Source organism: Alosa alosa, chromosome 9 (assembly GCF_017589495.1).
Source record: "Alosa alosa isolate M-15738 ecotype Scorff River chromosome 9, AALO_Geno_1.1, whole genome shotgun sequence".
Classification (NCBI taxonomy): domain Eukaryota; kingdom Metazoa; phylum Chordata; class Actinopteri; order Clupeiformes; family Clupeidae; genus Alosa; species Alosa alosa.
This window is the reverse complement of record NC_063197.1, coordinates 23587139-23656897: the sequence shown is the minus strand read 5'-3', so window position 1 is coordinate 23656897 and position 69759 is coordinate 23587139. Positions and strand designations below refer to the sequence as shown.

At 40.9% G+C, this 69759-nt stretch overlaps 7 protein-coding genes across 8 annotated transcripts; 4 read left to right on the top strand and 3 right to left on the bottom strand.

The window, feature by feature from the left end:
- Positions 1-27277: 27277 nt before the first annotated feature.
- On the bottom strand, positions 27278-29438 carry ndufa11 (NADH:ubiquinone oxidoreductase subunit A11). The gene is made up of 4 exons (XM_048253491.1): positions 29318-29438; positions 28019-28111; positions 27664-27786; positions 27278-27467 (listed from the first exon to the last, which is right to left on the bottom strand). Exons 1-4 carry the CDS (start codon positions 29394-29396, stop codon positions 27355-27357), a joined length of 408 nt encoding a protein of 135 aa, XP_048109448.1. The 5' UTR covers positions 29397-29438; the 3' UTR covers positions 27278-27354.
- A 3709-nt stretch (positions 29439-33147) lies between these two features.
- On the top strand, positions 33148-36093 carry LOC125301155 (vimentin-type intermediate filament-associated coiled-coil protein-like). 2 transcript variants are annotated; one of them, XM_048253490.1, is made up of 3 exons: positions 33148-33469; positions 33702-34098; positions 34341-36093. In XM_048253490.1, the coding sequence occupies exons 2-3, from the start codon at positions 33908-33910 to the stop codon at positions 34693-34695; spliced, it is 546 nt and encodes a 181-aa protein (XP_048109447.1). In that variant the 5' UTR covers positions 33148-33469; positions 33702-33907; the 3' UTR covers positions 34696-36093. The 2 variants fall into 2 exon arrangements, with proteins under 2 accessions (XP_048109447.1, XP_048109446.1); XM_048253489.1 differs by having other exon boundaries at positions 33148-34098.
- Positions 36094-38215: 2122 nt separating this feature from the next.
- Positions 38216-40294, bottom strand: larp6b (La ribonucleoprotein 6, translational regulator b). The gene is made up of 4 exons (XM_048253091.1): positions 40235-40294; positions 39991-40107; positions 39640-39853; positions 38216-39511 (listed from the first exon to the last, which is right to left on the bottom strand). Exons 2-4 carry the CDS (start codon positions 40104-40106, stop codon positions 38402-38404), a joined length of 1440 nt encoding a protein of 479 aa, XP_048109048.1. The 5' UTR covers position 40107; positions 40235-40294; the 3' UTR covers positions 38216-38401.
- Positions 40295-42561: 2267 nt separating this feature from the next.
- lonp1 (lon peptidase 1, mitochondrial) lies at positions 42562-49334 on the top strand. The gene is made up of 18 exons (XM_048253424.1): positions 42562-43175; positions 43575-43663; positions 43761-43880; positions 44177-44447; positions 44584-44645; positions 44766-44895; positions 45199-45282; positions 45542-45762; positions 45938-46076; positions 46278-46456; positions 46548-46635; positions 46755-46877; positions 46967-47083; positions 47216-47356; positions 47452-47617; positions 47849-48069; positions 48279-48443; positions 48772-49334. Exons 1-18 carry the CDS (start codon positions 42615-42617, stop codon positions 48922-48924), a joined length of 3030 nt encoding a protein of 1009 aa, XP_048109381.1. The 5' UTR covers positions 42562-42614; the 3' UTR covers positions 48925-49334.
- An 850-nt stretch (positions 49335-50184) lies between these two features.
- Positions 50185-51897, bottom strand: rpl36 (ribosomal protein L36). The gene is made up of 4 exons (XM_048253221.1): positions 51796-51897; positions 51043-51137; positions 50644-50778; positions 50185-50313 (listed from the first exon to the last, which is right to left on the bottom strand). Exons 2-4 carry the CDS (start codon positions 51133-51135, stop codon positions 50224-50226), a joined length of 318 nt encoding a protein of 105 aa, XP_048109178.1. The 5' UTR covers positions 51136-51137; positions 51796-51897; the 3' UTR covers positions 50185-50223.
- Positions 51898-52158: 261 nt separating this feature from the next.
- On the top strand, positions 52159-54983 carry pigs (phosphatidylinositol glycan anchor biosynthesis, class S). The gene has a single exon (XM_048253220.1). The coding sequence runs from the start codon at positions 52232-52234 to the stop codon at positions 53906-53908; it is 1677 nt and encodes a 558-aa protein (XP_048109177.1). The 5' UTR covers positions 52159-52231; the 3' UTR covers positions 53909-54983.
- A 2536-nt stretch (positions 54984-57519) lies between these two features.
- lmnb2 (lamin B2) lies at positions 57520-68005 on the top strand. The gene is made up of 12 exons (XM_048251570.1): positions 57520-57970; positions 59344-59480; positions 60970-61126; positions 62116-62241; positions 62373-62543; positions 62754-62879; positions 63192-63412; positions 64566-64800; positions 64955-65062; positions 65902-66018; positions 66145-66240; positions 66538-68005. The coding sequence occupies exons 1-12, from the start codon at positions 57758-57760 to the stop codon at positions 66577-66579; spliced, it is 1749 nt and encodes a 582-aa protein (XP_048107527.1). The 5' UTR covers positions 57520-57757; the 3' UTR covers positions 66580-68005.
- The last annotated feature ends 1754 nt before the right edge of the window (positions 68006-69759 follow it).

Below are 69759 nucleotides of genomic sequence, written 5' to 3'. Positions count from 1 at the left end.
TTTGTGGTTATGGTTACGGTGGTTTATTTATTTTTTAAATAGCAGCACAATTCATTCATATTTGAATGATTTAGTAGTAAAGATATGGTGTGACATTTTTTGTTCAAGTGTTTTTACATCATTGATTCTGAATGCCAGCTGCTTCTCAAAAAGACAGCTGGCTCTAGCCTACTGTTTGTATTTTCTATGCCAGGGGCTATAGGCTGTTGTATACATTGATTCCAGTCATAACCAACCACTGATGTGGCTAAGAACAAATGAACACACACTTTACAGGACTTATCAGGCATTCTAGCCTCAAGCAATTATGTGTACCTCTATTGTGCTTTTTAAGACCCATATCTTACAGTGTACTATGTAATTACCAAAGTACTCCAGAATGTCAAACCTGAATGAACACTATTTTTCTTATAGACCTATATTTATCTGAACTCTGACCTCATATTCTGGAGAGGACTCTTATGAGTTCACCCTGTCTTATCAGCCCTTACGACTGGCCCGAGGGAGCCTGAAGTTTAATCCCCCACTCTGAAAGAAATTCAAAAGTTAATACATCTTCATATAAATTCCATTTATGTTGGCCTATTGTTCAAGGACAGGTCCATTTAAAATATTCATGAGTGAAGGATTATGTAAAATAGTGATCTTGGCACAAAGATTTGTAACGTCTTTCTATGGCAAAGTCTTGCCACATTTTAGAAGCCAGTGGTCCTTGCATTACCTTTTAAGATGCTTGGCCATTGGATTGTGTCAGAGGCTCCTACTGTGAGAGAGAGATAGAGTGTGTGTGTGTGTGTGTTCATGCGTAAAAAGGAAAGTGAGGCTTGATTCTAGTAATCTTTTGATGACATTCCAAAAATGTTCAACAATATCTCTTCAAGTGCACAATAAAACTTGTTCAAGTTGATTCCTTGCACGGAGGAAATTAAACCAAATACCAGACTGATTTCTGTTTACAGGACACAGAACACAAACAAAAGTACAACAGATTGTTCAGTCAAGAGGGTCCTTCAGTCTAGTGGGACAGTCACAATAGTGTCCAGGGTCACAGCATGCCACCAGAACTTTCTCAGGCTTAGGAAACAATGAGACAAAATGCTTCATCCTCTGTATTTTGTCCTTTTGAACCCCAATTGCCACATTGAATATAATGAATATGCACATTGTACTGGACGGCGGGATGGACCTCACCTTAACCAGGAAACATGATGTACACAACATGTGTTACAGCCTACATCTCATGCACATCATGAGAATGCTGTGAGAAGACAAGGCAGAGCATGAAACAGTACTCAATTCCATTTCTGTTTAGAATTTGAAGACTGTCTCAATGGAAAAAAAAATCCTCTAATGTTCTCACTGAGCATGAAAGTACCAGTATAGACTACCCCGAAATGTCATATAATCCACGTACTGTAAGGCCAATACTGTGCCATGCTATATGGCTATCTTGAAGTTATTGATAAGGTGATTACAGGCTTATTAGGCGAAGGCACAAGCATACACACAAGCAACATTGTCATATATTCCCCCAGTATGTGCTAACAACTTCTGTAGCTCCTTAAATTTTGACACATTGATCTCGAGCTGAACTGTGAAGCATTAGTCAGCGCCAAACTGGAGGTGCAGCAATATTAAAAGCCAGCACTCCTGCGGTCCAGAGTGGGATTAGAGCTAATGCAGCCAGGACGGGCGACTGCCATCACGTGGCCCGGTTTCAGGTGACTGCCATGTTAAAGGTGGAAGGCGCGCTATCATGAAGTTAATCTCAGCCCATCCCATCATGACCAGGGCTATACGGGGGCCATTCTGGCTCCGCCGATTGGCCCGGAGCCAACCTGTACACCCCAGTTGACAGGCTCAGCAGCTAAAGGTAATCTGTAATTACAGCTCCGTGATCGCCTCAGACTGGCTCCCATGTGGAGCCGCTTTGAAGCAACGTCTTTGTGTAATGGACTGGACACATTTGGATTTAGTCAAATTAATTCAAATCTTTCCACTCTGGATTGGGCTGAACTGGAACTGAAGCAGACTGGGCTCGACTGGCCTGCAATAACCTGAATTGATCTAACTACTGGACTGGCATGCAGACTTAAGTGCTATGGTGTTCTTCAGAAAGACACTGCCATCACTATGATAATAGTAGAGCATAGCATATTCCTTTGTCACAGCTTTCATTACAGACCTGTGTGACAGGCACTTTCAATCAAATTATATCAAATTGGAACAGGATGTGAAGACTTGCGCTCTATGGACATCTTAATGCATTTTCCCTGAGTTTAGCAAGTTGACCTCCGACCTAAACACTTGGGCTGATTCACAACTCAGTGGCCTGGGTTAGATGATGTTCCAACTGGGATTCGGCCCCAGCCATCAACTCCATGGGCCACAGCCTGGAGGCAGGTGCAGCAATAGTGCTCCTCTTTGTCTCCCAGCATGCTCTCTGCTCTTTGGAGAGTCCATGCAGAACTAATGTCTACCATATCATGCCACTAAAAGCAACGGCAAAAAAAATTGCACTTTAGAGTCATATTTTTCAAATCATCTCCAATGGGACTACTAAGGTTCATAGACTATTGCCAGTAAATACAGAACGGATCTTCCTTTCCCAAGGTTTCACATTTGGCTTTGCTGCCAATTTCACAAAGTCTTTGCACTTTGTGTTGCCCAAATCTATTTGAAACAGAAGAGGTGACATCATGCAGATGTCTCACAACTGTTGTAACCTTATCGTGTATTTGTTTATGTTTCACAAGATAAATGGTGCCGAGCCAGTGAGGACTAAAACAGGACCTGTAAACGGTGCTTGGCAAATAATGCAAGCAATGACTCACAAAGGGACTCAAAAACAGGTCTTTTACCATATTCACAAATTCCCTTCTTCCCCCTGACAATATGGCTGTCTGTGGGCATCAATTATTTTTAATTTTTCATATTTCAAAAATGTTATATGGGCATTTCTCAGAAGGGGGGTAAAAATCCATACTTCTGTTTAGCCTCTTATAATAGCAACAAAAGTAGTATATCAGTCTTTTTTGGACTCCATTAAAGCATTCATATTTTAATATTAAAATCATTTTTCAAATAGCATAAATAAAGGGATATAAATGCTGAATGAGGAGAGTAATTCTAATGAATATATAGATGTACACTCATATAGATGAACTTGTACATGTTTTACAGGTCCGGTGATGAGCGTGACATAGGGAATTTTATGCTTAGGATTTTGAGTTGCCTTTGCTGCAAAATGGCCCAGAGCTTCTCCCTAACATGTGCTAAATCATTTCCCATTGCCATTCCTCTTCCTCTCTTTTTGGAAAGGATGTCTGTCTGCTTCAGTGAATTGTTCTTTATTCAGATGTATAACCTTGGCCATTGTTGCATGTACCCTTGAGGTCATTCACCACTGGTCAATAGTGCATTTATTATTGTAATAGCAAGTGATTTCTCAATTAAATTTTGCTTCAGACTGCCCTGCCACTAGATATAGTTTACTAGTCCTTTAGGTGTGTTGAATTTTAAAAGTTGCAAAGCTTCCCATAGTAAAGCTTGATTACATACACCTGAAGGAGAGTACATGGTTCACACACACTGAGTCCTTTGACATGGTGATGAAGACGATGATGGTCTTACAGCAGTGGATAATGTTCATCACTGCAAAGATTGAACTGGACTTGACTGCACTCTAGGGCTACAATGGTTGTCCTAAGCTAGAGCAGCATGCTCATTTGCAGAGGTCATTCATTCATTGATTCATGCATGTCGTGACCTTAACGACCACCGAGATTGACTGAATGGCTGGGACTGCATGTTATTAATTTTTAAGGAGCTGCATGACTTCAGTACTGGTAATGGTATTAGTTATGGCCCAGTCCTTTGGTTTAGTCCCACTGGTTTGTTCAAGGATGAACCATTTTTTCTAAAAACATGACTGAACATTCACCTAAGTCACTCCACTGAGGGAATCCTTCACTCATCAATTCACATAAGTAATGTGTAAGGATGTTGCATCAGGCACTGGCCAATTGGAATACATGAGGATGAGTTTTCAAAAGAAATACAAATACAAGAGAGTTGAGTCATGAAATTGTTGGATGGATGGTCACCAAATATGGTGACAGATAAATGCCAGTGCAGTCATCTCAGCAGAGGCAGAGCCAAGCTTCCATTTCTCTTCCTAGAATTAAGAGTTTTCTTGTGGTTTCTTGTGGCTGTGGTTTTCTTGTATCACAATTTGTGTAATTTACCAACTGCTGATGTGCTGCATGCACCACACATTAGTATGTTCATGTGCATTTCTCTGTGTATTTAAATCTCCATTCCATTTCCAACCCCTACCCACCTACAAAAAAAATGTCTTATCAGCATCACACCTGACACTCACTGACAAGTGTCACGGATGTGATTCAGCAATAAACATCATCAGAAAGAGAAAATGGAGGAGGTAATATCTACTATGCTACTGTGTTCTGAGTCAATATGTTTGTTTCCAAGGTGCCATGGAATGGATATTTTCACATTCATCCTCATGACTGCAGTCATTTAATCTATTTCCACCACTTGGAGCAAAAAGGCAAAATTACCTTGCTTAAATACTTCAGTCATCAGCCAAGGGGAAGTCTAGAAGGCAGTATTTGAAATGTGTGCTCATTTCTGTTTTTGTAAACTGAATTATTTGGGCTTCCAACCAGACTTACTCACAAACACTATGTGCAGTTTCTTTCTTTGAATCCCCACATGGATTCACATTAATGGATTTCAGTTATGTCAGTGTTTCCCATACTGACAGCCGAAGTCTGACACGTGTTCGAGACTTGTTGAGTACCTAAGATTACTTTTAATCACACAGACCCCACTAAACTGATGCAAAAAAATGGAAATGCACTACAAATCTAGGGAAGACACACTGTTTTCACCAGTGTGGTGGCGAATGTGCAGTTATCTGTTATTATCAGTTTTTCCACTACAATAAATTAAATAAACTTCTCTGAAACAAGCAGTTATCTGGTAAATGAATTAGATATAAATACAAACTTGCCAGGACCACACTCATTATTTTGATCTATTTATACACTTTGCATTCTTTCTTGGGGGCCAGCTTGTGTTAAATTTAAGTCAGCCCTCACTGGTGATTAACCATGCCAGTGTAAGCTGCAGCTTATGCTGACAAAACAGGATGCGTCCTTACCGTTTGCCCGGCTTATCCAGACTCGTATGTGTGTGAACCTCTTCTTGTGACCTTTAGGGAGAATCTACATAGATCAATAATTCCAGACTGTCTACTTCACTGGAGGCAGAAGAGAGAGAAAGAGAGAGTTGCTGCGCTGAGATGCTTTGCTGCTCAAGACATCAAGCAATCCTCAGAGCGGTCTGGTAGTGCTGAAGTTCGCCCCAAAAATGGTTGGATCCATGGACTCATGTTGTGCAAAAAGTTGGCACAAAACCCCATCTCGCAGTTATGTGATTATTTTACAAATGACCCCTGACTCAAATGAAGTTGTTTTGTCGGAGATAAAAACATTACGTTTTTTTCCAAAGTACAAATGGGAAGTAGCAAGTGATTCCAAGGCCTCCACTGAATTCAGCTGTTAGGATTGTTGTCTTTGGCTAATTGAATGTTTCAGCAAAGATTAATCGCAATGAAGCTGGCTCAGAGACTTGGACGACAGATTTTCATAAGGGTTCTTCTGCAGCTTGCCATCAACACCAGCATGCAAATCTCATGCACACCTCTTTGCAATTCACAGGATCCGATGGCTGACCAAGTCCTTTTCCTCGCATCTGAAACTCAACACAGTGCAGTGGCTGCACTCCAGGCAGCTTGTGAAAGCTGTTTACCTCCCCAGATTCCTTCAAGATGATTCAGGGCGAAAGAAGAATGATTTGATGACAATGAGAATCCAAAGGAAGCTGTTCAATGCGGATGTATCAAATCAATAACACAAAAGACACTGATGTCTTCATCAACAAAGCTAGGAAAAAAGTGCTTCTAAAATAGTGGAAACAGAGATGAATCTTCACAGACCAAAAAAAACAAAACAAATCCTGGGGAATCACAAACGCATGTAGAAACACACCCAGCCTCAGTAACTTCTGTGTTCTTATGGTTCAACACCATAAGTGATTCCCTCACACTCTGATCCTGTTAGTCCTACGGATTACTGGTGTGACAGCTGCTACCTGTTATGCCTGGGACAGGACACCGTCTAAAATAAAGCCTCTGCTAGGTGCCTTGGCAGAGCAGCTAAGCACGGAGTGTATTCCTCAGTCAGAAGGGGAGTCCTGCTCTGACAGCGAGCGGAGTGGAGTGGAGCGTGGGACTGAGGACTGCTCTGGCACAGCGGGGTGGTTCTGTAGGGATGATGGGGGCAGCTTGCAGGGGGCGGGGGAATGAGGGGTAGAGGAGTGGGTGGGTGAGGGCTGGTAGTGAAGGGGGGTAAGAGGAGGATTCTCATGAGGCAGTGCAGAGTGTCACCCTCAATTTGCCCCCCTCCACACACACACACACACACACACACACACACACACACACACACTCTCCACCCTCCACCCCCTCACTGACACAACACTTTTTCACACAGACTAGCTCCACCTCTCCAGAGAACAGTCTGGTAGGGTGCTTCCACTGGGCTACTAGTTGATGAATGGCTGTGTCGGTTTGTTTGTTTGTTTGTGTCTGTATGTGAGTCTGTACAGAGAGAGAGGGAGTTTTTGATAGTTCAATTATCTTTTTAATCTCTCTCTCTCTGTCTCTGTGAATGTTTGTGTGTTGGTAACAAGCCTGTGTGTGTGTGTGTGTGTGTGTGCGTGCGTGCGTGTGTGTATGCGTGTGCGTGAGAGAGAGTTAAACAGATGTAATTTTGTCCACATGGGGCTAGTGCATGGGCCAAGTTTGGTTGGTGAGTCCTCTGTTCGATGTCAATCATGCTGAATCATATGGGATGATGGAATACAGGGGACAGGGTGCTGACACTGACATGACTCTCAGGTGCAGTGGATCCAGTATTCTGCTCTGTATATCCCTGAGTGAATAGTTGGGTAAGAGCATAAATTAGTTGTGGCATATTATTGTAAATCATCAACGTGACAATTTATTGTAACTTTATATCGCCTGCATTCCAAGTGCACATGTTTAATCTATTTATCAGTAAAGCTGTAAATCTCAACAGTATTTCTCACGAAAACAGGAGTGCTCACATGTTGTGAGATGTAAATCATTTTAGGACATTTTGCAAATTAGATCCATTTCAGGCTTATCATGGCACAGTCTACTGCCAACACAAGGTCAGAGCAAGGATCAGAGCCACATAGAAAAGTCTCTTTGTCAGAGGTGTCAAGCCACTGATGACTGGAACAACGAATCTGAACAACATGTCTTCACTGGACTTGGTCAACAGCAGCCTTCCCTTTATGCATCTATCTATCTATCCATCCATCCCTTCATTCATGTATCTATCCATCCATCCAGCTGCAGAGAAATTGAGAAAGAAGTGAAGTTTCTTGAAAAGTTTTTTTTTTATTGTACTTGATAAGCTGGTTTGGCTTGTTAACGAGGGGATTTATTTACACCCTCTGTGGTGCCGTGCTGTTGGTGTGAACTGGTTTCCCACCAAAAAGTGCATAAACACTCGGGTGTAATTGGCCTGTTCAACATTGGTCCAATTCTCTTCATGTTTTTATTATTGTCTATGTTCTTTTCTAATGAAGGAATTTTGACTCTGAGTGAATAGGAAGGCTGTGACTAAATAATTGTTTTAACCTAACACAGAAAAACAGCTTAATAGGAAAATTACAAACAGAAGGCGAAGGACGCCGCAGCACTTGCACGGCACATTCACAATCACACAAGGAGCTCTGTCCAGGTGGTACTCAGGTGAGAACAGAACAGGGTGAAACAAAGTATGTGGCATCAGTCACTGGGTGTTCATGAAAGTGGACATTATGTCATAAATGGTTGATATGGTAATACGGAGAAAAACATCTGTTTGTTATGAGTACATTATGTGCTACCAGAGAGTGAGTCAGGGAATAAAAAAATGGGTTCCCATACAGCGTGCATACTGTGCACATACTGTGAACAGAAATGGCTTTCCATTCCATACTGGTGTACATGAATGTGTGGTTGCTCTGTTAGACTTTGTTCCGACAAATTGCAGGTAAAAACAAGCTCTTACCTATTTTATTCATGTTAGGTCCATTTTTCAAGATGTGAGAGTCTGTCTGTAATTTCATGATATGTTGCACACAGAGGTCTTTGGAAATACATTGGTATTTCACCTCAACATCATGCCAGTGGATAATTGGAAACAGAGGCAAAGGAAATAAAAGGACTACAAAATAAGCGAAAAAATGTTGAATAAAAAGTCTGTTTTACTAGAATCTAAATTGATATCTGAATGTGTTGATGTGTTCTTCACCTTTGGGGTTTATGCTAAAGGAAAATAAACCTACTTTGAGGAAGTGTATGTAACTGCTGGTGATGGGCAGACTTGCAGATGAGGGCAGTCCAGGTGTGCTCTGTTTTTCTAATATACTCTGTAATACTATGAATAACACAGGATGCACCTCATTTTTATGGATTTCATCACAGAGTTTAAAATGTTAAATGCAACAAAATACATGAAACTCAGAAACAAGATTCATTGAATACACTGAGGAGGTACAGAAAGTTCAGCAGATACCTTATTGTTGATTTTCCCATATATCTCAATTGTGCATCCATATTTAAATGAGGTGAGATGTTTTCTTACACTTTTATTCATTTGTTCTTCCTAATTATTGTTAATGTATCACCCTTTACACTGTCTCTTTTATCCTCCCAAAGTTCTCACTCCATTTTGCTTATTAAGAGCACTTGATTTCTTTATTGATTTTGGGGCTGAAGGGTTGGAAAAATCACTAGACTGTGGTCTTCACTGTCTAGCAAATCAATTTGCTAATAGTTTGTTATCTGCCTAAAAGGTCTTGGCTTTGCTTGTGTTGAACACTGTGAATGTGGAGAGTAGCACACGATTATTCTGCTGTGTTAAATTAACAGAAATGTGTCTGAACTGTGAGAAGGAAAAACCAGGGGACTGTAGGGTTTGTAGAAACACCAACAAGATGCTCTGCAACTGTAGGTTACTCCTGTCCTGACTGCCTGCTGAGTCTGCCATCTGACTGATGTACAGTACCTGTTAAACAGCTTCTTTACCAGACACCATGGCTCTGGTTACATTGTTTCAAAGCTTAGCTGCATTTATTATTAAGTATTATCTTTTGCCATTAAAAATTAATTGCACAAACATCATGAACTCAACACAGAGGATTATTTTCATAGGTGTCATCTATTCCCAGAAAAGAGATTTTAATCTGATGAAAATAGGAAATATTTACAAATATGGTTGCTTTTATGTGTTGCATCATTTCATTCTTTTCTGACAGACCAAATGTCAACAATCTGATACTTCGGAAAGTCACACTTGACTTGCATAGATGTTTGTTTTTCTGCAACATATAAATTACAATTTGTGAGGACTTGAATAGGCCTGTTAGAGTCTTTCAGAAAAACGTATGGAGATGATCGAGACAGAGTGACCTTAATGCTTCTCAGACTTACTGAGACTTGCCTGCAGTGTTTCTTAGTCACTTTGGTACAATTTTCAGTTCAAAATTAAAACACTCAAAACTATTTCTTCAACCACCACATATGGTGGCCATATACAGCGTTTGGCTTATCAGTCCAGTTTCCCAGCTGTCTGTCCTTCTTTTGACATCTGACATGACTCGCTTAATATTTAACGGGGCGGAGGCGTAGTAGTTTAGGAGGTGGGCTAGCATGCAGTGGCTTGAAAAGTTGTGTGTTCAATTCCTGGCTTCCACCGTTGTGCCCTTAAGCAAGGCACTTAACCTCAAGTTGCTCAGGGGACAATGTAGTCAATTGTAATAGAATTGACATATTTTTAATCCCTTTGAATGAAAAGTGTCTGCTAAATGGATAAATGTATGTAATGTAAACTTCACTCACTTCCTTCCATAGGCTACAGTCGAGCTGCACAGGCTGGCTTGCAGTGTCTTCAGAAGGCCCAGGTAACATTCTGTAACCCATTGATGAATAATGTAGATAAGAAAGAAAATCAAATTTCAGAAATGTGCTGTGCAGAGATGTTGATGTGCATGTGTCATTCATTTAAACTGTATGAGCATAGTTTTCAGACTTTACCGCTTAAAAAGTAGTATGTTATGCTTCCTGGCAAAGCCTTCACTGTAAGCCTTCCGAACACAGACGGTGTCAACGAGATAGTGGCAACGTTAGGTGCGGGATATGTAAACTCCAGCAAAAGCTTATTAGGCTCGGGTAAATTAGGCTTATTAGGTGTCTTATTAGGCTCAGGCAAATTCCAACCAATTACTGATAACTTCTGTTCATATCTAATCTGTTGAATATGCTAGACATTTTGTTTACCACCAGGATACTGGGAAGTATGCTGGGACCAAACATACAGTAAGCTTTGTTATTGTTTACGTCATTGAGCCAACCCACTGCTTCATTGTATAGGTCAGAGGTTCTCAACCTTTTTCAGGGTAATGCACACTAAAAGTCAAATTTGTCGGAGGCACACCAACTTATGGTAACTAATTATAAAGCCACACACATTATTATAGGCTATAACAAAGGCGTTCACTCTTATGCCCATATTTTTTTCTACTTAGAATGTTCATGAGCTGAGACCGCAGCAACAGGCATATGCTCACATGATGTTGACTGAGCCTTTTAATTAAAAACCTGTGCCATTAATGCATTTGAAAATACTCCTATAGCCTATTGCATGAGCCTGTGTAAAAATGTATTGGGTTTATCAAAATTCCATGGCACACCTCACTTTGCCTCACGGTACACCAGTTGAGAACGACTCATGGTGTGCCATATTTACAACAATGTCCGTGCCATTTTTTCACCATTTGGCTTTACAGAGCACAAAATCTTACTTTACTAACACCAAATCATCTACAGGGGTCACATTCATTTGGGGGTTTCATAGGAAGCAGCAGGACAGGTAGCCTATTTACATGGTTTGTACAACATGGGAGTGGTTTGGACCATGCAAAATAATAGATTAATATTCTGACTATTATACAATCTTTTGCAAATTGTTTCCGAATTAAGGTGAAATATCTATGATCATTATGATTGGATATCATTATTCTGCTATGCCTCCACCCAGGACCAGCAAGTATATGTCCGGTTGTCCATGTGTCCGTGCATGTATAGTTCCATCCGTTGTGTTTTCCACCGAGTGTTTGCACAATGTCTCCAAAGGGAGATGAAGGATCCCCGACAAACTCCTACAGTTCAGTCAGGACCACTTTGTCGAGATAGTTTATTACTATTTGCATAATGTTTGGCATTGGCATTTCACATTGGTTCCTACATGTGTGCGCAATATCTCCCAAGCTCACTGGATCTTCATCAATCTTTGCACAGTCAATCACTACAAAAATAGATGGACTAATTAGATACTCAGGGCCATGGGGGTCAAAGGTCAAGGTCACAGCATCACATTTTGGGGTTGTAATACAGTGTTTGCATCTTCCAAGGGGATAAAATGATCTTCATCAAGCTGCAGAGTACTCAAGGTTGTGGGGAAAAGGTTAAGGTCAAATGTGAAAGTAAAAGAGAGTGATCCGCACACCATATAGCTCCCATGAAAGGCTTTTTATTATGCGTGCAACGTTTCGAGCCCCTGGCTCTTCCTCAGGCAACCAACAAGTGTTTCACAATGTACCATCAATATATCTCCATTTGTCCTTCCTCAAGGAAGGTCAAATGTGAACCTACATGTTATGTAGTGTTTATGCAATATCTTGCTAGTGGCTTTTAGGGTCCATAAATCAAACCTGCTACAGTTACAAACCATGCATGTTGTAGGCCATTCTAGTGTTAATTTTGTCACCTATTTTTAATTTAGTCTTAGTCTTAGTCTTGTGACGAAATGTCCTTTTTAGTCTTTGTCATATTTAGTCATTCAAATATCATTTTTGTTAGTCAAGTTTTAGTCGACTAAAAGTCTCGTCATTTTAGTCATAAGAAAACTAAAGGTATCTTAGTCTTAGTCAGTTTTAGTCAACACATTTTAGTCTTTTTTTATAACAAATTATTTCTGATTACCATTTGAGTCAAATAGTGTTTCACACATCTCAATTTTCCAACAATATTGTGTGTCCACAGGGCTACTCGTCTGTTATAATTACTCATTCTGATTTTTTGTCAGTCAGTATGTTTACATGCACAGGTAAGTCGAGCTACAGTTATAGCTCGGCTGGGATTTGACCATAGACAGTAAAAGATTTGACTGGACCACTGTCATATTCGTAGACCAGTGTTTCTCAAAGTGTGGTCCGGGAATCACTGGTGGTCCATAAGCTATCTCAAGTGGTCCGTGAGCAGGCGTGGTAAAATATAATATAGATGAGTTGTTTGCAATATTGAACCAACTTGTATGTAAAAACAGTTCTGCAACACTGTCTATGTAAGATATGCCAGTTTAAATCATACAGTATGAATCCACACAATAAGCAAAGTGCAAAGACAATAAGCAAGGTGGTTCAGTGAGTAGGCCTATAGTGTAGACTAATTATAGGCTACTGTTGAAGTAAGTCTAATCTTTTTTTTTTTTTTTAGCTAGGGTTAGTTAAGTGGTCCTGAAACTGAAAAAGTTTGAGAAACACTGTCAGAGACCAAAGTATTAATGTTTTACTCCTCACGCGCTAGATGGCGATATGTAAAACACAACACATTCCCCAAACAGACTCTCCATCTTAGCCATAGCTAACTTGCTAGCGAACTTTCCATATTAGCTTACTTGCTAGCAAACTTTGCATCATCAGTCTAACTAGTTGACATTACATGATGAACATTTTCGTATGGACATTCTGGTGGATGTTAATTTGTATGAGAGAAGCTTCAACTTCTGGGTATGTAGCATTGTGGCATAAAGCTTAGGTAGTTAGTTGGTAACTCTGGCAGAAATCTCCAGTGTTCTTGTTCCATGTAGTTTCGTGTTGCAGCCACAGGGTTGCAGCAACAGCAAATAGACTAGCCTACAGGAAAGCTGTTGCGTATGAACTCATTCGGAATATTTTGAAAAATAACAGCTAGATATTCTGTCTTCTCATTTTGTAGACGAAAATGAAGAGAGATTTTATCTTAGTTCTTATTTCATGCAAAACATTTTAGTCTCGTCTTTTTTCGTCAACAATAATGCATCTTAAGATAGTCTTAGTCAGTGTTTCAGGACATTACTGCCGTCTCATCATCGTCTCGTCTTAGTCATGAAAAAAAAGGTCGTTGACGAACATATTTCCTCTCGTCTCGTCTGACGAAATTAACACTAGGCCATTCACAGATACATTCACTGATTAAGTTATTTACTTAAAGGGAAACTTGGCAGGATTTCCCCCTCTGCTTGAGAAATTGCACATTATGCTATTTCAAACTGTGTGAAAAGGTAATGATAAAGCACATGGATTTGTTTACAAGCTAGCGAACTGTTAGCATACGTTTGGCAGAACTATGTGGATGTTACAAGGTAAGAAACACGATTTAAAACGAGTTTCTTGTTTCTCACTTCTCTTTCCGGGACGGTAGTCTCAATGTTGCAAGGTTGGTTTTCTGCCTGGGGACGCTATAGGCGCAGCTGGGAAAGTCACCATTTTCACCGGAACAGGTCATTTAACCATCCAAATGATTTCTAAACGGGTTTATTAAGTTGAAATAGTTGCCAAGTTCCCCTTTAAAGTAATCATTCTGAGCACATTACAGGATATTGCAGGTAATCTAGAATGCAATGTTGTTTGTGTAAATTATTTTGAGACAAGCCTTTACAGCTTTGAAAATATTAAGGATGCTTCGAGAAGTTTTTTGCAGTCTGTATTGATTGTTGATTGCATGTGACAACAAGTATGCGAAGAGGGTTACTGCGTTCCCAATAAAGAGATGGAGTTCATTTTGTTCCCTATCATAACAATCATCACACAATCATCAACAATCATCGTCACAACATGAATCATTTGGGAAAAATGTCCCTTGAATGTAGATGAAAGACTTTAAGTGAAAGTATTTATTGGCCTAAATGCTAGCTCATCAGTTCAAACCTTGATGGTCTATTTGGTATCATACACCATGAATCCTTTCATGTTTTGACATGCGAGTGCTTTCTTCTGGCTTCAGATATATTTATTTGTGTTAACATTGCATAGTTGCATATGCATAGTTGAATTCAGTGATTCAATGAATGGACGCCAAAAATGATAAAACCGCATCTCAGCCTTGTAAGACCAATTACATTGTCATGTATCCTCACAGCCAAAGCACACTCATTTGTATAACTGTATGCTCTACATTCTGCTCATTCTTCTGTGAGTTTCAGATCAGATGTGATAGATTTTACCCAATGTGCCCTCATAAATCAGTGGGAATGAAATGAGGGGTGTCATGTCCTCCACTCTCCTCTCCCTGAACGATTGACTGCTGTGAAGACAAAGTGCTCAGTGAAAACAGTCTCAGGGGACAGCTCATGCGTCTCTCCAGAATGTTCCCTTTCCATTGCAAAAGTGAGCAAAAGAAGCCTTTTAAAGACCACAGGACTCCACGGAGCAAGGGTGGGCGGAGGTGGTGGTGGTGATGAGGTGGAGACTGGGAGGTGGTTGTCTGGCAGCACACTCCTCTTCTCTTCACATTTCTGCTTAAATTTGCACTCCTGTCTTTTGAGAGTGTGTGTGCGTGTGAACGTGTGCTTAAGTGTATATTACAGGGAGTGTATATGCAAGAGGGAGACAGAAAGAGAGAGAGAAAGAGAAACAGAGAGAGAACAAGAGAGGGAGAGACACAGAATGTAAGAGTGAAAGTGTCTGGGGGAAAACAGATAGATACAGAGGATGTGTGTGTGTGTGTGTGTGTGTGTGTGTGTGTGTGTGTGTGTGGAGAAGGGCGGGTGGGGGTGGACGAATGCATATGTTCAAAAAGCCTGGCCTGAGAAGTTTGCTTTCCTGAGTGTATTAGATTTCCCCTGTCTCAGCTCTCAGTAAATTATTCAGTGGTGGCATTCTCATCATTCGATAGTATGTTGGTTCAAGGCCCATTTTGTGGCCAAATATGGATTTTATATATACTTAATCCAGGTGGTGGGTTAAAATGTTTTCATTCCAAATAAATTAAAACCATTAGCTTGATATTTGAGGTCAGAGAAGTGGAAATGGGACCAGTGAACTACAATAAGTTTCAGAGCAAAGCTCTCCTCTGATATCTAATATCTCTGTCTTCATTACACAGATGCCTTCTGACTCTGAATATGAGTGTCTTCTGTATTCTGGTCTAAAAATAGATGCTGTGATATATCTCCTTATGAGATCAATATATGCAGCAACTGTTTTCTTGAGTGGTAGTTACTCACTTGTAAGCACATCATGGTATTAAATCGCAGTAAACACTGATTGCTTGGAGCAAAATGAGTCCTTCTCTGTCAGCTATTCAAGCCTATACATACCCATGCAATACTAAGAAGACGATGATTTACATATAGAAAATAGCATTTGACAAATCAGTTCCTCAGCATATATAGCATTCAATGGGATGGCATCTAATCGGACAAGACAAAGACATTTTCCAGGGGCACATTCTCCTCTTACCATGAGCTTTCCTGATAAGGCAAGTTCTCGGAACTGTATCACAATGTGCCTGATATTCCATGCCACTGGAGCACAAAAATACATAAACAAAATTGCAGTATATCTGTTTCATTTTGTTTATTTCTTGTATTCTCAGTAATATCTTGTTCTTGAAAATGTTTGCCCTTGGATGTAAATACAAGCTATTGATTTCAACAGCTGGATGACTAAAATATTGTCAATGCGTCTGCTGACTCATGGTTCCTTCCTTGCTGAGTGAATGTGAGTGAAAAGGTCGAAACACATGTGTTTACACTCACACTCACATGCAGACTGGTGAGCTGTGTGGCCGTGCTTTAGAACCCCCCACCCTCTTGGACTGCTGCATCCCCGTGTGGGTTCCAGCATAGCAGGGCTATGAAAACATGTTGTATTTATCAAAGCTAAATGCAGCACCCCAAACATGAATGACTATGATTAAAGGTGCAGTCAGGGATTTTACACGATTTCAAGCCCATACCATTTTTGTCAAGCCCATACCATTTTCATCTCCTCATGACCACTAGCTGCCCATTCCGTACAGTGTAAAAAAAGCAGATTCTGTAGGCAGACTTGACAGTGGCTTAAAGTAGAGATAGAGGGATAGAGTAACATTAAAATGTGTATGGTGCATAGAATTTTTTTAAATTATGTACCGGTACCTAAATATCTATGTAATTATTTTTCTTGGGTAAATGCTGTACATAGTTACTCCACAAGGTGTAGTACCACTGATTTTATTTTATGCAGATTTAAAAGTTGCATGGGAAAGGGCTCTTTTCTGTATTCAGCAGCAGTCACATGGAATGGGTTATCAGCAGACTTAGGGCCTGTCCACACGGAGACGCTTTTTAGGTTAAACGCAGAGGTTTTGCTTCGTCTTGGCCGAGCGTCCAAACGAATCCTGTAAACGCACTGCCCGAAACCGCACTTTTCTGAAACCTGGTCCCAGAGTGGAAAAATCTGAAACCGTAGCCTATTTGAATTTGTTTAGACAGCGAAACCGCACATCCTGCTTGCATATCGATGATGTCATCGCCACACCTCAGCTGCCCTGGACTTGCACTTATAGTATTGCCTAACAATACTAGTTTTCATACATGACATTACCTACAATTACACTCCGTAAGATAAATATCACAACTGGTGCTGCGAAGCGGCGATAGCTTATGACTTGGTGGACTGAACACTGTTTTTCCCAGTGTTTTTTTATGCATTCTAGCTACTGTCAGTGACGCGAGAGAACTTAAGTTATTAGGAAAGTGCGGTGTAAGTTTAGGCTATTTTAATTTGTGCGTAGTGCCAGTGTCATTCATTTATTTTACATGTCTTACAACATATATACATGCATTCACAGTCGAGTGAAATCAGATATAAGCATACAAAGACGCTTAGAACTCACGTTAAGCCGATGGTAGCACACTGAATGCAAATGCGCGATTTGATGCAGGCAAACGTATTGACTGTTAGGCTACTAACGAAGGTTTTATAGCAATATTATAAATGTGGCGACAGAATAGCCTAGAACTTGGGTAAGCCTTGCACTCAGTAGCCTAATTGCGGTGATAGCCAAAACTAATGTGAATCACGGACTATCCTACAACCAAAGAAAGTAAAGGTGATTAGTAGGCCTACCTGAGTTAGCCAAATAAAGGACGGGACTGCACCCTTCACAAACCATAAAATAAAGTTTATTAGTTTTACAGTTGACTACAGTTGACAGTTCACCATCAGTCCACACAAACAATTCTGGTTTCCTTGCACTAGCCATTTAAAATCGTAGCCTATTCTGTCTGTTTGTAAAGCGCAAGTTTTGGTCAATTTCTGTAAAGAAACAGTGCCACCTATAGGCCTGGGGTATGAAGTAACATGTTGAGTCGTGTTGAGATGGATCCGTTTGGACGCAAATATTCTTGATACGGTTCCAGGGAAGACCGAGGAAAAAAAGATCGGTTTGGTACGTGTGGACTAGGCCTTAAAGTCAACTGGCATTATTGGACATTTGAAGTCATCCCTAAAGAGCTGGCTGAGCAGTAGACAGTAGTAGTATCATAATAGTTAACTTACATGCACTGTATGCACTGTACTTCCTAATAGTCGGAAAACTTAGATGTGTAAAGCAAGCAAGTTTGGCGGTTGTTACTAAAAATGTGAACAGGCACGTTGCACTGTTGTGCGGTGGACTTTCGGAATGAATGGAGTCGGCGTTTCTTTAATATCGAGGCGCCATAGTTTGTCCGATCGTCCTGCTGGTATAAAATGAATTGCGCTGTCTGTCTGAAAAAGACGCGCTTTCTTCCCATGCAGTCAAAATGAATGGGAGTCTTCAGAACAGGCTTGTGTCACCCTGACATTACAGTGCGTAAAGTAGCCTAGGATATAATGTGAATGACTTGTTATTTTATCAAGGATTTCTTTCTTTTTCCAAAAAATAAAGTACAATAGGCATTAATTAGTAGGCCAGATAGCAGCATGTTGAAATTATGTGCCAAATTGCGTTTTTTATTACAATGAGTTCAAGAGTGCAGCACGCACATCCAAGTAGTTGAGTACTGGGTGCTGGACAGGAAGGCACAAGCAAGTAGAAGAACGTTGAGTCCGCACACCAGAAGCTGCTCGTTAGCGTTTTTTTACTTGTCATGTCTGATGAAAGGCTGGGGCCAGAAACGTCACATGTGGTGATATAGCCTACAAATAAAAAAACGCTAAGGAGCTGCTTCTGGTGTGCGGACTCAACGTTCTTTTATTACAATGATAAAATTGTAGGCAACAGGCCGATGTGCGTTTTATTTGGAGACTGTTTTGCGAGACAGAGACTGAGTTTGCTGCTGATATTCTGGGGATAGGCTACAACATAGCCAATGTAGGACTTTAGCCTTTTAATATATTTGCTGCATTGGATCAGTCTTTCTAGAACAGGCAAGAGCTTTCTAGCCTCGTCAGCAGCGCTGCATCACCCATATACATTAAAACAACCAACGGATGGTGGGCCGGTGCTGTTTTGAAAATTGGTCAAAAAACTTTGGTGCTGATGGATGGCGGATGGATGATACGTTTTGCTATGCAGTTACGATTGAAATAATAGCCCATCCGCGCATCTCTAGTGTGTGTGCCTCTCTCTCGCTCAGAGGGGAAAGGTAGGGGTCAAGGGGTTGAGGGGTCGATCAAGCATGGATTCTAAACTCTGTGGTGGATAGGATCTACAATTAGGTGTTAATTAATATTAGCCTACTACGCTAGGTCGAAGTACTCCCAAGTGCTATTGCGCCACACACTGTAGTTCTCCTGTTTATTCGGTTGGAAAATCGCCACGTTTCATGTTGTGTGACCTTACACATTTTTATCAACTACTCATGCAACTGTATTTAAGTAGGGAAAACTTGGATGTGTTTGATTACTGCCATCTTCCTGCCTCTACGGCTACGTCTGAGCCTGCTAGCATAGCAACATGCTAACACATTTGCACCGCGCGCCAGAGTGTTTGAGTGCACGTACCGACACGGGAGAGGTATGACTCAACTCGTGAAAGTTAATGGTAAGAACATATATTACTACTGATATTGGGTGGCGTGTTCCTTTAAGACATGTGCCTACACCTGCAAACACACACACACACACACTACCAAGCTTACACATTTTCAGGACCACAATGGAAATAAGCCCTGTGGCTTTATTGTGTTTATCCTTTTGATCGATAATGTACAAAGACATTTTATTTATTATTATTTATTTACTTTTTTGTACAGAAACCTAAATAAAGAATTTCAATCAATCAGCCCAGGCTCTGATAACTGGAAACAAACAAAGTGGGGGTAGCCTGCCCCCAAACGAAAACGAAACCATGCATGTGATTTCTCTGGGAATACTGAAGGTGCTACCTCTCTGGTGTGTTTCGTTTGGTCCTTGGTTAAAATATAATGTAATTTTTTTTGCACAAAAGTGTCTGCTAATGATTGTAAACATAAACAAACAAAAACGTGACTTCCCACGAAATCCCTGACTGCGCCTTTAAGGAGTCCAAGTGAACTTGAATTGAACTGAATCATGTTGTACTTCTGAACATGCCAACATTCAGACCTCGGTCATTGGCCCCATTTTGTGGAGATTGCCAGGATCTCTAGCATTCCCCTTCCAAAAATAATAAATAAACTGAGAAAAGTGTCTTGGTATGGTGGCTTGTTTGATATACTTCATTACCAGCACAGGCAGATGACCCCATGCAGTGAATGGCAAAAAACTTTGCCATTATGACAGCGAGATAGCAGCAATGGCAATTTGGTCATTTTCCGCTGGAAATTTTTGGAATGTGCTATCTAGTCTGGAAATGTTTCTGTTGATTTGCCAGTAAAATAGAAATGCCACTTGAACCCCTCAAGTGGAAACTATTGAAAACAATATAGCAAAACCATTAGAGCCCACCAAATAAATGGAATTCACCATTGACTGCCCTGACGGTCCAGGGAATATGTGTTCTAGCTGAACTGTACATGTAACGGTAGTAGATTACCGGCGGTTCTCCCCTCGAAACACACAACAATACAACGACGTAGTATAAAAATATATAGTTTATTAACAATCAAGTTTTAAAACACAGTTCAATAAATAGCCTATGTGAAGTTCGACCCAATTGCAGTATGAGACCAGTATGAAAGAAATGAAGGGCCACAGAATAAATCAATAGCCCATGTAAGTTCACAGCCTGTTTAGAGTATAGGACCAGTATGAAAGAACTGAAACTACAAAACAAATCAATAGCCTAGTATATGTAAATACCACATTTTGGCACCCTCTAGAGGAGGGAGATCTCAGGCTATAATGGGGTTAGGCTCCGTACAGAGGGAACCAACCGAAAAGGGGGTGTGCGTTTTAGCCAGGGGCTCTCCCTGAGTATATGGGCGCTACTAGGGGTTGCCTAAGGCAACCAACAAGGAAGGCTAAAGAGGTAAACTACAATACACAAGAACCACTCACAAAATGGTAATAAGACACAGCAACCTTTTGTAACAAACAAAAAAAACACGTAAGCATATACGTGGTGACCTAGAGGAAATGTTAACACAAGCTGCTACGCTACGGAAAAAAACACTATAAGAGTAGCCAACCTGCAGAGTGTATATATATATATATATATATAACTCGCTAGGGCCTCGCTGCTGACACACGTCAAGGGTTGGCTCCCTCTGCTGGCGACTAGTGGCAATTGTACGTAAACACCTTGGGGTAAGCAGGTTGTGGGTGGAGCCACTGATACTATTTCCCCCCAACTGAGCCTACACTACAAGTGGCAATATTAAGCACTACACACCAAGCACAGCACACAAATTATGTAGATACCCCACACACGTGATAAAGGAACATTTGTCAGTAGGTAACACAATCAAGCTAATATTGTACCAGCGGCAGCCCTTCACTACTTGACCAAACCCTGCAATGAATCACATACAATACACTAATAAAGGAGAGTTGAACTGGGTGAAGGGAAAACAATATATTACTGTCCAGTGCCACTTGTGGCCCAACCCCCAGGATTGAAGAGCCGTCTTTGAAAACAGTCTGGAGTGATACGTCCACCAATGCGCTGTCTCTTTAAATGCGTGGCCAGACACCTCCGTCGGGGATTCCTCTAGTGGTGTCTCTGCCCCCTTGACTGCGAGACAGAAACGTCAATTAAACTTCCGCATGCAAAATCCCAAAACACGGCCTAGATCACTCATACAAAGCTCAAGGTGATGGGGGTTTTACTTTCCTTAACAATGCAAAATCGGGGGCGTTGAGAAGTTTCAGGCTGGCCGTCGTCACGGGAGGAAGGTCGAGCTCGTTCCGGACTGGGAAATAGAGGGGAGACTCGCTTAACGCCAATAGACAGTCAACACAAACGCACACGCATACACAGGCAAGGGCAGGGCTACTTTCCTGTAACGTGTGGGATTGAGAGCGTTGTTTGGGGTCTTTCCAATTCCTTCTGCTGGCGGATGTTAAAGGGTGGCCCCCTCCGGCAGGCGTTCAAATCAGTGTGATCGGTGCGTCCTTCGTGCCGTGCAGATCCACGGTGCTTCTTTTTATGCAGTTGCTGCACCAATCCTCGTTGTTCGTTGATCACTTAATTATTTTGGCCAGCTGTAAAGAATGGCTCACAGCCAACCATGGTAATCACCCCAATTCAGTCCTGTCCCACCCCCCGCATAGTTCAATGTTACACACACACACACACACAACCATCAACCCATCTAGAGTCCAATTTATATGAAGTTCATGTAGGCTTATGGTCATACAGTCTTAGCAATGCATCCACCCTCTACATATACTCACGGCATACTTGCTCCATCAGTCATAGGAGTGGGTGTTGAGTCCCACAGTACCTCTAATAAATGATTTCTGCAGGTATCTTTGTTTCTTCAGCTCCATTTTGTTCTCTACGGTCTACAGATGTCTGTATGTGCTATGTTACCAGCACACACTACCCTGGGCCAAGTTCCATGGTAGCTGCGGTTGGGACTGCGTTGCTTTGGCCTCTGGAATCTGACCTCTGCCCTGGGCTGGTTATTGAGGAGATGAGGGTCTCTGCCAGAGGTGGGCAGCAGTGGTGAGTAATCTCACTCCATCAGCCACCCACAGTACAAATATACACACAGCTCGGACTGGAAGAATGAACAAGCAGGAAGCCATATGTAGTCCAAAACAATGGTCTTCCTGCACACGCTGGAGCACTTGAGAGGATACGGAAGGAAGGCTTCTCCAGTATGTCTCAAACCAAATATATCACTGAATACGTGCTTCACTGAGGCTCCCAAATGTCTATATACTTACATCCGAAAAGAATTTCATGTGAAGTCCTCTGACGCCTTTGATGTGTTAAGCTTTATAAACTGAAGAACCCCAGACTTACTGAGGGCTGAGTGCCCATGTTGGGGTCAAGAGTCCTTTACCAATGCTTGCGTTTAGATTGTGGGACTGACAGCTGAATGGCAGCATTTACTGCTTCACTCTGTGACATCATCAATCACAAGCCATTTCTAAAAGACCCTGATCAATGCTTCCCTGAGGCATCTTTGACTTTGACATGCAGTAGGTTCATATGGGGTTCTGCTATAGATGTTCAGCTTCTAAGCAATGTCATTTACCGTCAGAATTTACTCATGTTGAATATTATTCTTGCAATAACAATGAATACTGTACCATAATCAACTATCTACATTTTGTTTTGGCATGCAGGGTTGTGGTGTTTGACTTTTTGTTTCAAATTAAATGTCTTTCTATACTAAGCCATCTTCAGCAGCTCTGTGTCCATTCTAATGAGCACTGTAGGTGGAAAATGAGCTGATAAGTGTTTTCCCTGGTTTTCCATTCTTCATTGATTTTTTTTGGAGCTGGCATGAATTCAGTTCTGCAATTCAGCAAGAAACACAGGATGCATATTTCTGAAGTTGCTTACCTCTATTGGCTTGCGTGTCTGCTTATTTTATAATCCAGCATCAAACCAAGCATATTACCAAATTTGTCAAAAATGTCTGCATCTAATGTGCACTGTATTGTACATTATGCTATTAGGGTTGGTGGAAATTGAAGAAAGGAGATCTGCCAAATCAGCTAAGTCAAAAGGCTTTTAAATCTAAAGAGCCCAGCATCTCTGCGGAAGCCAAAACGCAGTTAGCATCGACCCTGACCCTTTGTGCGTCAGGAGACGATTGACAGGGGCATCACTCTTTGCTGCTGGAGCTATGCCCACAGTCTTTCACTGAGGTTTTCTGTAAGAGGCTCTGCATTAAAACATGAGCCGAACAGGGAAGCACTCAAGTGGGTCGTAGCACAAAAGCGGACAGTGAGCACTCAGCAACGTGAGCCTCCTGAGTGACATTTGTTTATTGTGATATCCGCGATGGAGACAGGAAGATATTACATGGGTCAAACCCACCGATATTGCCCTGGAGAGTCTAAGAATATGTTTGATATCAGGGCGAGTTTTAAAAGCTCTTCTTCGATGACTCATCTGCCTCAGAGCACTCTATGACATTTAGGACCAGATGCTACCCAGTAAAATATATGGTCTCCAAAAGATTGTGATTATGAAAGGTATAAAATATTTTAGTGTGTGTTAGTAATAAGTAAATTATCTTATTTATGCATAAAAGATTAGGAATCTCACCTTACAGGAATTGGACTATAGGGTGTCTGTACTGTTTCCAAGTTGTTTGATTGTATCATTCTAGAGTAGAGCAATAATCAATTCATTGTCAACTATCAAATTAATGGCAACTATTTTGCTAATTGATTATTTGAGTATTTGTTTAAGGGAAAACAATTCAAACTTCTATGATTGAGGATTTAAAGCAGCCTAGTGGCTTTCAAAGCAGCATATTGTGGGGCAGCCGTGGCCTACTGGTTAGTGCTTCGGACTTGTAACCGGAGGGTTGCCGGTTCGAACCCTGACCAGTAGGCATGGCTGAAGTGCCCTTGAGCAAGGCACCTAATCCCTCACTGCTCCCCGAGCGCTGCTGTTGTTGCAGGCAGCTCACTGCACCGGGATTAGTGTGTGCTTCACCTCATTGAGTGCTGAGTGTGTTTCACTAATTCACAGATTGGGATAAATGCAGAGACCAAATTTCCCTCATGGGATCAAAATTGTGATCAAAATAGTATATATACTTATACTTATTCACTTCTGACACAGAATAAGAAAGACCTGGAACTGTTGTTGCAATCACTTGTGTCAGTCAAGTCCAGACATTTGAAGCAGTGGCTTTGTACTCTCTGAACACTTTAAAACAGACTAAACAAGCAGAGCCATCATCAGGTCAGTGAGGTGTCCAGCAGTCATAGCCTGAAGAGAGCTAACTGTAAGTATTTATGAGTCAGTTGATACAACATAGTAGTATAATTAAATCTTTAAGCAATCAATTAGACCCTATATCCCATCACTTTTCCCAAGGATGATGCCCTAATAAAAAAATCAACTCCTCACACTAGGGATTTATAGGCTAAAATATATGATAAACAATTTAAAAGGACTATTAAGGGAATGTTCTGTCACTCATTGCTTAAAACTTTATCATAAAAAGTTATTTCCTTAAAACAAGTGCAGAGGCACTTTCTCATCTCTATCTCTGAGGCCACTCTTCTTGGACATCTCAATCAGGACCACATGGGGTTTGACATTCAACCTATTTGGCAGTGGGAGATAAGAGCACTTTCTGCACTCAGTAGTCAGACCTATTTTCATCATGCATGGCCAACATTCATTTAATATGCAGCTCACCTCTATCAACCATGCAGTCACGCAATCTTGGAAAAAAAAAGGTTTCATTTACAACCCATGAGGATTATTCACCTTGGGTTGTTGTAGCTGTACTTATACAACATTGTGGTGGAGGGCTCTTTTCAGAATTCTTTTCAAGGATATAGATGCTGGTTAGTTTCTCATTTTTCAGTGGAGACAAACTCAAGAGAGGCAAGCAAACCATTTGTTGTTGCACGAAGGACAAAAATGAATATACTTTTACCAAAAATCAAACCAAAATAAGTATTTTTTTATTTAGCCTATCAAACATGTATACGGCATTTCTTGACAGAAAACATGACCACATAACTGGAAGTAAATTGTCGAAAACTACAATATATAGCCATGGTAGCATTAAGAGTTTAAAGTAATTGCTTTGTGCAATGTGCTTTTTCTCTACTTAATATTTAGCTAAATAGCACTTATCTACTTGCATGAGCTTCTGTGTTTAGGCTGCAGATAAATGCTCCAGGGCATGTGGTTAGTCACATTACATATGGAATCATTGCATAAAATTCTCCCGTCAATGTCAAAATACATTTTGAAGAATGGCAAGTGTTCCTTGCTATTTGAGGTTGCTTATGTAAGAGGTACGCAAATATACAAGTGGATTGGCTAGCATTCTATGTTGATTTCCCATCCACATATTGTGCAATTGTTCATTCTCTTCAGTTATTTCCAAGACAAGTTGATGGATAACTTGCCTGAAGTAAACAAAATCAAATGAATTGCAGTATTGTTTAGTCCTCAGAACAATTAGTGGTTTTTGGCCCACACTTCTTTCCCCAAACTGGTGGGATCTTCAGCCCAGCGCAGAGTCTGGTACAGCCAGCCAAGCCAAACACAACCACCACCATCTGCCACACTTATAATTTATCTCTTGTTGTTACAAAACAAATGGTTACATCTGTTTCAACTCAGCTGTTTGTGTGTGTGTGTTTGTGTGTGTGCAATATCTTATTATCATATAGTAGTAGCTATACTGAACTGTAATGGAATAACAGCGGAATTACCAGGCAGATTGTTGCTTTGTTCCATAACAACTCAAGTAAAATTTGGCAGTGAATGTTAAGGGCATACACACATCAGCTTTACAGTTGTTTTATGGTTGAAAGAATAAACTTGAGAAAGTGCAGTGCTTACATATAAAAGTCTGCCCAGTTCCAAAAGCCTTTTTCAGCACAGGGACAGCACGGTCAATGGGAAGCAAGACATATTTTTACCGCTCTTTCGAACTATTAGAGGTTCGTTGACTTCACTGTGGTGATTCAAAGAGCTGATGGCCAGGAAATGCTACTTAAAGTGATTTCTAACTAAGGCAGATTTCAGTCTTGAATATAGTAGGGACTGTGAGATTACTTTGTGTTTGCATTTCATATAAACAAACTAAAAATAGGTCTGAAATTGCAGAGGATCTGAGTTTTGGAAAGTGTGAGGTGTACAGTTCCCAAAAAGGCTGTGAGAAAGAACTTCAGAATGTCCTTGATAAATTTAAACAGTACACAGAGCTGCAACATGGTACCACTATCATAAAGTGCCTTATGTTTCAGGCTCTTTGAGTGACTGTACTCATTTCACATACCTGAAGAATAGAAATAATGAATATGCAGAGTGACGTTTCAAATGCTCCAATGAACATCATTAATTGTAAAAAAAAAAAAAGGTTAACACAGTAACTGTTGATTCAATGTACAATTATCTTTAAATTGCTGTTGATTTCATTTGGTTGACTTCTACACAAATCTGACTCTAAACTGACCTCAGACTGTGGCAATTGTTTTCTAGCTCCACCTTGTGGAATATATCAAGGGCTAATAAAATCCGGTTCACACAAAACCCTCAACCTACTACGGTCACCAAACTAGAGAGCTCTTTACACGCCCGCATTAAAATCTACAAATATTAACATATTGTCTTAGGGTTTCTGTTTCAGACAATAATGCTGGGTTTCTCCCAACATGGTAGTCTGGTTTGTAATTCATGTATATTTGACTTGTTGTCTGGCCAAGGCCTTCATGTCCTGCTATACCTGCCTCGGTATTTCCACAGTCTAAAGTATGTGCCATTATTTAGTGGTACAGACCCCCAGTAGTGTTGTTTGCTATAGATAATGTAATATGCCCTTGAAACTTTTCAGATTTGTAAAAACATCTTCATGAATCCATCATAGCATTTGTTACAGTGGGAACTGTAACAAACCCAGCCTGAAATGGTCCTTGATGCTAGTGAACAATTGCTGAAATTTGAACTCAATAGCCAATCAAATCACTGCTCATATTGAAGGACTACACATTTAAGAAGTCATTCATATTCATTCAATACTTTAGTCTCTGTGAAGTTTATTAATTCCATATACAATATACATAAAACATTTAATCAGGACAAACACTGTATGTTTATAGCCTGGGAGGACCACTTATTTTCCAGCCTTCCATCTTGGCAACTTTTGTGAACATAGCCAATGTCCCCAAGCCGATGCACGCCGTTACACCTGTAGTAGCACTGTGAGCTGTGTAACACAAACACAAAACAAACTTATGGATAACCTCAAAACATGTAGATGTGAACTTTTTTTTTTTGTACAAATCAAATATTTTGCCCTGCCCTTAATATGAGAAGTTATTATTAGTAGTACATCATCAACTTCTTTTTATGGACCATCCAAAGAAGTGTCAAATATCCTTGTGCTCAGCTTTTGTACTTACTCCGAGCTCCAAGGAATGCTCCAGAGGAACAACCACCGATGAAATAATTTAAAGGGTCATCTGGGGCATCCCTGGCCTGGGCACTTAGACAAGTAGCCATTCCAAAAATTGCCCCAAGGGAAGCTGCAAGAATACATAATGTAAATTAAAAGTCACTTTATCTTCACCTTCAAGTCAATCATTGTGCTAAAACTCATCTCCTTCACAGCTCATAAGAAAAAAATAAATAAATAATGTATGATGTATAATGTGTAGCAAAATCTTCACTTTGCGATATCTTCTAGAAAATAAAGAAGTTGAAGAATGGTGAAGCCACTGTTAGGTTTCAAAGGACAATTCTATGTCTACTGCTTACCCATTGTAACTGTGCCTGAAGTAGCCCTCTGAAGAGCCTCGACAGCAGTTTCAGGTTGGAAAGCCACAATGTGGTAGGCTGAGCCGACAAGCCCTGTGCATTACAGAGATAGTAAGAAGGTTGGTATTCAGGACCAGAGAAAACCAGCCTCGATTTTATATACAGGGTTCCCACTCTAAGTCAAATGTTAAATTCCATGACTTTTCAACAAAAAAAAAAAAATCCATGATTTACTACATAATGATGTTACAATATACTGACCGATGATTTCAGAGCAACCGTGTATCTTTTTTTAGAGCGGGTGATGAATAAATGGGTATTGAATACGGTAAACAACGTAGGGCTACTCAAGCAAGCAGTAAAGCTAATATCCAGATATACATGCGTGGAAATATTTGTATTAATGTATTTTGGCAAGTAATGTTAATTACGCTAATGTTAAAACGTTGGGGCAGCCGTGGCCCACTGGTTAGCACTATGGACTTGTAACCGGAGGATTGCCGGTTCGAACCCCGACCAGTAGGCATGGCTGAAGTGCCCTTGAGCAAGGCACCTAACCCCTCACTGCTCCCCGAGCGCCGCTGTTGTAGCAGGCAGCTCACTGTGCTGGGATTAGTGTGTGCTTCACCTCACTGTGTGTACACTGTGTGCTGTGTGTGTTTCACTAATTCACCGATTGGGTTAAATGCAGAGACCAAATTTCCCTCACGGGATCAAAAAAGTATATATACTATATACTATACTAAAACAAAGTGCCCTGATATTCCATGACTTTGCCCCAAAAATGATTGTCCAATGATTGTCTGGAATAGATATATAGAAAATTCCATGAACCCTGTATGTAATACTATCATTCTGCACCCAGTCTTTGGTCTAGCTGCAACTAACTTCAAGCCTGTAGGTAACGTTAGTTAGTTAGTTTATTAGAAATTACTGTGGATGTTAGATAACTACTCTTACAAGCCGCAGGTGACAACAAGAGTTATCTTAAAGAACACAGAGTGATGTTCAATGTTATATGTTGCACCAGAGGTTGCTGGGTTTCAGGTCAATTATCCCACCAACCGTACATATTTCTGTTATCTTCTATCTAAAGATAAGTTACGTTAACTTTTTGTTAGTGCTACCTTGATTGAAATAACGTTATCGTGTTTGTTAGCATACCTAGCTTAGGTGAGCTAAGGAGCTAGGAGCTAAGCCTACCCTGGCATGTCGCAAGGCCTACTGGCGCTGTTTGCCTCTCACGCTTCATTATTGTACAAAACTGACACTAAACTGAGCATTCGATACAAAACGTACCTATGGCAGTGGCTATCTTGGTAGTAATCCATGTTTTCTGCACACAATCTCTACCCTCTTCTAGCTCCCAGTACCCCATCTTGACTTCACATCAAGGACACCAGTCAACGCGAGAATTCCCAGATACATTCAATAACTCTTTGTAATCTTGGTACTTTGTAATATCGCCCTCTAACGGACTGGAAGGGGACAATGCCGTGAACTGATGTGAACTACTTCAGCCAAAATATCTTTAATCGACTGCCACCTGCCGAAATCTTTGGTAAATTGATCAATTTAATAACCAGCTGTTTGTTTTCTATTAAAGATTTATATAAGTATCAGTTGAGCTCCAAGATATTCAGGTTTCAATGTGTCTGATGTGGGTGTGTTAAGCAGAGTATAGGGCGTAGCCAATTTGTATTATCATGGCTACACGGAAAGACTAGTATCCTAATTTTGTAAGTCACTTTAGATAAAAGTGTCTGCTAGATAAATGTTGTAAAGTTTAAACTCTTAAAATCTTTAGATCAAGCAATGGTGGCAAGTAAAAGCTTGAGTTTTATTCATTCAATTAGTTAATGTATTTTTATTTCATTTACTTTTATCTCAAAGCATGATAGAGAGCCTATGGCCTGACCCCCATATAGCAAAGCACAAGGCAACAGTGGCAAGAACCCATTTAACAGGAGGGCAAAGCCAGGGTCAGACCACATCATCAAAGTGATGCAAAATCCATAGTTCACAAAAGACCCAGTGACACACCTGCTAGAAAACATAGTGAACCTGGCCACAACTTCAGAGAACATTGCATGATATGCTTAATTGTTATGATTAGCGGGTCCTTCCAATTTCATTTCCAATTGTTTAAAAAATTCAGTTTTGGGTGTGCACCAATAGGCCTATGTTTTTTGCAAGCACATCAGAAACTTCAGAATTTCAGAAACTTTTTTGCTTGCAAGCAAAATCTTCTCATGCACAGTAGAAACTTTGTTATGTGACCAGAACATGTTGTGTGGGCACAATAAAGTTTCTGGTGTGTATGCAAAACTTTCTAGTGGATACTCAAACATTTCTGGTGTGGTGAAAAAAAACTGCCCATGTTCCCTCAGGCCCACTGACACACAAACCTTTACACCAAAGATTCTCAGGACATGTCACTACACTGAATCAGAGAAGACAAATGAGACATCAATCTTTCACTTGCCATGAGGACAATGGGGTTTTGGGGTAAGTATTTTCTGTATTTTTAAAATACAAAAACACTTCACTCTATTGTATCTTGATGTCTGGTGTCTGCTTGATACCTGGTAGAACTGGATGAGGAGGGGTGACAGGACGAGAGAGGCTGGCAATAGAATTGTACTTCTAGGTAATCAACTAAATAGTCTTGGGATGGGGATGCGCTCAGGCCCAACCGACGATGATGAATGCATCCATTACATTTAGCAGACACTTCTTGACCAAAGTGACTTACATATGTCAGCTATATTACAAGGGATCACATTGTCCCCGGAGCAACTTGGGGTTAAGTGCCTTGCTCAAGGGCACAACGGTGGAAGCCGGGAATTGAACCGACAACTTTCAGGCTACTGCACGCTAGCCCAGCTCCTTAACCACTACACTACCACCACCCCACCGCATCCACACATTTAGACTCAAATGTAGGCTAGGCTACACTTCAAACTCTCAAAGACCAGGGGGGTATCCCAAGTATGTGGTTTAGTGACAAACCTGGCTAAGTTAACTCAGAGTAAGTAGTAAACCTTCTACAACAAGAGCCCTATGCCGTTGTTTTGTTAGGAGAAGGAAGCCATAGGCTACAGCTCTTCTATTAGGAGGTTTACCACTTACTCTGAGTTAACTTACTCAAAGAATTATGTTCTTTGATTTCTCAAGTGCTTTTAACGCCATCACCCCTCAGACTTGGAGATAAGCTCTTGCAGATGGGTGTGGACGCTCACCATATCCTGGATTACAGATTACCTGACCGAGCGGCCACAGTTCATCAGACTGAAGAGGAGAGATAGACTTCTCTGCATAGTCTGTCTGCCTCCATTCTGTCACTCCACTGTCTGCATAGTCTGTCTGCCTCCATTGATGCCCATTGGGGGGCAGCCGTGGCCTTCTGGTTAGCGCTTCAGACTTGTAACTGGAGGGTTGCCGGTTCGAACCCCGACCAATAGGCATGGCTGAAGTGCCCTTGAGTAAGGCACCTAACCCCTCATTGCTCCCTGAGCGCCGCTGTTGTTGCAGGCAGCTCACTGCGCCAGGATTAGTGTGTGCTTCACCTCACTGTGTGCTGAGTGTGTTTCACTAATTCATGGATTGGGATAAATGCAGAGACCAAATTTCCCTCACAGGATCAAAAGAGTATATATACTACTATACTACTCTCCACCTTCTCCATGTTTGTGTACTGACTGTCCACTGGTCTACTGTTTTTACTGCTACACTGTTTACAGGCTATATTAGCACATATGCATAACCCCTTCCTCCCTCCCACAGCCTGGACTGTGGCCGTACTTAATACTTAAAGGGGTGGTTCAGGATTTTGGACATAGGACCTCATTTCCAAGTAAGCAAGTGTGATATTTATCAGTGGAGACCGTTTTCAACACGTTTCATCCAGTCCTTCTAATTGCAGAGTTAAGGGTGCTAGGCTAGCGCCAAGTCAGCGGTATGTACTAGCCTGCCACTAAAGACAGTCTTACCCACTCCAAAGTACACCCGAGGCAAATAAATTATAACGCCAGACTATCGATGCAAATGTCTGTATTGACAGTGTTATTTCTAACGTTATTCTATCCTTGCATTTCAATGATCGCATTACATTTTGAGGGACTAGTTTCTTAGCAGCGGCGGAATTATACTTGCTCGGTTAGTAGTACTGCCCGAAAAAGTAAACAGTAAAGCGCACTCAAATGGGGATACCTAGTAGTAGCCTTGGTAATATCAGTCCACCGCTGAGTTGCAAAATGACTACTAACAAGTTTAGGGACCAAAGTATAACTATTGCAACGCGATGCAAGGGTAGTTGTATTTCTTACACTATTCTATCAACACAGACATTTACATCGATTGTCTGGAATTTGCCTCAGGTGTACTTTGGAGTGGGTAAGACTGTCTTTAGTGGCAGGCTAGCACATACCGTTGACTTAAGCTAGCCTAGCACCTGCTAACTCTGCAATTAGAAGGACTGGATGAAACGTGTTGAAAACGGTCTCCACTGATAAATATCACACTTGCTTACTTGGAAATGAGGTCCTATGTCCAAAATCCTGAACCACCCCTTTAATACTTAATACTTGACCAATGGCTGTAACCCTATTACTATTGCGCTGATATAGTTGTTCTATTACTTTGTCTACATTATTCTCTAATATGTCCATATTTATTTTATGCTGGTCTCTAGACTTTATTCTTCCACTGTTGGACTTACTTATTTGCAACATGACACTCACTCTCATAGAGCACCTTACCATGCAAACAGAATCACAGGCTCAGTCCCTGCCCTGTCACTGCAAGCGCCTCATACTTAATCATCCATACGCACACTATGTGGATATTTGATTTAGTTTTATTTAGTTTTTTTTTTTTACCTTCTACTGTCTTTATTGTTCAGTGGTGGTTTTTTTTATTTTTATATACTTATATTACTTTTTCTGCAGTAAGTGCATGTGTGATGTCTATATGCTACTGAGACCTTGAATTTCCACTTGGGGATCAATAAAGTATCTATCTATCTATCTTACCCAGGTTTGGAATACCCCCCAGGCCTGTCCTCCCGTTCAAAACCGCATCTCAACACTATTTGTTTTCTGTGTTCTGTTTTATGACTGCACATTTATTGTTCAATTGTTGTCATTTGATGTAATGCCATATTGTCTCTCTGAAGTGAATTTGTTGTTGCACTTTCTTTGTGACTAGTCTTGTGTTATCACTCGGTCACATTTTGCAAACACAGTAGGTCCGGCATGTCATTCTTCGCTTCCAAGGTTTTTCTTTAAGGTATTTTGACCTCTCTTCCAGTATCTTTGGTTTTGACGTATGGAGAGTGTTTATTGCTTCCGGAACGCTAGGATATCCACAGGTTCCAAGCTTGTTGCGAAGGAACTTTAAGTCAATGATCATCTGCAGAAAGCTATTGGAAGCAGGGCAATTAAACTAAAGGTTTGAATGATTTGTTTCAGAAAAATCGCTTCCAGACATGGAGACTCGTATCTTAGGAAGGCAACGGAGTTACTGTTATGCATTTGATGTCAATGAGTAACGTTAACATTAGACCAGGATAGCTAACGTAGCTAGCGATAACATTACATGCCTTGCAAGGTAACCGTTGAGTCAGAGAAACAGAAACATAATTGGATTGACTTTTTCCAATGAATTTGCTTTGTCCCAATAGCGAATGGAATTACCAGCCGTTTTGTGGATGGTGAGTCTCTTTTTCTTAAAGTTGACGTTAGCTGAAGAAGTCCCCAGCTAGCCATACTTCCCAGCTTTAAATTCGTACTGCGTGGCAGTAGGAGACGCTAACGTGGCTAACATCATATCTCAGCTGTAAATGAAGATTGGTATGGTGTAGTTGGTCTGCCCTACGGTTCCTGTGACATGTCTTCACCGTCACCGGTACAAATCAGGGAAGCAAATGCACATTTAGCTGCATTGCATCGGCGGGTTGCTGAGCTGGAGCAGAGACTCGAAGCAGCTGAGAAAACCGTGCGTGAGCAAGCTGAAAGCCTCATCCGGAAAGATGAACAGCTCAGAGCTGCTACTCAAGAAATAACTGAGGCCAAAGACAGGTAAGTTAAGGTACAAATATGACATATGAAGTCTATATTTATGTCGTTGCTTTAGAGAGGATGCAATTTTTAAGAACTGCAATTAAGTGTTAGGATAGATGTGCCAGTGTGGAAACTGTTTGTCAGACATTCTATTCTGGCTACTGGCTGTTCTGATATTCAGAGAGATTTACTCTACTCTCTGAATCTCTCTAGTGTGGTGTTTGAGTATTCTGACCGAATTATCTTGCTTTCTCATTCAGAGAGATATCCTACCTCCATGAAAAACTCTGCCAGTCTGAGGAAACCATCCAGAAGTTTCAACATACAGTAAAGGAAAAGGATGCTCTCATTGGGCAGCTACAGCATCGGTGCCAGCTCTTGGATAACATCTGCAAAAGTCGCCCATTGCTGGACAAGATGCTGTCACACATGGCAGAAGCTGAGAGAATGGGACCTGTTGTTGACTTGGGTGAGACTGCCATCAACTCCTCTCTCACAGATGGTGAGTCCAGCTGCAGTCCCAACCGTGTATCCAATCACAAGGACTTCTCCCTCAGCGAGGATGACATGGATGACCAAGAGCTAGATGGAGTGGTGTTTGGAACCACTGTTTGAGAAAAATCCATTACTTGATTTCAACATTATTCATGGCATGCTGAACCTGAAGACCTTTCCATGATGTGTCCCATGGGTAGGCTAATGCGTCAGATGGCATGGCATGTTCAGAGTCATTGTTACAATGTTGGCTGAGGTTTTGGATTAATTACCATAGCGTGTGTTTTGAGATCTAGCTTTGGTTCTTCCTTTGAAACAAAGATAAGAATGTAGATAGACTAATGGACCTTTAGTGAAAGGATGTAGGAACAGACAGGAATTAATCATACAGATTTAATTCAGATAATATATATATATATATATATATATATTTGTAATATTGTAATGGTTAATTGAATTATTTGTTTAGTAAATTGTTTCAAACAGGACACAATGACATCAAAGATACGGCAAGCTGTTGGCATTCCTGAAAAACTTCTGCCTTGTTGACCATCATAGGTAACAAGGGCAGGCAGGCGTGGCAGTCTGTCTAAAAGTTTTGTTTGTATTGGTTAATACAGTTGGACCATGTTGATTTTTTTTTGTTGCTTATTCAAGAGCTTAATATCAGATTTATTTCTCAGACAGTTTTGGTGACTCATAGTATCTATTTTTATGTTCACCATCAGAATGCAAAATAACAAGCAATGTATTCCAAAACAGTTCAACTTATAACAGCTTTAAATGGATGCATCACGTTCAAGAGAAGAGTCTTCTCAAATTGAGTTGACTTTAAACAACTGTGCAAAGTATAGAATGTAATCTACATGGAGAAATGTAGATTTTGGTGTGAAATTTAAAAATGGGGTAGCCACTTAGGATAGTCTTTGAAGTTCTACTGTATGTTGTAATCTGCTTTGAAATCCATCATCTGCAAAGCATTGAAACTTAAGAACACAATTCAGATTGCCTTGATTGATCCTCTGATGTCTAATTCCCCCATCCAATCTTTGTTTCCTTGATACAAAACCGTCTGCACAACTTGAAGTTCCTTTTTCCAGTTATCTGTTTTGCCATTACTGGCATCTATACCATTAATTACAGAAATGGGATATAGGTCACAATTTGAACTTCTGCATGTGGTCCTGCCCTTTATGAAGAATGCTTCAGTGAAGCAAATTCTATGCAAATTTTATGTTTGCTTTTTATCTATTAAATTGCTGCGCATGATAAGGGCAGTGTTACTAAAACAGCAGTGGTACCTTAAAAAGCTATTTTTGCATCTCTTTTCTGAAGGCTGTGTGTAGTGTTCTGTTTGCAGAAGTACATATTCATGTAATTTCAAATGTAATGTCTGGTATTCTCATGGTAAAGACTTTGTGGTAGCAAAGTCTGTTCTGTAAAGGAGGCCTATGGACAGTTTATGGAGATGTTACATGCCTTCAGCTGTTCAGGTGTAGAATAAAATCCTTTTCTGGACTTTCTGTTGTTGATTATTTATGTAATAAACAGGGGCAGCCGTGGCCTACTGGTTAGAGCTTCGGACTTGCAACCGGAGGGTTGCCGGTTCGAACCCCGACAAGTAGTGGCCACGGTTGAAGTGCCCTTGAGCAAGACACCTAACCCCTCACTGCTCCCCGAGCGCTGCTGTTGATGCAGGCAGCTCACTGCGCCGGGATTAGTGTGTGCTTCACCTCACTGTGTGTACACTGTGTGCTGTGTGTTTCAGTAATTCACGGATTGGGATAAATGCAGAGACCAAATTTCCCTCACGGGATCAAAAGAGTATATATACTATATATATATAACAGCACTTCTGCAGTCGCTTTGCGGGCCTCTATCGGCTATAACCGCACTATGTAAGTGTATGTATGTTTATAAATCATGCAACATATTCTACCTTGTCTGTGGACATTGTTATTTGCCTAGCCGGTGCTGGATAAACAATAAACAAACAGAGGGAAAGTTCTTTGGTGTTGCTTTAAATGCATATGCAGAGGAGGGGCAGCGGGCTACGAGAGAGAGCGGGGCGGGGTAAGGAAAGGCTGCGTGCGTAAAAAGCGCAGCTCAATGGCAATGCAAGGATTTGATCTTATATTTAATTTAAATTAAATTAAATATAAAATATGAATCTGTGACGGCCGATTTTTATTTTGTGGCGCCCCGCCACAGATTAGTCAATGTATGGGAAACACTGTACTTATACTTACTACAGTACTTATACACAGACCAAACATTCAGTTCACATTAGACACGGTTTCTTTTTTGTACAGATGAAAAGGTGGTTTGCAAAGCTGAAGAAATCCACTATGAGCCAATTCCCAGATCAGGGCTATTCAACTAGCGGCCCATTGGATTTTACCTGCGGCCCACCCACAAACAGCCTTCAAATCTGGCTTCCATGACTACGATAAAATCAATAAAATAAAACGAAAGTGCTTGGCTGCAAAAAGTGGTTTGCGCCTCTCACACTGGAATGTCAGATAACCTACCTAGGAATTCCCGCCTTTGCAGCAGTACCGTTTCACTGTGGTTTATTTTACAAATATGAAATATGACAAAAGTTGGATGTTAAAGGCACCCTTAACAACAATTGCTCTCGGGGTCCCCCTTTGGTTAATTAGTCCATTAAACTAACTAAATATGCGTCTTTTGCAACAAAGTATGAACTTAACTCGAAGATCTCCGAATTCCTGTAGCATAGCAGCCTTTTTGCGTTTCTATTTTGGAGAGAGGAAGGCGAGGGGTGGTTTCCTACCCAAAACTAGAAAGTTTGTAGGTCGCTAATCGCCTAGAAGGCAGCTCAATGGCAGAACTGCCGTTCGTCATGTTATTAGGTTATGTGCCATCAACAGGATTTTGGAAACTTTATGGTAAGGCCAAAAAACTGTTAAAGGGTGCCTTTAATGAGTTAATTTAGTCATTAAAATTCTGCTTATTGTTTGTCAGGATACTGTTTCACTGATTTATTTTAAAAATATGAGCTATGACAGAAGTTGGGTGTGAATGTTATATTCCATCCCCTGATACTGGTTTATTTGACAAATAATCTATATGGACCTGCTCTATAAGCACCTTATGTCTGTTTGGAATTGTTTTGAGAGCCTATTGATGCATCTTAGAATAAAGGAATGTCCACCACATCCAGTGTTACTGAACTCATTGAATGTAGCTGGATACTCATGAATACATGTCTCTTATGCCCCCAGGAGAAATTTTAGCAACACCATATATTGGATGGCCCGCGAAGACCCAGTGGTTTTCCTGTCTGGCCCATTTGGTTATGAAGTTGAATATCCCTGCAGTACATAAATGAATCCTATAGGCCTACACCAAAAGAAAATCTCAACTGAACAAAAAAGGTCCAGGTTTAAACCATGTACAGGCAACTGGCAGTGTGGCTGTTTGAACACGAGTTAATGGCTACAAGCATCCCGATATCACTGAAGAGGAGGCCTAAATGGACTTCCGAGAATAAATAAGGTTTAATGAATGAAAAAGTTGTATGGCTGCATGTTTAATATTAAAATGCTTTTCACAGCAGCCATTTCGGATAAAACAATGACAATTGAAACTATAAGAAATAGGTGATAAGAAATGGTTGAGTACAAAGTTAAGGTTTTTATTTATTCAATACAAAACTTTTTTTCCCCCTCCATCCACAAAGTGATTTTTCTAGTTGACAAGACGTCACACATACAAAATAATTTGATGATCGATCTGTGGTTTAAAAGTGCTTGGGAACTGCCCTTCCAGACAGTGCATTACACAGCACAGATCCAAATTACTATCGCAGAAGTAGCTTCCCTCTTCCAATGCAGTTGTAGAAACCTTTGGTACCATCAGGGCCAATTGGCTGACGCAGCACTTCCACAAAGCTGATGGATTTCTTCAGCTGCCCAGGTGACATGGAGCAGCTCTTGTCCGGGAAGAAGGCCTGAGCGGCAGTTTTTCGCCGCTGCACCCACGGGCTTCCCACAAAAGCAGCACTATCCTGTGAATAATCCCCAGAACACTTGATCCTGCTGAAGGAGGAACTGTTGTTGGAGTTAGGAGTGCTGACAAATTGTGGTGTGGCCAGTGGAGAAGTGCCATGGTTATTGGAAAACAGCTTGCGTGGCACAAGGGGGCTGCCAATGGGACTACACAGGGGCTCCCTGTAGGGGTCACTCCGGCAAGAGGACACTCGAGGAATGGCAAGTGGACTGCCGTACAGGGCCTGTGGACGGGTGACCCTCCGGTTCGGACGGGGCGAGGGTGGGGCAAAGTCAGACTCTGAGGAGCTGTAGAGCACCGAGTCCTCCAGAGTGTAGGGGTAGCGCTTGGTCTTGCGGCTTGGCTTTTTGCTACAGACGTCCTTCACACATTCCTCAGAGGATTCCTCAGCGCCGTCCTGGACGGAGGTGGGCTTACGCGTGCCACGGCTGCCCAGAAGCACAACTCGTACACCTTTGCGTCCCTGCTGCTGCTGCTGCTCCTCAGACTGCAGGGCCTTGTAAGCCCTACGTGCTCCATCCAGATACTCATACTCCACCACGGTGCAGAGCTTACGGCCCAGCTCGGTGTGCTTCTTGGCAAACCTTTTCAGCTCCACTGGCAACTCCTTTCCTGGACGAAGGATCCTGAGGGAGGAGATGGTGCCATGGACGTTGAAAATTCGCATGGCTATCTCCATGAGGTCCTGCTGCTCCAGGCCAGGGGATGCGTTCTCCTCTTCTTCGGTGGAACTGTCTAGCAAATTCCATGCCAGCAGCAGTTTGCTTGTGGGGATGCACAGAAGCCAGTCAGGCACAGGAGTTTTCCTTCGTACTTTGGTTCCCTCCTCATTTACCTCCAATTTCTCAGAGGTGCGGGCAGCAGCCAGAGTTGTGCGCCAGTCACGTGTCAACTCCCGGATCTAGCGGGCAAATAATATACACCAAAAATAATTTCAAGCTGTCTTTTTGCTTTGGCATTTGTTATTCTAATGGCTAATTATCTCAAACACAACACAAATACTCAACCCAACATTTCTAAAAGTCATACCTTTTTGAAGGATGTTAGCAACTTGAGGCTTACATAGCCCATCTTGTTCCTTTGCACATGTTTTAACAAGAAGGCATCCTCAGCCAGATTTTCATTAGACAGATAATTCTCCAACTGAGCAGTTATATTCTGCCTCAGTTCAGCAACTGGTGGACTCCAAGCATCCCCCTCCAAGCACTCCTCCTCAAACACATCAGTCAAGTCTGCAGAGCTCCTTTTTTGAAGCAAATGGAAAAAGCTTTTTTTTAACTAATATAACAAATGTCATCTCTACAACAGGCTTTTGAAATTTTTTTGTCAATTCCGTCTGACTGATTTAAAAAAAAATCCGTCTGGCTGATTAATATTTACCCGTCCAAACTATCATTCAATCCGTCATCAGTAGTGAATGGGTGTTTAGAGTCCGGGGACTGCTCAGAGGTACAATCTTCGCACTGAAAGACGTCCGTGTAGGTGGGCGAGGACATGCTAAAGAAAAAAAACAACCTAATCATTAACTTTCCATGTATAATATACATTTCATGATTATCACATGAGCTCTCTTCAATATTCTGTGTATATAATATGTTGCCAACAACACAAATGCCTAAATTACCTGCTGCTACTCTAGGACGGTTTCCTCTGTCACCGCACCTGTGCGTTTGGCTTGTTAATTAGAATTCGAATTAGAACAGTCATCACGTCATGATTGCTAAACTATTGCAGGTGATGTAACAATGTATGTGTTCTATGCCGACTGCAAAGCCACGATGGTAAAGATGAATGACCACGATTCCTTTCCGTTTTACAAATGCATTGAGAAAAATGGTAGGATAATTTCGGTGTATGATCGCCTTCTCTGGATTGCATGTTGCAAAATTCGTGAGCATCCCATAATCGACCATTTTAAGTGAGTCCTAACAGTCACAATTTAGACTGAATATCAGTCTTCAATAAATAACTTTTCCGTAACCAAGACTCATTAAGGACTAATCATAAGTTGACTTGCTTCACACCTTAATTGCATACATATTGCATAGAGTAATTCAAATGTAAATTCCTTTAAATAAAATAAAATAAAAAATACATCTGCTATAGCCTAACCATGATGCACATGTAAGATGGCTTGCAAACTGAATCAAACAGAATCTTCCCATTCTCTCAGCCTACCCTGTGACCTAGAGAAGTCAAAATAGACAGGCATGTTTATCTTGTTTATCTTTATCTAGAACACAGTCAACACTGGAGGAGCCACACCACCCAATAGGAGGCAATGCATCAAAGGAGTACACTCTTAAAACAAATGTGTTGAAAGCAACACAACTTGCGTTGTTTTTAACACATCTCTGTGTCCAGATAGGGACAACACAGTTTGTTTAATTTGATATACAATATGTGTTGAAAATAACACAACTTGCGTTGTTTTTTAACACATCTCTGTGTCCAGATAGGGACAACACATTCGTTTTAAGAGTGCAAAGTGCAACAAGGAGCCAGACCGATAAGTGTTTTGTCTTCACTGTATAGACTATATGGAAGTAAATAGCATAATGGCTGCGTCGAACACTTTTCATTTTGGGGTGAATCTCTTCATAAGCCTTAAAATCTATGCAGCAATCAAAAGGAAGTTTAGGCTACTTAACACCTTAAGACAGCCTTCAAAATAAACAGCCTGTACAAATGAGAAATTTGCTAATCACTTTTGTTTCAGTAATTTACAAATAATTAAGTGTTACAATTTTACAGATTATGTGCAAATTAACAAAACCAGAAAAGCAAGAGTAGTATATTCTAATATTAATTTATGGATTTTTAAAAATTGTTTGTTATATCTTAGGCCTAATTTCTATATGTAAAGTGCTTTGTGCCTGAAAAATATGTTGCACTATATAAATAAAACTTTACTTACTAAGATATGGAAGTGAACAGCATAATTACTATGACATAGGTTTGTACGTATGTGTTGCAGCCATATGCCAGCATAATTAGACTTTTTCCAGACCAATTTTGGAATCTTTGTACAACCCAAGAAGCAGGCCCAGATGATACCGGGAAGACTTTGTCCACTTTATTTAGGTTACAGTCAATCTCTATAGACATTACTCTTTGTTGGCGGATTTGAATCAGAGATCTTAAAGGAACTATCTTTTTGTGTTGTGTACAGGGGTGCAGGTACAGGTAGCCTACAGCCAGGCTGGCAGGCAAAACATCCTTTGAGGTCACAAGACAGGCCTACCACAGTTTTATAGCCTTATAGCCACTGTCTAGAGTGTTTTATTGTATCAATATAACTATTCAAAACAATTATAAAAGCAGGACAAATGGCCTAGAACCACTTTTGCGTGGATGTGGTATTTAGCAAAGAAAAATAAAATATCTATAATGGAGTATTTACTTCCCTATTCAGCCTCAAAATCAAACATACAAAAGAAAACATACATAAAACAAACAAACAAAAATCCCCTATCAATTCTGTGTGAATAAACTGTAGGACAGTCAAATGTTAACGTTTAGGCCTGGTCACGTGCACGTAAAAACAGTGGGAGGAGATTTGATGACGCAAGATAGCAAAGATTCTTTACAACAACCGTCTCTGGAGATAGCAATCTTTTCAGTTTTCCATAACGGCTAACTGGCTTTAGCTTGGGTCACATGTATCACTCTGAACCAATCAAATCAAATTCACTTAAGTGGAGAAGAACAGTCACTTGTCTCATAAACTATCAGTTTTTCGTTTAATACCTAGTAACTGTCGTCATATTTTGAGAAAGATGTTAAAGATCATAATAATCAAGGTCTAATTAAAAAGGACCTGTTTGTTTTCGCAAAATATGTGTTTATTCGTCTTACTTTAGCCACTTCCCAATACGATTCCACAAAAACTAGCCTCTGATGCTAAAGTTCCGGTCCTGACTGCTGTTACGCTTTTTCAGCGGAAGATGGAAATCTCCCTGTTCACATGATCTCTGGTCCCTCTAGAAAAATCCAGAGCAAACATGGGCACCTACATGAGGATGTTGGGAGCGTTGAAACAGTCCTACAGAAGTGGGAATACTCTTTTTAAAAATTGCCTAAGTACAACGGGACAGGTCCTGAGGAGTAGCAATGGAGGAGATATAGTCATAACGTCAAGCAAGGTCACAAATCGCTGTTATTCTTCCTCAAATTTCACGTGGAAATCATCCTTATGCAATGGCTCCTTTGGTAACATCAGCTCATCAATGACAGGAGCGATGCGCTATGGTGATCTAAGCAAATGGAGACGGATTGCAAGTGTGTTTGGCTCTACCACCGAAATTACTGAACATGGTAGAGCCATTTTTGGCTGTCAGCAGAGGAGATACTTCGGCAACCGGGGTAGCGGACTTTCAGGAGAGGATGGAGCCGAAAGCGGTGGTTCAGGAGGGGATGAGACAAGTGGTGACGGTGGGGCAGGTTATGGTTCCCCGCAAATGACTGCTCTTACAACCATGATGGTGCCAGAGGTTTTCCCTAATGTACCCCTTATCGCCGTTAATAGAAATCCAGTCTTCCCTCGATTCATCAAAATTATTGAGGTAAACCCCCTCTTAAAACAGAAATAACCACTTGCAGGTCTAAAAAAAGATTATTCACATAGCCACATACATTTTAATGAAGCGGGATAAGTGTAAGCTACTGTAGCTAAAGGACGCTTGCTGCCTCTTACATCAGCCACACAGTGTGTTAAGTTGGTGCACGAGGACCACACATTTCAAGGAGTTTAATGTATAATCTCCAAGAATACACAAAGTTGAGCTTGTTGTGCTTACTCAGTAATTGTTTTCAGTGTTTAGATAGTTTGTCAGATAACTTTCGAGTTTCAGCAGTCTGGATATAGCCCTATAGTGACATTTGTCATTTTAAAATAGAAAGGATTTGGAAGTTGAGTGATTGTTACAACACATGTGGTTTTGCAACTACTTCATAATTCTTAGGTGAAGAATAAAGCCTTAATGGACCTTTTGAGGCGAAAAGTGAGGTTGGCTCAGCCTTATGCTGGTGTTTTTCTAAAGAAAGATGACAGGTAATAAATAATCTCTTTGATCCTTAAAATAACTATCATCACCTGTTCTCAAATGGCCACATGCTAACATCAGCACCATTTCATTTCTTCACTTTAGCAATGAGGTAGATGTTGTGGAAAACTTGGACGCCATCTACAACACTGGCACTTTTGTGCAGATACATGAGATGCAGGACCTTGGAGACAAACTCCGTATGATTGTCATGGGCCACAGACGGTAATTCTTTTACAATAATGCAACTGCAGTTTTGTGTAGCTTTTGAGTTAACACATTTAGTGTTAGTGCATTTCAATACCCATAAGTAACACAACATACAAAAGTTTTATGTGAGCAAACAAACAAAATGTCTAAATGTCCATAATAGTAAAGTCAGTGTTTTTAACAGCTTGAAGTTAAACAAGTATTAATGTCTTCCTGTAGCATTGAGTACAATGCATGAGTTGATCCCTAGCCATGCATTTCTCTAGTCAAACTACTCATGGCAGGTGTTAAATACTGTGTACCTTTGTTAGAGTTCGTATTAATAAGCAACTGGAAGTGGAGCCTGACGAGCCTCCGTCTCCTGTGGAGTCTGAAGGGGAGGGAGGCCAGCCCAAGCCCCCACGCCGTAAACCCAAACGTGTGCGCAAGGAAGGCTCTGTAGCTGAAGCCATGGAGGACACCGTAAAGGACGCAGACCTGACGGTGGAGCCTGTGCCACTGCCCAAAACCTCCTCAGAGATCCTCATGGTCGAGGTGGACAATGTGCAGCATGAAGAGTTTCAGATCACAGAAGAAGTCAAGGTACTGGCCTTTTGTCAGATGACATTATATACCAGTAATAACATTACTCTACACATTTCACACATTTATACTAGCATATTTGATTCTTATCTTTTACAAGTAAGAAACTGATTAGAATCTCTCTGTTTTGTGTTAGGCACTGACTGCAGAAATTGTCAAGACTATTAGAGATATCATTGCCTTGAATCCTCTGTACAGGTATGTAAAAAGATCCTCATATGCACCAGTTGTGGCTTGATTTTTAAAAAAATACAAGAACACAATTATTTCCAATATTGCTGCTATATTAAAGAGAACATTCTATCTCTTGGTCTTTAGAGAATCTGTGCTACAGATGATGCAGGCTGGACAGAGAGTGGTTGATAATCCCATCTACCTGAGTGATATGGGGGCAGCTCTTACTGGGGCAGAGTCACACGAGCTTCAGGATGTTCTGGAAGAGACCAATGTGAGTGGTCCTTCAGAATGGTTTGTCTGTGGGGGAGCTGTGATGCAAGCGGTAGTATTCCTACCACATGCAGGTTCAAGTGACCTTGGGGACCTAGGTCCGGATCCAACCTGTAGTTATTTTCCAGTCCCATTTTCCAATGTATCTGAATAATAACAGCAAAGGCAAAAACTGCTTCATTGCTAAAACTTCTCAGAAATCAATATGCAGCTGCTAGAAGTGCTTAGGGCTAGATCTTTTACATTTACATGTTGTAAATACAGAAATGTTTCTCTAAATATCACCGCTTTATCTACTGTGCAGATCCCCAAACGTCTGTACAAAGCACTGTCCCTATTGAAAAAAGAATATGAGCTCAGCAAGCTACAGCAACGCCTAGGAAGGGAGGTAAGTATCCCATGTTCGTGTTATGTCCTTGACCCTGACCTTGACCCTGGCATGGCTGTCAAGTCATCCTCATGTTTGTGTGTAACATGTTATTCAAGACCAGTGTTACGCAAGTATTGATTAATTTTCTATTGCAGACATGAGAGTTGGAGTTATTGGATTTAACCTCAGTGGTGGTTTTAACTAATAGTGATTTCCCAATAGTTGGGAAAAGTTTATATTTTGTGTACAGCTGAAATGACAATATCTTGTTTTGTAGGTTGAAGAGAAGATCAAGCAAACACACAGGAAGTACCTTCTCCAGGAGCAGTTGAAGATCATTAAGAAGGAACTCGGCCTGGAAAAAGAGGACAAGGACGCCATTGAAGAGAAGTTCAGGGAGAGACTGAAGGAAAGAGTGGTGCCACAGCACGTTATGGATGTCATTAATGAAGAGCTGAACAAACTCAGCCTTCTTGATAATCACTCCTCTGAGTTCAAGTTAGTGTTAACTAAAGCATTTTAATCTTGCTGTTACTGAATTTTCTTCTGCAAAATGATTAAAGAAGCCAACAATTGTTGTTCTACATGATATTATCTCAGCTAGATGATGTTTTTTCTTAAACATGTTTTGATTCGTCCGGTCTTCTCTTTTTGTCCTGTTGTAATTCTGCAGTGTTACACGGAACTATTTGGATTGGCTGACTTCCATGCCATGGGGAACCAATAGCACAGAAAATCTAGAACTGGGCCGAGCAAAGGAGGTGCTTGAGGAAGATCATTATGGGATGGATGATGTGAAAAAACGTATTCTGGTGAGAAATTACATTAACGAAGTCAGTTGGAACAATTGACTTGGGTGAAAAAAGTATACAATATAATACACAATATAACTTTATGTTCATGCAGTTGGTGTAATTTCATTCATTATTGATAGCTACAAATACAAAATGAATAGGTATATACTTTGAAATTATATATGTGGAACTTATTGTATTTCTTATTTTATCAAACAGGAGTTTATTGCAGTGAGCCAGTTACGGGGCAGCACACAGGGAAAGATCCTGTGTTTCTACGGACCCCCAGGTGTAGGAAAAACCAGTATTGCTCGCTCCATTGCCAGAGCCCTTAACCGGGAGTATTTCCGTTTCAGTGTGGGTGGTATGACTGATGTTGCTGAAATTAAAGGTCACAGGTGGGTTATACTGCACTAGTACCAGCAATTAATGGCTACTACATTTCAGTTTGTTCTGTTGAATAACCTATAACTGCCCTTGTCATTGCAGGAGGACGTATGTTGGAGCTATGCCTGGAAAGATTATCCAGTGCTTAAAGAAGACTAAAACTGAAAATCCTCTTGTGCTAATTGATGAGGTATTTTAGTTGTTGTTACTAGTTAAAACTTGTTATAGAGTTATGCTTATGGTTATAATGCATTGGGATGCTGTAGAAGAATGTGTTGTACACACCACTGTCTGTCAAAATTCTGATAGGTTGACAAAATTGGACGAGGTTACCAAGGTGACCCTTCATCAGCCCTGCTGGAGCTTTTGGATCCAGAGCAGAATGCAAACTTTCTTGACCATTACCTCGATGTGCCTGTGGACTTGTCCAAGGTATCACATGTGCTCCATGATTCTTGAAAAGGTAATCCAATATGTTCAGAACAGTTCCTGTCATCACAACTTATTTCTTCCTTCTTTAGGTACTATTTATTTGTACCGCCAATGTGCTTGACACCATCCCAGAACCCCTGAGAGATCGTATGGAAATGATCAATGTGTCTGGATATGTAGCCCAGGAGAAACTAGCCATTGCAGAGGTAATGGTTGAAATATGTTTAATATTGCACTCAGCACACATGCTGTCAGTGGCAATTTGTTGACAAGTTATTGATTTACTCCTGTGGTCTAAGACAGTCCAGAATAATGTCTCTTTATGCTCACTGAAACAGAGATACCTGGTACCTCAGCTGCGAACCCTTTGTGGACTGGATGAGCAGAAAACTGAAATCTCCTCTGAGGCTTTGAATGTTCTCATAAGGCAGTATTGTAGAGAAAGTGGGGTCAGAAACCTTCAGAAGCAAGTGGAGAAGGTAATATCAGCTTAGTAGCAGTTACGTAAAAGAGAACATTATCTGACTGTTTATTGTACTAAAAAGCCAATTTATTCCCTTCTCTCTGCTTGAAGGTTTTCCGAAAAGTTGCGTTCCGCATTGTGAATGGGGAAGAGACCTCAGTGAAGGTCACATCTGAAAATCTGCAGGACTATGTCGGCAAACCCATCTTTACAGTGGACCGAATGTATGATGTGACCCCTCCAGGTGTCATCATGGGATTGGCCTGGACAGCTATGGGTAAGAAAGCATGACCTCTACAATACAACTATGTAGTCTTTACCAATAGATTCACTTGTGAATAAGAAAGGGAGACATTACAGTAACAATCACTAAAGAACAAAATAAAAATACTCAGCACAGTCTCTGGTTTCCTTGAAAAGTGCAAATAAATAAACAGATTTGACTTCGTTCTGTTGCCCATTGCACTATTTAGTAACTCATCTCCACCTTTGTCTCATTCTCATTCAGGTGGTTCCACGCTCTTCATTGAAACCTCTCTGCGACGTCCTCGGGACCATTCAGGGACCGATGGACCAAAAGAGGGGTCCCTTGAGGTGACTGGTCAGCTAGGTGATGTGATGAAGGAGAGTGCCAAAATCGCCTACACCTTTGCTCGCGCCTTCCTCATGAAGCAGCAGCCTGACAATGATTTCCTCGTCCACTCTCACCTACACCTTCACGTCCCAGAGGTATGCCTCACTTCAGGCACACATCTTTTTAACCTTGAGGTTTACGGTTACTGTCTTCGTACAGACCCTTTTCAGCATTTATTTGCCATTAAAAGCGCTCACACCTTTTTAAAAACGTAAATCCTTGGCTTGGTTGTCCAATTGTGGATGGTATGTACCTATTGCTGTCTTGTTATGTAGTGAGTCTAAATCATGAAACTTCTCTGTAGGGTGCTACTCCGAAGGATGGACCAAGCGCTGGTTGCACCATAGTGACAGCCCTGCTGTCCTTGGCCACCAACACCCCAGCACGTCAGAATGTGGCCATGACGGGAGAGCTGTCCCTGACGGGCAAAATCCTCCCTGTGGGTGGAATCAAGGAGAAGACCATTGCGGTAAGTGTAAAAGATCCCCAGTGGTTGTAGGAGCCACAATGTTGGTAAGCATCGTGATACTATATTTAATTTGAAGGGTTTTTTATGCTGTAGTATAAAGCACTGTAGCACCTGTCCTGATAAGGCGATATTTGTCTGTTGCTGCTAAGGGGTGTGTTTCCCAAAACCATAGTTGCTAATTTAGCAACTTTGTTGGTTGCAATGCAATTTCCCATGGCCAACCAACTAAGTTGCTAACAGGCCAGCAACTATGGTTTTGGAAAACATACCCCTGTGTTTGGTCCTTTGTTTTCATGAGGATCACTGACCAAATTATATTCATTTGCAGGCCAAGAGGGCTGGTGTGACTTGTATGATACTGCCAGAGGAGAACAAGAAGGATTTCTCAGATCTACCAGAATACATCACTGAAGGCCTGGAGGTGCATTTTGTGAAACACTATGAGCAAATCTACAAGGTCGCCTTCTCTGGAGAGAACTGAAGAATGAAGTGACTGTTGTTATCCAATGAACAGATGCCACGTAATCCCTGAGGTGCATCATTGCAGTTAGTTGAGGGTCAATTCACCATCATGAGTTTGTTTGAGAAATGGGCCACAAGGACACGATCACTTGTGTGGACGTGAATATGGGAGTAGGCTGGTAGCTGAATTCTATTCAAATTCTAAGATCCTCTAGCCAGACAGTTGGATCATGATATCGCTGCTACGCAGCCTTGACATAGTTTTTTTTTTAATTATTATTTACAAAGATATGTATGTTGTATTATGATGGAACCAAATCAATCTTCCTTTTTTTATTGATTTCTGCCTTTATTTTGATTGAGTTAAAGTATTAATTTAAAAGGTGGTTTGTCTGTTATTCAAATATAATTTCACTTCTGTGGAAACAACCTTAAATGATTCTGTTGTCAGTGGTCAAGAAATACTATGGGTTGGATTCTTTCTGAAACCTTAACCCAATTTTCATTTAGAGTCCTTACACTGCATTCAATGCCACAAATACTGATGATTAAAAGGTATGGTTACTATTGTTGAAATACCAATAAGAATCAGTTCTGGAGGCAAGATGTTTGTTTTCCCCAGCATTTCTTGTGCATCTTGTTCAAAACCATCACATTTTTGTCCTTAAGCTTGGACAGCAGATAGATAGATATATATAGATAGATATATATATATATATATATATATATATATATACACATACACACACACACTTGTCCTCATGTTTACATATAACTTCCATACATCTTTTCAGTTTCCCCAGGAAAGCATCACCCCATGAATTTTCAGTAAATACCCTACATTATGTTAAATGGATTCAACCATTTATAAGACTGAATTGAGGTTTATCATTACAAATTGGCCAAGGATTGCCTATTTACTGACTCTCAAACCAAGTAGGGGTTGTCTTCCTGAGAAGTGACTTAATTTCCAAAACAATTTAATTACCAACTGATGTAACCTCCTAAACCAAAATACTTGTCCTGGCTCAATAATGAACACCCTTTATGGATTCTTCACAAAAGGGATTGATGGTAAATTTGAGCATCATATGACATTAAGCATCATGACATTAAGCATTTGACTTCAGTCCTTATTTCAGCAAATGGACTTGCTCCAACGCTCACAAGCACATCATTCAGGCATGGCCTAAACTTCACATTATAGACAATGCCTGTGCACCAACAATTTGTTCCACTGCACACCCTTCACAAGGATCAAGGAATACAAACAACAATATTATGTCAATATACAAATTGTCATTTATTAGGCTACAGTTTACTCCTTCTTGGCAGCAGCCTTTCTCATGGCGGCCAGGATGTTGCTCAGCTCTTCCCTCTTTCTCTTGGCGCGGATGTGAGTTCCCACCTGAAGCCAAGCACAAAGTTAGATCATTACATATACTAAGTGTTTAGCAATCCCTGTTTGTACACAAATTACCAAATCAAGTTAAGATCCACAGGGCAAATAAAATGATTCAAATAAACATTTACAATAGTACTGCACAAGATGACCCCTATATCTTAACCAATTCCAGCCTCAACTTCCATACACCAGTCACACCCATATTCTATGTTTGAATATCCTAAAATCTGCAAACTATTACAGCACAAGAGTATTCAAGGTGAAATGAAGGAAAAAAAATAAATAAAAATAAATAATAATAAAAAAAAAGAGTTGGAAAGAAAGACAAAATACCCTTTTCTTGATGAACTTGAGGGCACGCTTGTCCTTGGACACCTTCAGCAACTCCATAGCACGCCTTTCGTAGGGGGCAAAGCCACACACCTCACGGATCAGATCACGTGCAAACTTGGCGTGTTTGGTCAGTTGCTGAAAAACATAGTGAACAATTTTTAGATGACAGAATCTCAGTGGCACGCATAACAGACATTTTTAACAGCAGCTCAATTTAAGGTAGTAGAATCAGAACCTTGATGTCATTAGCAACACCTAGGCCTGCCACAGTTTCATGTCAGAAATGGCTGCTGTAAAAATGTCCATTGGCAGCAAGTGATTCAGAGAAGTTTGCATCACTGCTCCATTAACTAATGGTAAATTAACTAATTCAGAGTCAGAACAGAAACAGAATCTTACCCCTCTCCTGCGGCTGTGTTTGGGCTTTGCAACGTTTTTGGTCACCGGGTGGCCTTTGTTAAGGCCCACTGCCATGGGATACCTAATAGCCATCTCTGTGAAAATAAGCTGTAGTTAGCGAAGAGGCTGACGACAGGCAGGTTAGGTACTTTAAATTGAGGTTGCATTGGTAATGTTGCACTTGCAAGTCTGATGATGCGTTTCACATTGACAGCCTACATTCAATTCAACATCTCGCTACGGAAGCCAGACGTTCACATATTCAGTGCTTCACAAGCACTCGTATTTCCAACGAGAGGCTTACAGTTTACTCCGGACCGTCATCTTTACTACAAAGCATCCTGAAGCTACATGCTTTCACAAGTCGTGCCATTACTAATATAACATCAACGACCAACACTTAGGACATGACTAATCTCTCCACGCATTTCCAAATAGCTGGACATTACATAGCATCTGTACATTCTTCTTCTTTTTTTTTTTCTTTGGCGGTTGACAAACAGCTGCATCTGTACATTGTGTGGTCATAAGTAATATAAGACCGCTCCTCTCGTGTGGAAAGGGGCTAAAGTAAGCCCTTAGCGTTTGTGGTGTTCAGTGTTTACTTTTTTCGATTAGCAGTGAAATACTCTATATACGAGCTTAGATATGTGTCCGGATTATTTTGGTACTTGATATGTGCAAAAAATATATAAGATGATTAAGATATACATTGGATTCCAAATAAACGACAAAGATTTCCAGATTTCATACCTGCTTCTCTAATGGCGTCCAAACCGGAAGGAACGTCTAGCTGCGGAAGCTGGATATTCTAGTCTCAAATTCATGAAATGTCTCAAGAAATGCTAACAGCGCCATCTGTTGATGATCACAGCGTGTGCTTTTGCTTTGTTCGAAAACTACAGTCAGTGGAGATTTGGAAATACTTAGGGATTGCAACTTATAATCTTTACAAACAATACATGTTTGTATTATTATTTAACTAATATGCTAAAGGGTTTCTAAGAAACTAGAAAAAGAGAGGGGAGCATGCAAATATAAAAAACTACAACTTCCATGATTCGCTGGATACCGTGTTTTGATGGGATGCAGGAAGTCCTGGCTGGAGCTGTGCTCCATCAAGAAGAAGGGGGTAAACGACTGGTCTGAATGAGACAGCCTTTGGTGGTAATAAAACAGCATATTATCAATGGATCAGGAAAAGCAACGCGGACGTAAGGCAGCTCTTGCTATAGCTGCCATAGTTGTCCTCGTGGGGATTCCACTGTGGTGGAGAACGACAGAGACCTATCGTGCCTGGTTGCCGATGTCACAAATCCGTGAGCTGGATTCATTGCATCTCCACCTTACTCTGGAAGTGGAGGTGGTATTTGCCCAGGGCACACTTACACCTGATCAACAACAGAAGCTTCCAGTGAGTCAGGTTCGTGAACAAGAGCACCATGTGGATGGCGAAACAGATATGAAGTATAGATACGAGACCAAATACCGCACAGCTACGATCATGGAGGAAGACGCCCTGAATCAGCCAAACGCAGCCGAGGCAGATAAGTCCTTGCACGTCCTGAGTGAGAGTGCTTGTGGTTCTGTTGTTGTATATGTGTTACCTGAATCTTCCACACTGATAGCAGAAGATATAAAAGTGTACGTCGGTCTGAAAAGAACAGCACTGGTCAAATTTGAACTCCGAAAAGCAGGAACAGGATTGAAGGAGGTTCTCTCTGCAATAGACCCTGAAGTGGAGCAGGTGGTCCAGATTATGTCCTTTAGCCATCAGGACATCATTGCAGCACTTAGCAACCGCATCAGACTGGCCAAGATGAGCAGGGAAAGCCTAGTGGACAGCATGAGAGCCTTCAAATCCAGTCCTGGCTATGAGATCACATTCAGTCTGCTGAATCCCAGCCCCCAGTCCCACAGGCTGCAGTGGGACATTGAGGCTGCGGTGCAGCAATACATTCAGCCTTTACTTGACAAGATGTCTATTGTGGCCAATTTCTCTGTGGATTCTCAAATTCTGTACTATGCTGTTCTTGGGGTGAATCCTCGCTTTGACAAAACTGCATCAGCCTACACACTCAGTGCTGACAGCCTTGCCCATGTCATTAACCCAGTGGAAGCCAGGCTGGGCTCAAATGCAGCATCCTCCAACCCTGTGCTCAACTTCCTCCTCTATGTCCCAGACCCCCACCACTCCCCACTCTTCATCCGCGACCATAGGAAATGGGAAGTCCCATCAAATGCGTTCCACAGTCCTCGTTGGGGCGGCATTATGGTCTACAATGTGAATGACATGTACAACAACGACACCAGCTTCCCAGCTGACCTTAATATTGATATGAGTAAAGTGATGGGTGTTTTCTTGGCACAGCTCAGGCTACTGTTAGGAATTCAACAGGTTCATCCCCCCAAAGGCTTTGAACTCCAGGGCCCAGGCAGTGCAGGAGTGGCCGACTGGGAGCTGGACCGGCTTCTATGGAGCCGCAGCGTCGAGAATGTGGCTACGGCCAGTGCGACGATCACCTCTCTTTCCCAACTACTGGATGAAATTGGTAACATTGTCATTAATGACAATATTGCACAACAAGTACTCAATGCAGTGACTTCTCTACAGGCAGCTATTGCTGAGCTGGAGGCTGGAAACTTAGCCTTTGCATTGCAATACAGCAGAGAAGCTATTTTAGCATCTGAATGTGCATTTTTTGATCCATCATTGTTGCATTTGCTCTATTTCCCAGATGATCAGAAGTTTGCTATCTACATCCCTCTGTTCTTACCAATGTGTGTCCCGATACTGCTCTCACTGCTGAAGATTTTTAGTGAGATGCGACAAATGAGAGCTGAGAAAAGAGCCAAAAAAGACTAACAGTCCCTCTTTCTTAACTATACACACATACACACACACACACACACACACAGGTGTGCACACTTGCACGTGCCAACACACACACACTCACACTGTTCAAACTGTTTCCTCAGGTACTGACAGATACATGTAGAAGACACTGGAGCAGAGCCTAATTAACTGTTTGGTCAATGTTGACTCTGTTGTTTCTGTATCTAGGTTTTGTTTGCTTTGTTTGTCTAGGTTTGTTTTGTTTAAATAAATAAATTGTACACTGTTAGGGTCATCCAATACATGCCTGTTAATGAGCGAAAACAAGGTTTTGTTAAACGAATTACCGGAAAAACATGCGTTTTTGTGGAACGTTTGTGTGGAACAGTGTGGGATGTTTCTGATTGAATAATGAAAAACAACCAAAATGGACCACAGGAAAGTGTGGTAGTCGGACATTTTTAGTGAACTTGTAGACCTCTGCAGTTAATATATTGTGTCACTGTTTAGCATAACAATAACTAACAGACATAGTTAATGGTCAAGATTACTATACTAGTTTCCACTGCAGCCAAAGGCAGTCTCCACGTGACCATTTCAAAATTCCTCAATTCATGAAACTGCCCCTGAATATCCAAATAATATTTGCTTTCAATGTCTTTGGTCAAGAGCGAGTTATTTTCTTCCGTTCTCATGGCCGTGTACTTACCTTGAACATGCAGGCTCCCAATTTGATTGATGGACAAAGAGCAAACCAAAGCAAAATAAATGTGCTACTTTAACACCATGGGATCTTGGACGCATCTTAAGCGTCCAAGTTTGCACATCGCAAGATGTAAAACTTAAGCGCAAACATTGATGAGTCAAGTCCGCTCAATGCCCCCATTTACATTTAGGCTACATTCATTCAATTGACACTTTTATCCAAAGCAACTTACAACAATAAGAAATTACATTTAAACTACATTGCAGATGAGGTCTCAGGTAACAATTACTACAACAACAAATAGTACATGTATTATAGATGTACCGCAAAGCGGTACAAAATAAGACCGCCCCCTCAGTCCTGCACATTCTCTCCGCAAAAATAAATCACGTTTGTCAATTTGTCTCCATCTCCTACTTCATCCCCTACTCTTGCTACTTTTGTGTATGTAAATGAGTGTGTGCATGTGTGCGCCTGCTTTTGTGTATATGTGTGCTCTCTGTGAGTGTTTTTGCTTGTGAGTGAGTGTGTGTGTGTGTGTGTGTGCACTTGCCTGCATGTGTGTGTGTGTGTGTGTTTGCTTGTTAGAGGGTGTGTGAGGGTAATGGGGTGTGTGTTTATGTGTGTGTGCGTGTGCCTGCTTGCCTGCATGTGTGTGTTTTTATGTGTGTGTGCATGTTTATGTGTTTGTGTGTATGGGTGCATGTATGTGTTTGTGTTTATGTGTGTGTGCGCTTGTGTGCATGCCTCTGTGTGTGTGTATGCGTGTGAGGCAGTGTGTGCATGCCTGTATGTGTGCGTGTGTGCAGTGGTTAAAGTGGGATTTGGCAGGTGGGGGAACCCTAAAATCCAATGTCGGTGCAATGGGGAAAAATGACTCACCGTTGGACAACATTGAGTATCGTGGTGTAGCAATACTTTTTGGACAAGAATTGCTAGCTTCTTGGTCACCTCTATACGTGACAAATTAACTCACTATTTATTTTAACGATATCATCGCGCTATATCGTTGGTATGAAAGAATATATTTATTATTAATTTATCTAAGGTGGCGGAACTGCGTTCCTCCCCGTTCCCCCCCACTTTAACCCCTGTGTGTGTGCATATGTATGCCATATGTGTCTACTGTGTGTGCATACCTGTTTGTGTGTGTGTGTGTGTGCCTGCAGGTGTGTACATGTATCTTTATGTGTGTGTGTTTGCGTGTGCTCATGAGTATGTGTGTGCATGCATGCATAGTGTACAGTCACTAAATGTGCACATATATTAATTTATTTTATGGTCCCCCATGAACGGAGTTCCACGAAACTTTGCATGCATTCAGAGGGTGAAATAATGACCACTTCAAATTCCATGCAGTTTTGAACCTGTCAGCCAAAGATACCTGCGATTACAATGCCTCGTTTTTGCTTTTTCATTTTTAACTAGATGGCACTATACATCAAATGAGTGGATATGGGATGGGTTGACATGGCCCCTGGAGGCCAACATACAAAATAAAATTGGTCATCCTAGACCCTATGGTTTTCGAGATATTCACAGAAAAACTGTGTCCGGCCATCTACAGGCCAGTTGGTGTACAGTCACTAAATTTAAACAGAAAAGGTTCTGTGTCGTCCTTGTGGGGCTACATGCCCAACAAGTTTCGTGCACTACTGTCTTTCAGTGTCCCGAGAACCGTTGACACAAAAGTACTGAAAATTAATAAAAAAATAAAATAAAAAGGAAATTATAAAAATAAAAAAAGGAAAAAAATCAGGAAGAAAGAAAACTGACTAAACCTATATGACCGCGGCTTCACTGCGCGGTGGTCATAATAAATACTGCTACCAGATTACAGAAGTTTTAGTAATAGTCAAAGTGTAGTAGAAGGAGATAGTGGTAGGCTAGAAGAAGGTGGTAGACTAGGAGGGAAGAAGAGAAGTGCATGGTGAGTGCATTCCAAGTTAAGTGTATTGAGTTGTTGTAAGTGTTTGGAGAGGTAGGCTACTCAGAGTTGGGGCTTCAACAGCTTGAAGATAGAGAGTGATGTCCCTGCTCTGGTAGCACTTGGTAAGTAGTCCCACCATCAGGGAACTAGTACAAAAATAATCTGCAACACAATAGTTTTAGTTGAATTAACATCCAGCTTGAGTCAACTTCACTGACCCAAACTAAATCACCACGTAACTTGGGTACCACGATTTCTCTGAGCATGTAGCCTGTCACAAAGTCATGTTGGTTCAGCCAACTTTCAATCATATCAGTTTAGAGTGTGTGGACCAGTACAGGCCCAGGGGCCAAGCCAATACTCAGCCAACATTCAGCTTTATCAGTTATAGTGTGTGTGGATCAGACCTGGGCCAACAGAAACCAACCTGGGCCCAGCCAGAAGTGGGCCAATACTGAAGCAAGGGAGTGGCCCAGAGGTGGGCTAGACAAATGTTATTTGGGCCTTGTAGGCCTACTTAATTAATTATCTGCAGGGGTTAGGTGTTGTTTTTGTTAACATAAAAACTATCATTATTCATATTTCATTTTGTTAATGATATTGTTGTTATTATTACTATTATGCTTAATGTAGGCTTTTTCATCTTTATTTGAAAATATCTTTAATTAATGCAGTTTTCATGTAAGTCGATTTGGACAAAAGCGTTTGCCAAATAGCATCATTCGATGCAAGATATCTTGTTGACGGACCAATATTTGTTCTTTTACGCTATGTTGTTATGCAAAGTTAGCTTAATGGTGAGATGTGTACACATATCCTTGATAATCGGAGATTTTCATTCATAGCCTGTTGTCAGATGTTTTTTTTTATAAGTGGGACGAAACGTTAGTGCTTTACTTGGCTTGAACCGAGTCAGTGAACGAACGACTACTATTACCATCATGCACTACGGTGAAGCATTTTGGCGCGGTGCGGTCGCCGCTCTATTTCGGCCATCTTGCATTTGGGGTCTTTCAAGTTAGCCTGTTAGCTGATCAGGAACGTTAAGGTAGCTAACGTTACAGTCAAAAGAACAAGGCAGTGGTTTCATTCATAGACGTTGTTGTCTGACAGATGTGTAAAAACGACGTGTCGTTTTACGCGCATCACGCCTAATTTTCTGTAAATACAGTTACAGGTTTCAGGAAAGTTTGAACGACTTTGGAGCGGTCTTGAAGTTTCTTGGTGGAGAAGAACATTTGATATGGCGACTGCAACTCCTAGCCGCGCTGAATCTAGCCGGGGTGCCGCAACACCGCTGTCCCCAACGCGTATTTCGCGCTTGCAAGAGAAAAAGGAGTTGTCACAATTGAATGATAGACTCGCCGTTTACATTGATCGTGTTCGGTCATTGGAATTGGAAAATGATCGTCTTATGGTGAAAGTGTCCGAGAAGGAGGAGGTTACTACACGAGAGGTACCTTGTGTTTTTTATTACACCATGTGTAAGCTAAGTACCGATAGCTTGCTTTCGAACATTAGCCTAGTGATATCTCAATGGTCTTACAGCCTTTCTGCTTAGCATAAAGGTGCTTAAGTTGAATACAAAGCGTTAAACGCGCGTGTATTCAACTTGATGAATAAGATGAGATTGTCTACATAGTTGCTAGCAAGGTTAGTTGTCATATTAATGTAAGGCACGTTTCATTGTTCTTGCTTGATATGGAAGTTGCCGAACCAGCTCTCGCCCATGGTTTGGGAAACGGCTTCTTTTCAATTAGCAAGCTAGCGTAGAAGTAGCTACTAGTTCTCATTGAGTTTTGAGTTAACGCAACAGCCTTTGGTCTGAACCACAAGCGGACAACCTGCTCGCTGTAGGTGGCCAGCTGACATTAACTCAACTATCTGTTATTTCGCGAGACTGGTAACTAATCGGAAGATGAATAATACCTTCTGTAGACCCACTCAACGGGATAGTTAGCGCTGTTTAAAAAATCCCGCGGGTAGGAACCAATTAGTTTGGTCTTAGTTTTAAGAGTGTTGTCATATTATGGGCACATTGAAGGTAGCTATCCTAGATAATAAAATTGCCATTGATATACATGGTTAACTTCAGCAATGCAGGATTTGAGGCCCAATCTTATGTAAATGATGTTAGATCGTCCTTAGAGTTATGGGTTATTTAGGGTGTTTTCCATGGTCCGGAAAACATGTGGCAGTAATTGCATCCGTGTGTGGTGTTAAATTCCGGCAAAAATAGTATGAAATATGTTACAAGTGTCCGGATTAACTTTGATACAAAGGTATGCGTGGTATAGCTTATTTCGCCAAACGCGTAATGTGTTACGTGACTTTAGATTGCCCAACCGAGGTTTTATCACAATGTAATATTTGTAATAACGCCCTGGAAACCCACCCTCAGTTGTTTTTGATGTAGGAGGGGTGACGTTACTGTATAGGCTTCTACTAGTCCCCTCGCTGACTGGCAATGTGCCATATGGGAGTGCCGGTGGGCAGTTCGAATTTGAATGTAGCGATAGCACGCGATTGCACGAGGATGTCGGGAAGTGAGCGAGTTCTATATTTGGGGTGTGGTACTTTGGGGATATACTTTTTATGGGATGCAGATTTGTCAAAAACTGAGATTAAAATAAACTCATCAAAACTTTTGTCCCTGTTACACAATTCATGTTCAAATTGATGCGTGCTTTGGGAATTTTCCAAGTGTATATGTTTGTGTGCATAGTAACTTTCTACCTCTTCTCTGAACGTGCAACCCGAATGAGAAAGTAAATAACCACTGGGGATGAAGGGCAATCGATTTAAGGCTCGTCACTTCCCTTTTACCAGGTTACAGGGATTAAGGCTCTGTATGAGGCGGAGCTTGCGGATGCCAGGCGTGTCCTTGATGAGACTGCACGGGAGAGGGCCAGACTACAGATTGACCTCGGGAAGGCGACAGCAGAGCTTGATGAGGTCAACAGGAAGTGAGTAACACCAGTCTCATTCAGCTTTCACAAGCTACACAGTATTATAAACCCCAGAGGCATCCTCTAGATGAGGAAGGCATTTTTTTTTTAAAGTTCAAAGAATCCACTGTGTCCCAGTAATTTTCACTTTAAAGCCTTTTTAAAGTTTCACCTATGTCTATCAGTGTTGCGCGGTCTGCCCGAAATTAAGCGGTTGCCCGCGGATGAGTCATAAACAAGATATTTTAATGATATTCGGGTCATTTGCGGGCGGGTCAGTTAAAATTAAATATATATTTTCTACAAATAGGCCTACTTAAAATATCACGAGAAGGCTAGCATCAATACAGTAAAGCATCAATACAGTAAAGTCAACAGTAAAGAAGCTGAAGACGTGAGTTAAAATAATAAAGACACCCCTTCAGGAAAAGCGATATAGGCTATGGGAAATATTGGGAAAAGTTCTTAAAGAAGATGACAGTAGTACAAGTTATGGTCTATGTAGGCCTACTTCTTGTGAAGCCATTTAAAAGTATGACAGCCAAAACGGGCAGCCTGCAGGAATATATGTTATGGCACAGACTACACAGCCATATCTACCGGTATGTATAGGTTCACAAGATGCATAAAAGTTACCTTAGTTCGTTGTGTTTGTGACTTTAAACAGTGGATGTGCTTTAGTAAAGCTTTGTGCTTCATTCAGCATTATAAACCAGTTCTTGCGCTAATGTTTTGACCAGCAATGTATCTCTCTTGCCTACCTTGCCTCACCATTTCTGTTTTCGAAAGAAAGATGTATGTCCATGGCCTTCAAATCTTATCCTAGTGTTCTAATCTTTGGTGGTTGCGTGCGTGCTTGCGCTCTTATTCTCATTCTCTCTCCTGCGCAAACATTATGTCCTGCATGCCTACTGCGTGTAGTTTTACTGCATAAAGTTTCGCAAATAATAAATTAGTTTGTTTTACAGAAATGGCCTACTGTCACACTGCATGCAGGCTATAACCAAAAGCACACATTTTGTAAATAAGCGGGTCGGGTATAATTTTGTTCTAATTAATATTCGCGGTCCGAGTTGCGGTCGGGTTGATTAAAATATCGGGCGACCGCGGGCCACTTGTGACCAAACCCGCCTAACACTGATTTCTATACAAAATGGCCAAACTGTTTTGAAGAATGAAGCCTTCACTACTGGCCATGTGAAACAGCTTGATCGTCTTGGCTTAAAGGACCATCCCATCTGTCTTTGCTAAATACAGGGGGCTTTTGGAGGTCACCAGCTAATCAGATCTTGTCTCTCTGTAAAACGGCTAGTTAGAGGATGAGCCATTTTGTCATGCATTTTGTATTACATTATTTGGAACTTTCAATGGTATTGAATAATGTGGCTTTGCAATTACATTAGCAATGATTTATTTTAATGGTGTGTATATATATTTTTTACAGTCAATACTGTTTTTATGTCTCATGTTAATTGCCGGTGAGCTAATATGAAAAATTCTATCTCAGCTACAAGAAGAGGGATGGAGACCTTGTTCTGGCCCAGGCCAGGATTAAGGAACTGGAGGGACAGTTCAACCAGAGTGAGGCCGCCCTCAACACTGCACTGAGTGAGAACAGTGCCCTATCTGCAGAGATTGCAGATTTGAAAGCACGGCTGGCCAAGGTTAACAGATCAACTTTTTAACTGCATTTCACAGCATTTTAACTTGTGTTCTCTATACAAAGACTGTGGCCTTTCTTAAATTGAGGGCCAGTCCACACAAACGATGAAAACAATATTTAGGGTCAAAAAGGTGTAAAGGTTTTGTATTTTTTTGGCCTTTTGTCCACACAATACCAATGTTTTAGGAGCTCTGAAACACACTTTTTTTTTTAAAACTGGGTTTAGAATGGAAATTTAAAATACCACCCTGTCGTTGGTGTATAGACAGGCAAACACAACTTTTTTAGAACGCTGATGTCACAGTCCCATCTCTAACCTCACGATAGAAACGCTGACGAAACAGCCACACCCCTTACCTACTTGGCATGTCAGTGTCTGTCAAGTCAGTTTGTCACATTAAAACGCTTATCTTTTGATTTCCGTGCAAGCAGCATCAGCCTTTTGTAGCTAACTACGTTACCGTTACTGCAAGGCCAGTATTACCTGGCTCTAGCATCACAAACTAATGTTAGTTCCCCAGTTTATCATGGTCTACACCAGACATTATACCGACCTTAAAAGGACCAAAGCATTTTCACATATTCTTCACAAACTTTTATCTTTACCATAGCGCTATGGTGCTATTGCTAGTGACTCATACTTGCTCAGAGTAGACTTACACATGCTCCAGGTGCTGTTGTCTCTTCATCGTAAGCTTGTGTGAAATGTCTACAGAATATGTACTACAACATTTCCGCTCTGTTTTTTTGTGTTTCTGTCAGGACGAGGATATTTCTAGAAACGATGTAATGTGGTCACAAACGTTTTTGAATATGCAAATAGAAATATAATTTTTAAAACATTGTTATTGTGTGGATGAGGCCTTAAGCTTTCAGTTGTCTTCATTGTATAGACATATATGGGATGATTGATGTGGTAGTAAGTTTTGAGAAATCTGTTCTCTGCCCTGTCTAACTGAAGTTTCTGTGCTGCTGTACTTGTTATCATAGGCTGAGGATGCTCATGCAGTTGCTAAGAAGCAACTGGAGGGTGAGACTCTGATGCGTGTTGACCTGGAGAATCGCTGTCAGAGCCTTGCAGAGGATTTGCAGTTCAGGAAAAGCATGTTTGAGGAGGTGAGACATGGCTTTCTAAAGCAACTCTTCACCTGTTAAAGTCCACGTCTTTTGTACGTTTGGTAGTGTGATGACCATAGTGATGAGCATGTAGACACACGTTGCTGATTTTCCAATGGGGTTTTATGCAGGAGGTGCGAGAGACCAGGCGGCGGCGTGAGAGGCGCACTGTGGAGGTGGACAGCGGAGTGCAGCCAGACTACGAGTCCAAACTGGCACACGCTCTCCAGGACCTTCGCAGGCAGCATGAGGAGCAAATGCAAATCTACAAAGACGAACTTGAACTCACTTTTCTGTCCAAGGTACCATATTTATAATGTTCACTGCAGCTAAGTGGAGGTGCTTGTGTATCAGACATTGTAATATTTACTTTAGTATTTAATTGGTAATTAAGGCATTTCTACTAAATATGTCACTTGTAATTTTCAACGACCCTTTACATAAATAGCCGCGTGTGTGTGCTTAAGAGAGAGAGTTGTCTTTGTACACTAATGCGTTTTTGTCTTTTGCAGCTTGATAATGCTAAAGTATCATCTGACATGAATGACAAGTCCCTGAGTGCAGCCAGAGAAGAGGCCCAGGAGTCTCGTATGCGGATTGAGAGCCTGTCCTACCAACTGTCTGCCTTGCAGAAGCAGGTACCTGTTTTTTTTTGTCTGTGCTAAATGGGTATTGAAAATGTACATCAACAGCATTTGTTATACTCCTGCTCTTGAGGCGATTAAGATGACTACTGGTTGTGGGGCTGAATTGATTGGAAAAAGTGTAAACAAAATGTGAAATGAAACCTATTGCCACCTTGCTGGGGCCTCCTTAACTTTCCACTATCTCAAATTGCTGTTCAAAAACAAAAAAAACAACTATTTTAATAAGGTAATAGATTGAATAGATTCTTATGATGGGTGTTTTGATGGTATGATTGATGTGCTTTGTATTTTTGATTTATGTAGGCAGCAGCTGCAGAGGACCGTGTCCGTGAGCTGGAGGACCTGCTGGCTAGCGACCGAGACAAGCACCGCCGGCAGTTGGATGCCAAGGAGCGCGAGATGGCCGAGATGCGAGACTGCATGCAGCAGCAGCTCAATGAATACCAGGAGCTGCTGGACGTCAAGCTGGCTCTGGACATGGAGATCCATGCCTACCGCAAGCTTCTGGAAGGCGAGGAGGACAGGTCAGTATTTAGACTTGCTTGGTGCTAGAGCTGCGTAAAGAGAATGTATACCACAGATATAAATTATTGGTTATTTATTACAAGGTAAGGGGCGTTTAGGTTAACCTCCCCAACAGTATTAGCATGGAAAATCCAGACCCTCATAATCTAGAAAGATGAAGGGTCTGGCAAAGAACAATGTAATGGCCCAACCCGAGGGGCGGCAACAAGCATGCATTTAAAAATCTCACTGCACGCAATTGGATAACACTAGACCATGTTTACTCTGAATTATTTCGGACTTCGACGCAATCGGATAACACTACGACCAATGTGTACTGTCCTCCAACGTTGCAGCGCTGTCTTAATCAGTTTAGCTGGTTTCCCAGAATGTTGGGGTAAAAGTAACGTGCATCATTGCTCTTTGCCAGAGTGTCTCGCAGAGACAATTCCATTGTGCTCTCGCGAGAACTCTGGATTTCCAGGGTACAACAGTATAGCTTGTTTGGGGGAACTTTGATTTTTATTCAGCTGACTTAAATAGCTAGACAGACATACATACTTTATTGATCCCTAGGGGAAATTCAAGAATGGGCAGTGTTGGGGCTTGCAATGATCTCATCTCAGTCAGGGTTGTGGGAGACAGACGCTAAATCCTGTCAGTCTGGTAAAGCCGGTACACTGCAAGGCTTTGGATTGTCTATAATATCCAAAGGCACATTCCTGTCTATATATCATATTTGTTCATTCTTGCTGATGTGCTGTTGGCAAAATGGAAGACACATTTGCAGTGACTTGAACAGAAATTTAGCCATTAGACATTTATCCCGATGTGTTAATCAGTCTGTCAACCAATGAAGTCAGATCATTCATGCTAATCACCAGTGAATAACTTCGTATGAAAATCGTATTCAGATTGTTTACAAAAAAGTATGTACAGTAGGTAGCCATCTGCATTAGGTACACAGGGTCACATTTTGCAACCAGAGCTGATTATAAGCAGATCAGATGGTAGGCGTCTAGTAGACCAGTGTAGATGCAAGTTGTTAATAATGATTACTCCATAATGAGGGTTATTTTATGATATTACAAATGTGTTTCAAAACATATTTACATTGAAATTGAAATCTTTAATCTTAGAGTATGGATTATGTGTTTGTTCCCCTCCCTCCAGACTGAAGCTGTCTCCCAGTCAATCCTCCAAGGTCATCGTCTCCCGTGCAACAGGCAGCAGCAGCTCCTCTCGCTCCTCGCGAGTAAAGAGGAAGCGTGTGGAGCTGGAGGAGTCTGTAACCGTCAGTGCCCCCAAAATTCACATCAACCAGGAGGCAGAGGCCAGCGGCAGCATTACAATTGAGGAAATCGACATGGAGGGGAAATCAGTCACCCTCAAGAATAACTCTGATGAGGTATACACATGGGTTATATTCCAGATTATGCAGAGCTTTCCACAGGTTGTGTAATTATGGTTGTCAACTATTACTCTTAGTTTGTTCTTTCACTGCAAGTTCTAGGTCAAAAATTAAAACATTTTCTTAATAGTAGTTCATGTGTACCTTATAGGACCAGTCCCTTGGTAGCTGGAGGCTGAAGAGGCAAATTGGTGATGAGGAGGAGATTTCCTACAAGTTTAGCCCCAAGTACGTCCTCAAGGCCGGCCAAACTGTGACGGTAAGATTGTAGTTTCCACAACATAACTTCATGCTTTTGCATTATTTATGAAGTTTGCAGCTTGGTGTGTTTGTGCTTACAGATCAGCATTCACCTTATCAGGATGCACAGTATTCTGGATCCATGAAATAACTGGCCTTAATAAATAAAAATCTGCCTGCCTCTATGGGAATTTAACACAGGGGTGTTTATACTTATGCCCCCTGTATTTTAAGGAAGGACATTTATTTATTTCCGATACATTATTAATTCTCAAAGAAAATTGGTGTCCTTAAAGGTTGGATTAAGGCATTAAGATCAATTTCCAAAAGATTATTTTTTTTTATTCCTCTTTTTAGTCAACTTTAGCATGGGTTCATAACTTATTCTCACCACTGTATATGTTTGATGTATAAATTTAGGTAGAGGAATTTATCAGTTTGTGTGCGAAAACACAAGTACAACTCTTGACTACGCTTAGAAAACACCTAATTGCCTAACTTTTGAAGTGAACAGTGCTATTACTTTTCCTGGGTTGACATTCAAGCCTCTGACTGAAAGCAAAAGCTGCTCTATGTGAAATCTTTAGGGCAGCCGTGGCCTACTGGTTAGCGCTTCAGACTTGTAACCAGAGGGTTGCCGGTTCGAACCCCGACCAGTGAGCAAGGCACCTAACCCCTCACTGCTCCCCGAGCACCGCTGTTGATGCAGGCAGCTCACTGCGCCGGGATTAATGTGTGCTTAACCTCGCTGTGTGTGTTTCACGGATTGGGATAAATACAGAGACCAAATTTCCCTCACGGGATCAAAAGGGTATATATACTTATATTTACTTATCTCTTGGTTTGTGCTCTTGGCAGGTTTGGAGCAGCGACGCAGGGGTGGCACACAGCCCGCCCAGCAACCTCCTGTGGAAGAGTCAGAGTTGGGGCATTGGAGACGAAGTTCTCACCACTCTAGTGAATTCAGATGAAGAGGTATGGTCACCATAATGGCTGGAAGATAGGACACTGAATTGGGTTATCAACTCCTCAAGTTGGATTTTTTTTTAAAATGGAAAGTTGAATGTTGATTGAATTGTCTTGTTTTTACTCTATTTGCAGGAGGTTGCCAAGAGGACAGTCACAAAAATCACAGAGGAGGTGGAGAATGGTGATGAAGAAAATGGAGACTATGATGAAGATGTTTTGTACCAGCAGGTAAGTTTGTATTTGCTGAAAGGAGTTCTAACTGAAAGAGTCCTGTATTGCATCGGAGCGGTGGTAGCACAGTGGTTAAGGAGATGGGTTAGCATGTAGTAGACTGAAAAGTTGTGGGTTCAATTCCCGGCTTCCACCGCTGTGCCCCTGAGCAAGGCACTTTACCACAAGTTGCTCCGGGGACAATGATCTTTGTAATATAATTGACACCTTGTAATATAACAGCCGCTTTGGATAGAATCCTCTGCTAAATGAATAAACTAAATGTACTAAAACCTCCATTTTTCTTTGTTTTAGGGAGATCCAAAGAGGGGGTCCAGGGAATGTGCAGTCATGTGAAGAGCGTGGAGACCTCAGCCCAGTTTTTCTCTTACAATCCTTTTATTCTGTAGAGCCACTATTTTTGTATACTTCAGTCCTAGGATCTTGATTAATCCCAAATACCCATTTGACTTGATTAGTTTTTTTTCTTTGTTTGTAAACGGACCTCATTTCCAGGTTATCTTGAACAATTGCAGCCATTATATCAAAATGAGTGAAAATGGGGATACCTTCCATATAAGTCTCAGTACTTTTTGAAGCAGAAATTCATGTTTATGAATGAATTATAGGAATCACACTTCCCTACCGTCAAAAGGCCTCGCATTAGTGTGCATCACTGCTGAGATATTGCCACACATCTCCAAGTCCTTTAAGCTCAGAATTGTTTTCCATCCCAGTTTGTAGTGAATGACGGCCAGTTAATTCTGTAATGAAGAATCTTCAGTTTCAATCATTACAAAAAAATAGTACAAAAACAGCTCAGAACCTCAATGAGCACCATTGTGTAACTTGCTGAAATTGTTTATTGTAATTAATGGTTATGCAAATCGTGACAACATAGAGGTATTTTGTGAAGTCTTTTATATGGCTTGGAGAGGAACTCAACCTCTATCATGTATTGTACAGTAGAGTGTAACTGACAGCTGATGCATTGATGCTTTTTCTTTTATAGATAGAGAGGCTTTGCTGATCAGATGAGCAGGGTGGAAATTTAATGAAATTGGTACTCTAAAATGGATTCATTGGTCAAACATTTCTTAAAGTATTAAGATGCAAATTATGTGCATGCTATACCCTAGACTCTATACCATAGGTATAGTGTTTCTGTCCCTGTCTAACACAAGTAAATTGCTTGTCAGTGGTAATTTAGTCTGCCGTTTTATGCAAAATTAACATTGCAGCGGTATTGTTACACCAAAGAAAAATTTAACAGGAATCGGTTTTGTACTTTCGATGCTGAGCTTATTATATGTATGTTCAGAGATATTGAGACAGCGTTGAGTATTTGCCTTATAAAAGAAAGTGATCATTGTTTGCAAACGGTATGAGGGCAACAGGTGTACAGTTTCAGGGTTAAGTTTGGCTTACCTGTGGGGTATACTACGAATCTCGATTAGTGGGTTAGCGAGGTATGTTGTGCTCAAAGCCAGGGTATACTGTGACACGAAAGTGGATCTGTTTTAGTGTCACTATATCACCATGGTATCTTATGCTGTCAACCAAACCTGGTCGGGAGGAGGTTATGTGCTAAGTTATAGCTCAAATCGTGTAATCTACTGCCCACTGACCAATCAATTATCTTAAAAGTTATCTCATATAGGATTCTGTCATATATCTTACAGGTGGAGCTCCGCCTCTACTAACATTTTGGATCTCGAATGCACATTAATAGTGCTGTGCGTGCAAATATCCCACTATGGACGTGCATACCATACAACAACTGATTGATTGATTTGATGTTATATGCTAGACACAAAAAATGACCGCAGTGTAGATCAAGCTATCGCTCATGAATGCGGAAGTAATTGTCTTTAAGTAGAGGCGGTCTTGTGCGTCTGCATGTTTCACGATTGGCCAACGTCAGCTGAGCCAGCTGAAAACCTAGTTTGACAAATAAATCATATATCTGCTATCGTAGTATCACTTAACGTATACCCCCGAGTCATGTGTCTAACGTGCTTCGTAGTATACCCCACTGAAAAGCTTCTCAAGCCCGAGGTTAGTTTCCACCCAGTTGGCATCTGATGCAGTTATATTATCAATTATAATAACTAATGATGTGTATGTTAAAATGCAAATATTGTTTCTCAGATAAGTATTCACAAAATATATCATGGTAATATTTTGAAAAAAATATTGAAATCTGCTAGCACAATGCCACTCACTCCTTATGCCTTCATTGAGCACCTGTAATGTTTGTACTTGCGTCTGATAGATCTGAGAAATTTAGTTTTTGTTTTAAAGGGCAGCTTGAAATGATAATGGGAACAGAAATGATAAGTTACACTCATTAGGAAAAATAATTGGCTTTAGCAATTAAAAAGCAATTGATACTGTGCTGCTGCTAAATTGGGTACAATATTAAAAAGAATCAAGTACAGTATAGTTGTTCAGAAGCTACTTTTGGAGTCTGTGACATTTGTATTTGGAAACAACTGGTGAAACTCCATAAAAGGCTTATTGGATGTATTTGCCATATTTTTTCCCTCAGTCATTGAGGTCTGAGAAACAAACTTTTAAACGCTTATGATTGCAGTGCTTTGCTATGTTTTCTATTTGGATATTTTAATCATTGTTTACACACCTATCCTTTAAAAAAAGTTCTCTAATGATGGTAAAGTAACTTAAAAATAAATGAATTGTAAGCGAGCAGGCCTTTTAATATAAGGCATATTTTGAAATTGAAATATATGATCAGTATGTATTTGCTCCTTCAGTCTGTCACACTTGTTGGTTGAATTGTTTCTAGAAAGTGATCCTGGACCAACTGCAGTTATGATTTAGGTATCAAGTCTACATACACTGTCCTCAGCTGTTCTTCAGGTTTTTAATAATGTGACTGACCAATGTGACTCAGAAAGCTTACAAATGAATACTTTTAATGAGGAAAAATGTTTTAAGCAGAGCATATTTTAAGAATTATTTTCTTAACTACCCAATGTGGTGAGCCGTGCACTCTTGAAGTGCAATAATGTGATTTTGTGGCTGTGTAGTTTTGAGCAGTATTTAAATTTATACAGATTGATGTGTTGCGTAGATGCAGACGGGGCTTTATCATCGTAAGAGAACTTGTATGGGTCGATTTTTGGGAGGCCGCATGCCAAAAGTTTGTTTCTTGATTTATTACTTTCATTGGAAGTTTTTGTATTTTCAATACAATAAATGTTTTCCATAATGTGGTCTTCAATGTGTTTTTTAAGCATACAATCCCGTTATGTCTTTGCCAGTCTGTAAAGAGTCTAATTGATCACCACCTCAGTTACTTGGTTGGAGTGGATGGATACACAAATGTGTTGGCCCATTTAGGTCACTTCATTACAAAGCACTCAGCATCACAGCAAACATGATCAGTACAGAATTCATCCAGGTCCCTTTTGTTTGAGTGAAGTCTGATTCAAAATTGAATGAAGATAAGATACTAAGCAGATGTCAAACTACTGCAACTCAGTTTGAGTATGTATTATGAGTATAGGCCTA

Coding starts and splice junctions, on each gene's coding strand:
- larp6b (XM_048253091.1), bottom strand. CDS start 40,106: ATGTCCTCGCCCACCTACACGGACGTCTTTCAGTGCGAAGATTGTACC. Junction 39,854..39,990: donor TTGAATGATAGTTTGGACGG/GTAAATATTAAT, acceptor GCTTCAAAAAAG/GAGCTCTGCAGACTTGACTG. Junction 39,512..39,639: donor TGCTAACATCCTTCAAAAAG/GTATGACTTTTA, acceptor TTTGCCCGCTAG/ATCCGGGAGTTGACACGTGA.
- rpl36 (XM_048253221.1), bottom strand. CDS start 51,135: ATGGCTATTAGGTATCCCATGGCAGTGGGCCTTAACAAAGGCCACCCG. Junction 50,779..51,042: donor AACACAGCCGCAGGAGAGGG/GTAAGATTCTGT, acceptor TATGTTTTTCAG/CAACTGACCAAACACGCCAA. Junction 50,314..50,643: donor TCAAGTTCATCAAGAAAAGG/GTATTTTGTCTT, acceptor GCTTGGCTTCAG/GTGGGAACTCACATCCGCGC.
- lonp1 (XM_048253424.1), top strand. CDS start 42,615: ATGGGCACCTACATGAGGATGTTGGGAGCGTTGAAACAGTCCTACAGA. Junction 43,881..44,176: donor ATTGTCATGGGCCACAGACG/GTAATTCTTTTA, acceptor TACCTTTGTTAG/AGTTCGTATTAATAAGCAAC. Junction 44,896..45,198: donor ATGTTCTGGAAGAGACCAAT/GTGAGTGGTCCT, acceptor TCTACTGTGCAG/ATCCCCAAACGTCTGTACAA.
- LOC125301155 (XM_048253490.1), top strand. CDS start 33,908: ATGTCTTCACCGTCACCGGTACAAATCAGGGAAGCAAATGCACATTTA. Junction 34,099..34,340: donor ATAACTGAGGCCAAAGACAG/GTAAGTTAAGGT, acceptor TTTCTCATTCAG/AGAGATATCCTACCTCCATG.
- ndufa11 (XM_048253491.1), bottom strand. CDS start 29,396: ATGGGGTACTGGGAGCTAGAAGAGGGTAGAGATTGTGTGCAGAAAACA. Junction 28,112..29,317: donor CAAGATAGCCACTGCCATAG/GTACGTTTTGTA, acceptor TGTAATGCACAG/GGCTTGTCGGCTCAGCCTAC. Junction 27,468..27,663: donor AGCATTCCTTGGAGCTCGGA/GTAAGTACAAAA, acceptor TGTGTTACACAG/CTCACAGTGCTACTACAGGT.
- pigs (XM_048253220.1), top strand. CDS start 52,232: ATGGATCAGGAAAAGCAACGCGGACGTAAGGCAGCTCTTGCTATAGCT.
- lmnb2 (XM_048251570.1), top strand. CDS start 57,758: ATGGCGACTGCAACTCCTAGCCGCGCTGAATCTAGCCGGGGTGCCGCA. Junction 59,481..60,969: donor CTTGATGAGGTCAACAGGAA/GTGAGTAACACC, acceptor ATTCTATCTCAG/CTACAAGAAGAGGGATGGAG. Junction 62,544..62,753: donor AACTCACTTTTCTGTCCAAG/GTACCATATTTA, acceptor TGTCTTTTGCAG/CTTGATAATGCTAAAGTATC.